Raw genomic sequence first — 70552 nt, forward strand, 5'->3', positions numbered from 1 at the left:
TGTAAATAGTAAGATAAAGTAGTTCACGTTCCACGCCAGGCACAGAGCCTGGCTCCCCCGCCCCCCAGGCCCTCACCCCCGCCTCCCCCCAGTCCTGCTTTGACCCTGTCTAGTCATTCGAGGGCTGCGGGGGCCGCCCACGCTGATGGCAGGCTATAGCAGCCTCATTCCGCACAGATCACACTGGCTCTTACGGTCTTTACGGGGAGGAAATAGGCTAATGCACTGTTTTCCCGTGGACGTCAGGAGTCCAGTCTCTCTCTAATGGGCTCAAATTGCACTTTCAAAACCTAAACTATGAACTTAAACGCTCCAACAGACATGTACAGGACAGGCGTCCTCGATTCTTATGCTTCCCGTGAGAATTAAGACAGAGACAAACATTCGGTCCTCTGGCGAGCCAGGCTCAGAAACGCGGTGAGTGTGACCTAGATTAGGCCGCTTCTGCCCAAAGGTGAACAGAAATGCAAAACAGAGCCCTGGGGTCAGGCCTGGGGTCAGGGGCCACGGCCCCTTGACCTGCCTGAACTTCCTGCCTCCGACCAGCCTTCTCTTTGAACTCTGCGGTCACATTCCGGTGACGGACACCCGGGAACCTCTCCACCGCTTAGATTGGTGGTGTTGTGAATCACATAAATTGAATCGCACCCAACAGACTGAATTTCTGGCCAAGAACTCTCGGCAGCCAACGGTTGGCATTCTGCTTGGCCCCGGCCCCGCGCGTGGGCGGGGGACAGCTCTGCGCAGCATCCCGCTGCAGGCCCGCGGCGGCCCCCGAGGCAGGTGCTACCAGGTCTGCGGCCAAGGAAGCAGGCTCAGGCATGCTCACTTAGTTGACTCGCCCAGAGTCACGCAGCTGGTGCGTGAGATGGCCAGCACCACAGCCCGGAAGGTCTGGCTCTGCAAGTTGATTCCTCAGCTACCTGGCTGCACTGACCCGTCCCATTAACAGCCGAGACCCTCCCTCCCCCATAACAAAGGGGATCAATTTGCTCGCTTCTTGAGGCCGAGACCTGCGTCCGCTCTCCTCATTGTCTTATCCCCAGCACAAGTGCCTGGCAGGAAGAAGGCGGCCAAAGATTCATCGAATAAATGAATGAATCGCTTAAGGGATGAACATTTCCGATGGGGCCCACCAGGTCCTCTGGTGTTCATGGTGACCCTGTCCGATGGCTGGATTTTGAACATTGCTGGGGGGTGGCTCAGTAGGCAGTGTTCGTCTCAGCCATGGGGGCTAGTGGGCTTCTCAGACTGGACCGTGATGCACGGGCCGCCGCCCCAGCCACGGGGGCCGGCTGTCAGTGGGAGAGAATCAGGCGAGCATTTGTCTTCTTATAAAACCAGGCTCCTCGCGGCTGTCCTGACCTCCCACCCCCAGACCTGTGAGACGCACTTGTCTAAACGCAGCAGCCTATTTCCTCCCGAGGCTGGAATCCAGCCAAGCCCGCGGTGAGGACAGCCTGGGCCCAGGAGGGCACACGGTGTGGGGCGGGCAGCTCTCGGCCTCCCCTTGGGCGCTGGACACGGGCACTCCTCCGGCTGTGGATTGGGATCCGGGTCTGCTCTCTCCAGGTGACTTTGAGCAAGTCCCCCAACCCCACCAGGCTCGTCACCTGGGCTGTGAGCCCTCGAGAGCCCAGATTCCATTCTGGTTCTTAGAGAAACCTTGTGATTCCAGGAGGATGCAGATTCTGTGATTGTACTGGACTTTTGTGCTGGATCCAGAATTTGTCAGAACATCATGTCTGATTAACGCGGTTTGCTCCTCATTGTGGATCGAGAGGGAAATCATCCACCCCCCTCCCCCCGTGTACATAAAAGTGTCCCCAGAATGTGACATTTTACCTCCCCTTCAGGGGGTGTCGGACAAAGGCAAGCAGGGAGGGGTCTGTTCTGAGGTTCTCCCATGCCTTCTGTCACCTCCTGAACACCACTGCGGGTGTGTGGGGAGCACAGTGGTGACTGGGCTTCTCCAGCGAGTGTGGAAAATGCCCAGTGAGGTAGGAGTTTGCTCCAGGGACGAACAGGTGGTCTGCTCATGCGTCTCCTCTTCCCAAGCAGTGGCAATCATCATGGATCGCTGGCCCCTCTGGCCCATTTTGATTCTCAGAATGCCAAACCATAGGTCAAGGCATCTCCCTTTAACTGGATTTTCCAACTCGTTTGAGTCTAGAGCGTACAAGATTCGTTACGCAGAGGTTTTACTGTCAAGGTAAGGGCCGTAATGGATTTCGACTTCTTGTCACTTCGCGGTTCACCGATCCAGAGCAGTTTCATCGTCCTGTAGCTGTGACTTCCACTGGCTTGATAAATGCCGAGGGGATGGCAGCCTGAAGGCCTGGGGACTCCATCTCAAACGGGAGCCCAGGGTCTCCCACCTGTGGTGTAGAAAGACAAACCCCATCCGGAAGGGAAGTCACTTCTTGCCTCGTCTCTCTGGCATCGCTGGTGTTAGCCAGCTACCGGCAAAGTCTTTCTCAGACAAACGACAACTTCGGAGTGTCACGGTTCCTGGACGTCACCCTCCCGGACAGAGTGCCAGCGATTCTCGCTGGACTACATTCCAGGTTCTCAGAAAGACAAGATGGAGACGCCGGGCTGGCCTCGGGATTAGAAACTGGGCGAGGAAGCCCACAGATGCGGGGAGCCCGGTCCCCCAGAAGGGAGGGAGGTGTCTTCCCATTCGGGACAATAAAAGCAACAAAAAGCTTTAGGACCCGGCGGGGAGTTTGGAGACCGTGGGATGAATAATACATTGGAAAGACCGCAGAAGCATTATTTCTCTTCTAATCAGGATCATGACGCATTTTACAAATTAACCACTTTCCCCAGACACTTACCATATTGAGTGGCTCTAGGTAGAGCCATCAGGGCGGACTCGGCCATCTGCATTTAGAAAATTGCCTATACATTTATTAAAGTGAAATTCACCCATTAATTAATGCCGTTCTCCCTGAAGACTCTCGTTAGCGCATTGAGCTAATTACTGAAACCGCAGGCTCGGGGTTAGGCCCCCGCCACCACCATCACGGGAAAATTTACTCCCGCTTTTACCTTTATGGGATTTAAAACGAGAATACGGCAGATTCGAGACCACATCTGCACGCAGGAACTGTAAAAAGCTTCAGACCGCTTTTCTGGCCGGCTGTCCTTTCCTTCTCTGAGGGAGGCACAGGTAGCTGCCACCTCACTGAGAAATACTCCCGGTATAAGACAGACCCACAAGTCAAGCCAGCACGGGGGTCCGAGAGCTCGGCTGCTGGGCTGGGCTGAGTTCAGAAATAAATTTAGAGTGACGCTCAGGCTCGGTCCCCTCTAATGCATTTGCTTCCTCTTCCCCACCCTCCACAAGCTCCTACATGTCCTTTTCACCCCGCAGAAAACAGAGAGATTGCAAAGGATATCTTTGAAGGGTTAGGCGTTTTTTCTTTTTTTTTTTTAATTTAAAAAATTTTCAATTACGGCTTTAACATATAATATTATATTAGTGTCAGGCGTACGGCATGGTGATTAGACATTGATTGAATGTACGAAGCGATCCCCCCAATTAGTCTAGTACCCCTCGGAATGCCATGCACAGTTATTACAATATTATTGACTGTATTTCCTGTGCTGTACTTTACGCCCTGGTGACCGTTTGGATAACTGCCAATTTGTGCTTCTTGAGCCCCTCACGTTTTTTACCCACGCCCCGCAACGCCCCTCCCATCTGGCAGCCATCAGTCTTTATTCCGTATCTATGAGTTTGTTCCTGTTTTGTTTGTTCATTTATTTTGTTTGTTAGACTCCACGTGTAACTGAGGTCACGCGGTGTTTGTCTCGGACTTATTTCACCCAGAGAAACACCTTCGGGGTCCATCCATGTTATCACAAATGATCATGTTTCCTTCTTCTTCGTGGCTGAGTAATATTCCACTTCATATATGAACCAAATCTTCTTTATCGAATCACCTAGCGATGGACAGGTAGGTTGCTTCCACATCTTGGGTGGATGCTGGGTGAGGTCGGCTGGATAATGGTCCCCAAGGTGTCCACTGAATCCTGTCTGGGGAACTTATGTGGCAAAAAGGACCTGGCAGATATGACGAAGATGAGGACCTTGAGATGGGAAGATTATCCGATTGGGCCCCAAATATAATCACGAGTATTTTGTGGGAGAGGCAAGAGGGTCAGAGCCAGCAGTGGGAGATGCTCCGGCAGAAGCGGGGGTCGAGGTGGTGGGAGCGAGGGGCCTCCCAGAAGCCAGAGAGGCCCAGAAACAGATTCTCCCCTGGAGCCTCCAGAAGGAGCCAACTCTGCCCACAGCTCAAGTTCAGCCCAGGAAAGCTGATTTCTGGATTCTGGCCTTGAGAACGGAAACAGAAAACATCCGCATGGTTTTATAAACCGCTCGGTTTGTGTTCATTTGCTACAGCGGCCATGGGCCGCGCATCCGCCAGTGTCCTGGAGTGGACGGTGAGGAGCCTGGCGGGGAAGACGGGCTCGGAGCTTTGCTTTCTTCGCCCCGTGCAGGTCGGGGGGCGGGATGTTTGGTGCCCACGGCAGCAGCTACCATGTAACAGCAGCTGAGCCTGGGTGCAGGGAGGGTCTGTCACCTCCGCAGTGCTGATTGTTGGGTGCGAGGTGCCCTGCGTGACTTAGAGCTCCGTATCACTGCCGAGCAGAACCAGACGGGACCTCCGCTTCCCCCTCTGCAAAGACGAATATGTATACCGTTCCCACTCATAACATTTGCCAGCGTGACATAACATGAAGCCCATCGGACCCCAGGGCTGTGTGGGAGTTCCCACCCCCGAGGCGGGAGAGGCTTCCTCCCACGCCCACGGGCACCAAGGACGCGTTTTCTCGTTGTGACAGCGTCCCGTGTCGTGATCGGAAGCCGGCCCCCGTCTTTCGGAGCCGATCTGGAAACTCGGCCACGCAGGAGAAATGCATCAGGAAATCCAAAGGGTTTTGTAAGTCCGCGTGGTGACGGAGGGTGACCCGGCTTACCGTGGTGATCGTTTCACGGAGGTCATCAAGCCGTTCGCTGTGCGCCTGAGGCCTCCGTGGCGTCACGTGTCAACTACATCTCAACTTGAAAAAATGGAATCCAGCTGAAAAATAAATCTCTGGAGGAGAATCCATTTCTAAGTTGGGTTCTGCCTGCAATACACTTATTTCTTGAGAAGTTTACAGACCGTTATGATGCTAATCCACTGGCTTCACTCTTCCGTTGAGTTATTCATCCGGCGATCATTTGGTGAGCATCCCCCCGCTCTAGCAGGGCTTCGTGCTGGGGGGCCGGGCACACAGGGGGAGTGACCATCTCTGCTTGAAGGAGCCCAGAGATCACACGCTGCAGAGGCAAAGTCCAGGGTGTGGCGGAGGCGGAGCCTGCACCTGGGCCTTGCCCAGCCACCCAGGTGCTCACCGACAGAACCCCAGGCTCCTCTCCATGGTGCCAGAGGCCACATAGGGCTACCGACCCGGCCTGTCTCTGGAGAAGAGAGAGGACATGCAAACGAAGATCTACTTAGACATGGAATATTGCTCGGCCGTAATAAAACGAAATCTTACTACTGGTGACAACACGCTAAGTGAAATAAGTCAGACAGAGAAAGACAAATACCATATGATCTCACTTGCATGTGGAGTTTAAAGAACAAAATAAATGAACAAACAAAACGGAAACAAACTCAGATAGAGAGAACGTGTTGATGGCTGCCAGCTGGGAGGGGGTGTGAGGGGCCGGACGAAAAAGGCGAAAGGGATGAAGAAGCACAAATTGCCAGTTATAAAAACAGTCACGGGATTGTAAAGTACAGCACGGGGACTATAGTCAATAATATTGCATTAACTACGTATGGTGCCATGGGGATGACTTCATAAATCATATCAATGCCTAACCGCTACTCCGTACACCGGAAACTAATATAAAATAATATGGACTGTCGACTGTAATAGAAAACAAAAATTACTCTTCACACCCCGCCGAAGATCCCATTGGAATGAAGGAGATAGAAGAAAATACCGAATTTCTTTTCGATTTTGAAAAACTCAACGTATAGAATAAGCAGAGCAGAGATGATGACGCACACAGCTCGTGGCCCCGGCGACCGGCTCCGGTGACCAGCCTCGTTCGGCCACTCTCGTTTGCTCCGTGTCCGTCCCCAACCAGGTGCCGTGGTCAAAGCTGCCCACCCCGGCATGAACACGGCTCCGTGGGACCGTTCTGACCGATGACGCCCCCGCGTAGCCCACACCCGATCGCGGAATAGAACATTCCCCTTCTTCCAGAAAGCCTCCTTGTGCCCTCTCCCAGGTAATCCCCACGCTCCTCAGGGGTAGCCGTTGTGCTGATGCTTTTCCACCTTCAAATACGTTTGCTTTTTCTAGATCTTCGCAGAAGTGGACGTGAGTCTTCTCCGGCGCCTGGCTGCTGTCACTGATCCCGACGTCGGCTGTGGCATCCGGCCACGTTGTCCCGGATCTTCGTAATTTGCCTTTTTTTTCTTGCTGGGTAGTCTTGCATAGAGAACATCTGTTTTTAAAAACGTCTGCTTAGTCTCGCTTTGGACAGGCCACTGTCGGGGACTCCGAGACGGGACAACGAAGACACTGGAGGCAGAATCTTTGCTGCCCTCGGAAGCTTGGTCCACCTGCCAGGGAAAGGCACAGAGGAAGGTGACTCAGAGCCCTGAAGGGTGACCACAGGTGCTGCCGATCACCCTCCAGGTAACCACTGCTCCTCTTCTGGCTCGTGAGCCTGTTTGTCTGGTCCAGGCGACACCACCGCCTCCACCTCTCGGATGGCACCGGAAGCTGCCATCTCCCAAAGAAACAGGTGCCTCTGCCAGCAGGCGGGATGCGGCCTCACCTTGCGCATTAGTCAGCTCAGGCTGCCACAGACCATCACCCCCACAGACGGGGCTCCAACAGCAGAAGTATACTTCTCACACTTCTTGAGGCCGGACGGCCAAGATCAAGGTGTCAGTGTGAAGATCAAGGTGTCAACTTCGGCGGGGTGTGAAGAGTAATTTTTGTTTTCTATTACAGTCGACAGTCCATATCTGAGGTGGGATTAGGGTCCCACCTCATTTAACCTTAATTACCTCCCTAAAGGCTCTGTCTCCAAACAAGTCACATCGGGGGATGAGGGGGTCTGGGCTTCAACCTATGAATTTGGAGGGACGTAACAGCCTGCTCATGACCCAGTCCAAGCCCTCATGGGGACACCTCTGACTGGCAGGGACCAGGACACCTGCCTGGAGCCTGGCTTCAAGGAATTCCGGGAATGCAGATTTTCTGGCTGTCCCTTTGGGAAGGCAAGACTCAATCCAGAGAACTGTCACAATGTGAGGAGAGCAGGCAAAACACGAAGCAGCCACGAATGACCAACGTTCGCTCCGGCAGACACGCAGCTCGGTGCCAACCCCAGGCCTGAGCCGCGTTCTAAACCTTTTCACACCGTTTCTACGGGCTGTGTTATTAACACACCTGGCCCCGGACCCCCATCTTTCCTGGAACACCTTTGGCCTCCTGGCCCGTGAGAACTGTACCCCAAGAGAAGCCGTTTACAAAGACGACAACGTGACCGCTGCCCCTTAGAGGTTCGATGGGGCAGTGCTGTGGCCAAATTGGCCGGTTTCTAGCCTTTTTATATGATAATACCATCATGCTTGCATCCCGGGTCCTCGTTTTGAGGTGGTTGTTTATGTGTTTCAAAGGTTTTTAAAAGATGTGTCTGCCATTGGTATATGTTTGTAACACAGAAGAAAGTAGGCGTGGGGGTGGCTTCTGTGTGAACCCATTTTTCTACCTTGACAAATACTAAAACAACTATGCCATACACAACTTTATTTAAATTAGTCATCGTTCAGCATTTACGTCAAGGTCGTTTTTTAAAATCGATACTGGTTTTTCTCATAGAATATAAGATTAGCCACATCAAAGTGTTACTGTAAAAGATTGGAAGGGAACAGAAAGCCGAAAGACAGACCCAAGTATGTAAAATAATCTAGTAGACAATAACAACACGCTTCTCTCTCTCTCGAACGCTTTCTACGTGCGGGCGTTGGAAGACGAGAGAGACTCGAACCGCGCTTTGTCCCCGAGCTTTCAAGGTGCCGCTGCTTCTCCGCACACATCCAGTGACTTTGTTGTTTATCGTGAGTTTATGTATAGATGTCACAACAATCTGCAAGTGTCTGTCGCTCCCTCAGCAACTGTATCGATTTTCCCAAGGGACAGCTGGTACCATGTGTAGCTGTGGGGGGAGGGGGCAGGGGGGCCGTTTTTCGCCCGGTATGATTCTTAATATGCCTGGAAAGTTCCCATGGATAAGCCTGCAATCCCTCCACCCATCATCAAGATAAGAATTTTCCCTCTGTTTTGCAATGAAGATAAAACTAAGAAACAATAACTAGCAAATATATTATGCCAAGGTTTATGTAGGCCTTTTCCAAACAGGTAGATCGCTCAGGTAATGACTGTAAAGTTTCTGTTCCAAAGTGTCACCAGCCAGCTGCATAATGTCCACTAGAGCCGCCCCAATGGGACACTCAAGTTGTAACTGGATCGCCCCACTGCCAATCACTTATGCCCTGGGACAGGTTACAAAAGGGGTAAAAACGTCTCCCCATTTTGACAGGAGTCACCTGGTTGCCAGCCAGCCTTCAAAGTCCAGCCCTCGAAGGCCGGTAAAGGGAGCTCGAGCAGCGGGCTGAGCTGGTGTGGGCCTGGCCAACTGCCCTTCCATACTGCTCTGGGCGGAAAATAAAGAAGCCATCAAAACAAAACCACAGAGAGCCTCAGACGGGTCTGTGGAGTCCCGAAATTGTCACGCCGTGGTTCACTGGGAGAAAAGAAAAGCCTACCCCAGGAATGGGGGTCCCCCAGTTGGGGTAAGAATTGCTGTGTGGCAGTAGGTGTGCGGGTGCCTGCTGGAGCGGGGAGCGCCCGCTGGAGGTGGCCCCCCCACCAGTGAGACCCCGAAGTGGACAATATAGCCAGGCACTCCTCAGTCAGCTCCCGCCTCCAGCCCCCACCTTGGACTGGATGCAGGGAAGGGCCTGTACCCCCTTCTCCCCTCGGTTCTTTGGGGAAGGGGACCTGCGAAGCCTCAGACCTTGGATGTGCTCAGAGCTGAACTCTATTTTTATGGGAGCAGCCGCAGCCCCCTAGCTCCGCCTCTGAGTGCACCACCCATACTGGAAGCCTGCCTAGCTCGAAGCGTGGCTGACAACCTCCCTGACTGGCACATTTGCCCTTCGGCCCCCGGCCCCGCCCTCACCCTGCCCCATGACCTGCCTAAGCTCGAGCTCGCTGGGGAAATGCAGCCAGCGACCGCGGCCAGAGCCTGTGTGCCACAGAACCGCCCGCCCGCCCCGTGCCCTCCACTTTATGGCCTGCCCCTGTCTGTCGCAGGGTCGCCGTGCATAAGAAACAACACGAGACGCACAAGGGCGTCACACAACAGCACGTCCGCGGGGCGGCGACAGCGGTCATCGATCGCACTGACGTCTCCACGTCTGTCCTATCGACGGTCCGTCTCCCGCGCCCATCGCTTCCTTTGGGGGCTGTCATTGCGGTCATTTATTTCCGTAGGGGAAGGGAGCAGGCAGGAACGCGTGGCAAGTCGACGTCTTCACACCTGACGTCGACATTATTCACTGCAATTCCGAAACGGTATCAACCACCCAAAGTCCAGCAACAGAACGATATTCAGGTCACGGGGTGCGTGGAGGCGACACTCTAATTTAGGAAGACGTTTCGAGACAGGCGTGGAAAAGCACACTGAAACTGATCTTCGATGTGCAAAAAAATATATATATATTTCAGTGGTCTCCTGTACACACAGGGCAAGGAGGCACCCATTTTCCTGAAGAAAGATGGAAAATGCTTTGTTTTTCTGAATGGGTTAGCAAAAGCCCACATTCTCTACCTGCGGAGCCTGGGGAGGGAGCAGATTGGGGGGCGAGGGTAGCGGTCCAACCTGGGCCCCTCCAGATGTGAATTTAGAGAGGTCGGGCAGGTACAAAAAGGGGAACTCGAATCCAGTGGCAGAGGAATGAGCAAGACCCTGCAATAGTTATCCCAAAGGAGGAAGACTCCAGCCTCATGCCCCAAATCCGTAACGGGCTGAAGCGCTGCTGGTGGCATTGATTTCAGAACAGTATGTGACTGACCTTGGAAGTGCCCCCAAGTCCTTCCCGGTGGCTGCGTCTTAGGGAGCAACGACCGAGTGGAAATCTAAGCTGCGGGGGGCCGCGGCAGGTGCGCGCCCAGGACCCCTCTTCCACAGTGCCACCTTGTGGCAGCCTGGCGGAACTGCGGCGCTGGAGCTTGGTTTCTGCAGCCCCCTTGGGACCAGCACGCAGCAGGGTCCTCGGAGAACTTGGGTGGGAGGTGGACAAACCGGGAGTCACCGAGGGACCAAAAAGACTTTCTGCCCACGGGGCCTATGGGTGCTCCAGCAATGAATTGGAAAAAGAAATATAGGAGAGGTGGAACTGTATTTTTACTCTGTGTAGAGAAAGTCTTAACAATTACGTCTGTATTTTGGAACGACCATTCAATGGACCGCTATAAACCTACCGATGTCAGGCTTTAAAGAATACGTAAGGATTAAAAATATTTATGATGTGGTGTCGGTTTTTCACAGCAGAATATAAAACTGTACATACGTACGATCATTTATACTAAATAGGATCGTGTGAGAAACTAGAAATAAATGTAAATAAGAGATAAATCAAAGATTCTATCTCGGCTGTAGCGATATGGTTTTCTGTTCTCCTACTCGGTGCAGCCCAGCTAGTGACCTGGGCTTTCTTTTCACCCATGACCTCAGCGTCAAGACTGAGGCGACCCCCAAAACGCCCCATGGTACCTGCCCGGTTTGGGGGGAGGTGGAGGCGGCATCCTCCCCTCGCTCTTTTCTGTAATTCCTGCCCTGGCTCGTAAGACAAAGTGCTCTCCGACTCACCCCTTTTCCCTCCCCTGCGAGGGGGAAGTAGCAGTCTGATCGGCGAGACCCTTGGTCAGCAGTGAGGACAAGGTCGCTGGGCCCCAGTGGCCCCTCTGGCTCCTTGGATCTGTTTGCCAGGGGGCGGAGGGTGTCCCTTCCTGAGCCGGAGGCCTGCCGCTCCCCTGCCCCTTCACCCGCCTGCTGAGTGGGGACCTCATGTTTGGGAGGAGAAACCCTCATCTGGCCCAGGCGAGGACTCGTTTGCAAGCCAGCTCCACTGTGACCTTCTCTAGGGTGCAGAACGCGGAAGCCAGGGCCACGAGCGACGGGTGTCCCGAAACCACAGTGTCTGCGTGTATAAAACACCGAGTTCCTTTGATACAAACCTGGCGTTTCCATCTTTGGAATTGGGCAGGTTATGTAGACTAGAAAGAAATTACTGGCAAGATTCAAGTTGTCCAGCTAACAGGCGGCGGGGCGGGGGGTGCAGGGGGCCGGTGCTGGCCGCACTGTTGTTTGCTCGGGTAGATGCCAGTCTGCAGCCGGCTGCCTCTGATCCCCCTATTTCCCCTGCTCTGCTGACCCCTGGAGCCCCAGGCTCAGCTACCAGGCTCTGGCACAGGAGGTGCTGGTGAGAAGCCAGGCCTGTCTGCCCCTGCCCTCCTCCCCTGCATGATTCTGGGTCCCCCAGGCCGGCCCAGCTTCTGCAGTTACCCCCTACCCACCGTCCACACCCTTTGTCCCCACAGCCTATAGGTGCCGATGGCTTCCTGCTAGTCCTAATCCCTCCGTGGCTTCACAGTCCCCTATTGGCCTCTCACCAGTGAAATCGGTTGGTTTGTTTCCCTTGTTTTTAATACTTGGAGCTGCTTCCACTTTCCTGGTTGGACCTCCACTGACAATACAGGTGCGACTGTCACCTTAAAGCTTAGGGGTGGAGGCAGTGCGGCTGCTGGGCTGAGGGCCGCCCCGAGTTCTCGGCATCAGACCTTGGAGGTGACAGAGGGCCGAGCGTGAGAGACCCAGGAAACTGCCAGGAGGAAAGCTATGCCGCTGGCGACCGTCTCGGGGGGCTGCGGCCCTTTCTTCTTCCCTGTCGTCCGTCACCTCCCAGACCCTCTTCAAACCTGAGATGCCACATTCACTTCCCCCAGGCCCCCTTCTGAGCTGGCTGTTCATTAGTTTCTCTGAAAATGTCCCCCGATGTGTATTTAAGATTTAACCCGCGTCAAGGGTACTCTATCTAAGGAAATAAAATGTCTATTTTTTTTTTATGATTACAAAAGTAATATAGGCACCTAAAGACATGTCGAAAAGCAATAGAAAAAAATAAAATGGAAAATCCAATTAGAATTCCAACTACTCAGAGATAACCTCTTTGAACAATATGGTGATAACGTAGTCTTTTTTTCCCCTACGTGTGTGCACGAGCGTGTGTGTGTGTGTGCGTGTGCGCGCACGCGTGCATGCGTGTGTGTTCTCACCTGAGATTAGATCTTACATGTGGTTCTGCATCTCGCTTTTGACCACTTCCGAATCAAAGGCTCCTCAAAGCCAGAACCCCCACAATGCGACATTAACTCCCCTTCCCAAGCACGTGCGCGAGTGCCCTCCCGTGTCCCCTGCTAACTGTCGAGACTGGACCGGTACCTACAGAGAAAGCGGGGGTTTGGAGACAGGCTGACAGCGCCACACACAGAATCCAAAAGAGTGGTCCCTGCGTGTGTGCAGATCCAGTCGCAACCCGCAAAGATGGCATCTGAGGACACTGGGCAGCAGGTGAATAGGGCTGTTGGGCGCCCGCCTCCCCTTACTTGGCGGAGAAATCAGCGGAGCGCTCGGAGGAGAGAAAGTGAGAACCGTCTCTCCAGGACAAATCGTCATCCCGAAGCGCGGGGATCCTCAGCAGAAGTGTCTCTCTCCACGAGCGCCCCATCCCCACCAAGGTTTCTGTCCCTGCCCTGCCTGGTACCTGGCCGGGTGCTGCGTGCTCGGGTAGAACGCAGAACGCCCTTCAGATGCTGGGGCTTCTTCACCCAGGAGTGGTTCATCTCCACCTCACTTTGTTCTTAATGGAAAAAATCACGTGTCCGAGGCATCGGTGTCGCTTACGGTAACATAGCCGCCCGCCGGAGGAGGCCTGAGTAAAGCTACCTTCCTGGGAGGCGGGCATGTCCTCTCCCCCGCCGACCCCCTCTTGCTCCAGAAATGTTTCAGAGGAGAGGAGCTGGGGCGAAGGCCCGCGAGACATCACGTTAACGAGCAGAATAAACGCTGCAAAGCATTGGTGGAGAGATTTGCAGAGATGGAACCTGACCTGGCTGATATTTGCAGAGGTGGGGGTGTCCCACATAAAGTGGGGGCCCATCGTCAGCCCCGAAGTAAAAAAGAAGTGTGCGGAATCTAGAAACACTAGCTCAGCGTTCCTCCCTCCCAGCCGGTTCTCGCCAGATCTCCTCCTGCTCTTCAGGTGGGACAGTCACTCGGCTGCCATCGCGCATTTGTGCCTGGGAGCACCCGAGGGCCCTGCTCTCCGGGAGGGCGCACCGATGCCCAGGGGCCTCAGCTCAGCCTGCCCACAACGGGGCAGGGGGCAGAAGGAAGGGACGTCCCAGACGCTGGTCATTTTAGACATCGCATCCTGCCTGCCTCTTGGCGGGAGAGTTCAACAGCCAAGTGACAGATTCTAGGGAGGACCTCCAGCTGCTCCCCACCCTGTCGATGGCTGAGAACCCTCCCACTGCGCTTCCCTCCGGGGGACAGGCCACCTCACGTGTGAGCCGGTACAATCTGGGGGGCTCACGGGAGCAAACGCATTCTGGCCCTTGGTCCCCCTCAGGCTGGAGTTCTGCTGAGAGCAAAGAAGGGCAGTGACATCTCTGAGCACCTACTATGCGCGAGGCACGGTGCTGGCGCTCTGGTCCCTCCCTTCTCCCAGGGAACCCACAGGACTGATGCACTTGGCCCTGGTACCGATGAGGAGACCCAAACTCAGGAAAGCTAGGCGCCTCGCTCAAGGTCATCGGAGCGAAGGTTCCGATCTGGGGGGGCCTCTTCCATCCCTGGCCTCTTTTGTTTCACGGGTGTGTGCTGAGCACCTGCTGGCTGCCAGTCACTCTGTTCAGTGCTGGGCATGCAGAGTGAGCGACACCCTAGGCTCGGAGTCTACCAGCGGATGCAGGTCTCACACGGAGAACCGGATGCACGGTGGCAGGTGTGAGCGCTGCTTTCCGGAAACAGAGAGAGAGGCTGGCCTGCCCTCCTGACATGGGCGGGACCCCAGAGGCAGTGACGCGGCCGCAGACACCTGCAGGGTGAGTGAGTGACCCAGGTAACCAGTGGCGACAGCTTCCCAAGCTGACAGCTGGCACCTGGAGGAACGAGGCTGACGCCCCAGGCACGGGGGAGGTGGGGGTGGTGGGGGGGTAGGGGAGACAAGCCTGGAAAGGGAGCACAGCCTCACCACCCGTTAAAGGTGTGGGCGTATCCCACTGGAGGGATCCAACCGATTAGCCTGGTTAAAGAGAGCGGTCTAACCGACGGGGGAAGGGATGAGCAAATCGCTCTCTGTCCAGGCCACGGGGCACGTTCCAGCCTTCGGAAGGAAGGACGTTCAGACACACGCTGTGACGTGGGTGAACCTCGAGGACATCACGCTCGGTGAAATAAGCCAGCCCCAGAAGGACTGATCCTGGCTGACTCCACTCCGGCGAGGTTCCCCGAGCGGGACATCCGCAGAGACGGGGAGCAGAAGGGAATGGAGAGCTCGCGCCTCGTGGGGACAGTTTCGGTCTGGGAGGAGAGAACGTGCTGGACGCGGCCGGCCGGCAACGCGGACGCACTCGCCGCCGCTGAGCTGAGCACGTGGAGTGGTCAAACGGTCAAGTGTAGGTTACGTGCCCTTGGCCACGTACACGCAGAACAACGTTCTAGCTGCCGGGTGGAGACCGGACTGGACGGAGGGTAGACAAGGAGAACCAGGTGAGAGATGCTACGTCACTGACCTCCCTCCCTCCAGGGGGACGTCCTGCCCCTCGGATGGCGTTCCCGGGGACGATCTGTTTTCCCGAGTATCTGGTCGGCGATTGTCCCCACGAAGCCTGCGCGGGGCCCCTGGGCACACCCAGCACAGGGCCACATGTGGCGTGAAGCCTCCTGGACAAATGGGGTTGGAGCCTTAGTCGCTCGGCGGCTAGCTGTCTACCTGTCCAGTGGGCTCGGTCTGGGCCCACCTGTGTGTGTCATCACAGACCCTTGATGGCGAAAGCTGAAGGGTGTGGCTGCCATCTCCAGGGCGTCACCTGGGGCAGGTCCCTGCTCCCGAGTTCAGGTGTTGGTTGTTTAAATAATCAAACGGGCCCGTGGGAGATTTGGCTCCCCACGCATCGGTCGCCGGTCACCGGGCCTTCTTGGGTCTGGTCCCAGGAGGAAGACGCCCCACTGGGCAATCTCTGTTTTCCTTCTCTGCACTCAGGCGGGGCTGGGGTGGGGGGTGGGGGGCGTCCTGGCTGCTGCATTCACTGGAGCCGCCTTCGCTGCGAGCGACCCAGGCTGGCCTGGCACTGAGGTGGTCACAGACTTAGGACGATCACTCCATGAGGCTCGTTCTCACAGAAAGATGAGGTTCCAACTCGCGGACAGGCTTCTGGTCTCACGCCTTTAGCCCCACGAACCCCACGCCTCTCTCTGCGTCCACGGTGGCTGGACCAGCAGAAAAGCACCGGCTTCCAGAGCCCGTGCCTGCTTTCCTGCCTCAGAAGCCAGAGCACGTGCGTCCGGCGCCAAGGCCACGCACCAAGGCCAGTGCTTAATCCCCAGGTGTGGAGAGGGGAGTGTCTGAGGGCTTGAGTCTGTTCCAGGTTTTGTGACTGTCAACAGATCAAGTCACCGTCTGGACCTCAGTTTCTTTATCTATGTACAAATCCAGGAGGTCACATAACACCCCCAAATCCAGAGCCCATGCACTGCCCACCCCAAGCCAGCTGCTCATCCATAGGTCCTGGCGCTGGAAAACGTGCACTTGAATCACTTCTCCCAGCTGTGACATCCGGGTCTATCTGCCGGATGACCTCATTTCTCACTCGTGGGGGGCGGATTCCTGCCTCCACATAGATGCTGATTTGGCCAGAAGGGCCACGTGGGGCCGTGGGACAGAGCTGACGTGGGGACCAGACAGAGGTGGGTTCCGAATTCTAAGCCGATCGCTTTTAGCTTTGTGACATGAGGCTCTCTGAACCCTAATTCCTCATTTAGAACACGGGGACACAAGAATATCTTTCAGATCGTGGTAAAAATGAGACAGAATATGGCAGGCGCCTCGCACAGCGCCAGACACACACAGCAGCGCTGAAGCTTGCAGGTTAAGAGGTCGGCCTCCTGGGTCAGGTAGACTTGGACTCAAACCCACCTCCACCACTTCCGGCTGTGAGGTCATTGGCAGGCGCCACACAAGAGTTATTACTGTTATTATTATTAACAATTATTGGGGGAGGGATTTTAACCATGTGTACAGGGGCTTCTCGTTTTCAAGTGGGTTTTGAGGACAATAGTCATAAACCCTCTGAGCTGCAGAAGGAGGGCCTAGAAAACTTCATCTACAGGAGTGGACCTGTCCCCAGTAGCCTCTTTCTGCAGACAAGCCTTCTTCAGACATAATCAAAAGCTCCCTTCGTCCAATAATCTCAGTGTCTTCTCAGTGACACGATTATTTCTTGGATCCCCAAAGCCTGTCTCCCAGGGTAAGCCTCAGAGTGGCCCCTTCAGAAGGGGTACACGAGGCAGCGTGAACATCTGCGCACCACCCTCCTCCCCGCCCCCCGTGGCGTGGCCATCCACAGGGGCCGGGAGCTCCAGGGACAACTACATGTGGTCACCAGGCCCTCCAGAGACGGGGGCTCCGGCAGGCCAGGCAGTCACCATGGGACACCCTTCCCGGGGACACACAGCCCCCAGGCCCGGAGCTGTGCAGCTGAGTTGCGGGACAGGGTCTCTAGTGTGTCCTTTTAAAGAACAGAATAATTGCCCCATGTATTGCTGTATCATAACTTAATAAGCCTGTCATTAATTTTTACTCCATTATAGTATTCGTAAGTTTTTTAAAAAACAATGTCACGATGAACAGGCATATAGATTTTTTGCTCGTTGAATCATTGTTTGAGGATGCTATTAGAGGTTTCTGCTTCAAAGGATGTGAGCACCTTTCCAGATTTTGATAAGTATTACCTTTCCGCTTTTCCCTAGGAAAGCAGATATTAGCTTCATGGCTTCCACCGAGGTTACGTATCACTGCATAACAAACCTGTCCATAACCTCATTTCTCATGGTTCTGAGGGTTGATCGGGGCTCAGCTGGACGGTTCTTTGTGCTGCTGTCACTTAGGGTCTCGTCCAGCGCAGTCAGAGAGAAACTGGGCACGTCCTACGAATCTGGTGGTAAATCTCCAGGTTTCTGGCAAATTAACTACTGCGCTGGGCCTGAGGAGGAAGGTGGAGAATTCGGAAGTCTAAGAAGGAAAGATTGCTTTCGAGATCTAACATTTCGATCTATATAGTCTCCCTCACCCGCCCCTCACCCATCTAGGGCCCCCAAAACCCAAGACGTGGATGGGTTTCAAGAGCATGAAAGCCCTTATTTAGCTTATTCCAGAACCCTCGCTTCAGCTGCAAATGAAGGGGTTTCCAGCTCCTCTGGGGCAGTGGGAGCAGAATGCTTCCGTGAGCTTCCTGAACGCCTTCTCCTCCCCACAGCTGGGTGTGCCGGGAATAATTACTACTTTCTTTTTTAAACACGACTGCTGTAAAGCTGGAGTGTCACCCATGTAGGAGGTGCCCTTGGAAATGGAGACCAGCATGTATAAACAGCCCCTCTGAAAACACCACAAAGGCCAGGCTGTGACTTTCCCCGAGGAATCGATATTTCAAATATGGAAGCCTCGGTGCTTCTGGAACTATGATTCTCCCTGCTCACAGGGCTGCACCCCGACCCTGCTCAGCCCTGCTTCCCCCCAAATCCGGCCTCTTCTTCCCCAGCTTCTCCCACTCCCCACCTCCAAACGAAGGAGCACGACCCCAATGAGCACGTGCTGGCTCTCAGCTGGGAACTTCTGGAAGGAATGTGGGCTTGGCAGAGGGCTGTGACACCAGTCCGTGTGGAGGAAGTCAGCCATGTGATCGGCAGAGTTCCGAATGATCTGCCAATCAAAAACCCAGCTCCTCCCACGCGGACCTGGAATTCCCACTGGGGGGAGGCGGGTAGAGGGACGAGAAGAAGGTGGGGACCGTCACGGGTGGGAAGACAGCGTTGAGACAGGCAGAGGGTCGTAGCCCTGGTGGTGACGTGAGACCAGGGAGGAGTGAGGTGACGGTGACCTCGGGGACCCGCAGATGCGAAGGCCCCGCCCCCCGGCGGGCTGGAGGCTTTCTTATTGGGCAGACCCGAGAGTAACGGTTCTTCTGCAGTGGTTCCGATGTCACGAGGTTATGGAACCCTGAACCCGCCCAGGCTTTAGCACTTCAAGGACTATTTTATCTCAAAACAATAATGGCGATGATATCGTTGCAGCTAATTTGTTTTAATTGACCCCCTGGACAGTGTGTGTCCTGCCTTTGCTAAAGGCCCGCCACCAGCAGCTGAAGGGACCAGCGGTCATTTCCACCCAGTGGGCGAGGGGAGTGGCCTCTGTGATCAGAGCACGTGCTCTGCGCTGACTGACAGCCACCCACGGAGAGGGGACCACGCCGCACCACCACAGGTGTCCAGGGGACCAAGGAGATGGAGCTGGCCCGGCTTAACCATCCATCCCATCGGTGGATAACCCCCATCTGTCCTCGGGCAGCAGGGAACTCGTGTGGCTCCTCCAGGCCCCGCAGCCACAGCCCCTCACCTGGATGCAGGTCAGAGGTCAGAGTCAGCTGGGGATCCTTTTCTAAACCCTCACCTGAAACTCCCCTGTCGGTGGGTACAGGACTTCTGCATCAAAGGCCATTAAAATGATTAAGCCCCGAAGACGGACACGCCTCTTTGGCACCAACAGCTTGTGTGGGTATCCCACCGGGCACCCCTTCCTTCCCCCAACACCAGGTATTACTATCCCATGTCCTTCCCCCCGACACTGCACCCCGAAAAGCAGAACCCCAGGGGCCTTCAGCACAGGTAAGGAAGATGTAGCAGGTCGCCCGGCGACAGAATCCTTTCGGCCGCAGAGACCAGAGGTTCACTAAAGAGTCTGAGCGCAGGACAGAAATCCGTGGCACCCTTGCAAGGTGGTTTCCGGCTCCAGCCTCTGCAGAGCACGAGACACACAGCCACTGTGAACCGGAAGGGTTGGCTCCAGTCCAGCCTCCTCCCGTGAGAGTGCTCAGGACAATCACTGACGAAAACAAGGCATCTGCACCCTTGTGGAATAAGAGGCTTCACTGTTTGCACAGGTTACCGTGCAAAGGAATTTAGTTTACACACAGGCTGAATTCTAAAATACCTGAAACTGTTAACAAGCTCCAATCCGTCCGATCTCGGAAGCTGAGCAGGGTTGGGCCTGGTTAGTATTTGGATGGGAGACCACCCGGGAAGACCAGGTGCCGTAGGCGTAAAAAATAAGGGATTGTAAACTGACAAGGTCCTTGCAATCTGTGAGGTCGACCAAGGGTTGCCTCGCCTAAAAAATAAAAAAAATAAAAAAATATCTGAAACTTTCTGATACAACCTAGTGCAAAATTCAGCTGTTTTAATTTCCATTTTATATAATAAAGTATTATATTAGTTATTAGTAATATTAGTAACAACCAAAACAATACTTTAAAGTTATGAGTTTTTAAACATAAACTCCATGAAAATTCTGCTATATTTTTAACTTACTAAGGTGAAATACGAGATCTGAGCAACCTCGGTTCCACGGGCTCCCGACTCACTGAGGAAAATAAATATATTCCCATCTAATACCACATAAATTGAAATCAATACAAACTGCTTTTTTGCACAATAATAATTTCAGGAAAGAAAGATGCCATTTGTATTTAACATCCCAGTGACCATTTTATAGGTCATCGAGATGAAATAGATGTAATACTAAGAAAAGAAAATTGGTAAAATAACAATCTTATTATATAATAAGATTTTCCCAGAAATGCTTTACTTTCTTCTTAAAACAATGTTCCCTTTGGCTTTTTAAAATTAGCCTTATTGATAAAAATAAAATTTACACACCATAAAGTCAACCCATTTTAAGTGCACAGTTCAGTGAGTTTTTGTAAATTTATAGCGTTGCGCGACCATCGCCATCACCTAATTTTAGAACACTTCCGGCACCCTAAAAAACCCGTCTTCTGTTTATAATCATTCCCTATTCCCAGCCCTTGCTCTAGGCAACCATCACTCTACTTTTTGTCTCTATATACTTGCCATTTTTGAAGGATTTCATCTAAATGGAAAAACGACGAGTGATTATAAACTGGGCTTTCTACTGCGTTGCATGTGAACTTTTTGTCTTAGTGATAGTAAGGTTGACCCAATATTATCACACGCGTGATCACTTAATAATCCCTTCGGCGATGATGATGATGATGATACGGAACGCAGGCCGCAATTAGAGAGTCCCTATGTTGTCATTAACGCAAGGAAATCCGAAGACCTCCTTGTTTCTCCTTTCCGAGACACAGACTTTCTCTGTGTTTTTTTCATAGATCATCTAGGCTTTCTGTGCCTCTCATTCAGTAACCGTTAAGTTACTACAGTAGTAAGCGTCCTACTTAGCAGAGAAGTTTGTTACGACCAGAGAGGCCCCCCCATCGGCAGAGCTTCCTGGGGATTGAGAAAGATAATAAAATGCCTAGTGGGCTCTTACTGAGTGCTCTCAGCCCAAAGCAGAAAAAGAAAGGAAAGCTTCTAAAAAACAGAAGCCCTGCCCCAACACATTGTATTCAAAGAGGGTCTGTTTCTCTTTTTTGAGAGCTGTTCGAAAAGGCTTAGCTGTGCATTTCACAGCCCACAACCATTCGACAAATACTTACTGTACATTAAAAGGCGGGCTGCTAGAGAAGGTGCGCGCGCGCGCGCACACACACACACACACACACACACGCGCGCGCGCGCACACACACACAAGCAAAGGTGCAGCCCCTGCCTTTAAGGAGCTGACAGTGCAGAGGGCAGGATGTGCCAAATATTGAAGTAACTCCCCGAGGAACAGAGAAAAAGAAATGCCACAGAATCAGCATTAAAATGACAGGGGTCAGGAGAAGAGAGAAACTCATCCAGCTTGGCTAAGGAAGGCTTCACGGAAGAGGTGGCACTCGAGCTAGGGCTTGAAAGATGGCTCTGGGCTGCGGGCAGAAGGAAGGGCGTGAACAGGCACAGAGGCAGAGAAGCACAAACTGTGGCTGGGGAACAGCACGTGGTCCCCTTGGCTGCTCACAGGGGTAGGCGAAGAGAGGGTTCGAGTCGTAAAGATGGCTGGCCGCAGTGAGCAGAAAATCCGCCGAGGTCATCTAAAGACAGAAATGAAGACAGGTAGACCCAGGGGGCCTGGAATGAGAAAGTTACACGTGAAGGCCACTGTCCCCATTTCTCACAGGACCCACGGCCCCTTGTCTTTCTGCATGGGTCTTTCTGCACAGTCTCTTCTCCCCGCTGAACCAACTCGTCTGCGTGGACAGTGCCAGCTCGCACGTGGCCCTGGCTTGCACCGTGAAACAAACCACTTTATAAGACTTTTTGGTCCAAGTCCTGTGTTGGTTAGCGGTAGTTTCGGCAGCAATGTAAAAGCTTGTCTCTCTCTCACAGTCAAGGCATCTAGGCGTCGGAGCCCAGGCTCCTTCCGTCTCGTCGCTTGGCCATGCCCGCTTCCTGTTCCCTGACTCCCTCATGCTCCAGATGTCACCCAAGCTCCAGCTGCCCCATTTACCTTGCAGGCAGCGGAAAGGAGGAACGGGGGAAGGGCACGCTCTCTTTCTAAGACAACTTTCTGGAAGCTGCACGTATCTGCTTATTGAGGGCGACCGTGTATAATGCTATCTAAACTGTGAAAGAGGTTGCTGTTAATAATTATACCAGAATAATAGGCATGAACTAGGATTTTTCTGGGACTTACGAAGAATAAGATACAGGTGTATACCTGCGTATATTCCCTTAGCCAGAGTGTGCATGTATGGCCACACCTATCTATAGGGGGCGCTGCACATACTGTCATTATTCTGGGCGGCTGTGTGCCCAGCTAAAACCTAGGAAAGACGAGGATGGACGGCCAATTAGTTTCTGCCACAAGTACCCTCTGACGCCCGGCAAACCTCCTACTTGGAATTTGCAAGTTGTCATTGTCTGGACTGGTTTCCTGTAGGTCAGGGTCTTCCCGGGCCCAATCAGCCAAGAACAGGAAGAGGGCATGCATGGGGACCTGGGGACTGTAGGGCTCCCCTTTCTAGGGGCTGTGAACAGGAGCATGGACTGAGAAAGGGTCCTGGGCAGAGCGGGCAAAGTGACTGACTTGTCAGCTACGGTGGGCTCCAGGTACGCTGCAGAGGGGGAGAAAGGCGGGTGCAGAAACTCGCAACCAACGCAGCGGGCAGGCCCTGGAAATTGCCAGAAGCTTTTTTTTAGCAGGGAAATGGTGCGAATGGGACTCTACTAACACAAGGTTATCCCAGCCATGGTGTGCGGGCTGGTTTGGAATGGAGGTGGGATGGAGAGCTAAAAGTCCCCTTAAACAACCCCTGCATTAGGCTAGGTGAGATCGAACTTGACGTTGAGCCGATCTTTAGAAATGAGGGAGAACTCTTAGAGCTAGGCAGGAAATCATAGCAACAAGAAGGGTAGCTGACGGTGTGATGGCAAGAGAGGAGTAAGAAAATCTTTAAAAAGTAGAATTACAACTTCAAAAAGCATGACAGCTTGGGCCACGTCATGTAAGTGGCATTTAATACAAGCGTGAGTGTATTCTATACCACTATACAATAACGTGTAGTCATAACGATGGTCCTGTTCTTAAAAATATTCATTATACCATGTTCCAGAAAGCAATAAAGTTTGTAATACATTATATAAAATGCTTTTATTCAAAACGGTAAGGCGTTTGTGTTCACTTGAGAGGTAAGCTTAGGTGTCTGGAAGATTCTCTCATCCAAAACATCTTATTTCTCAAACAATAATGAATTGAGTCCTCACTATACCTGAAGCAAACACGCTGTGAGATGCACATTATATGTAATACGGTGCTTAACGCGTACATCACACTGGCCCTGCTAAATCCCAGACAGGAAACATGGCTCCAGAAACCCACGTTCGGCATTCTAAATCCTCGGCTAAACGGATGGACAAAAGTCATTCAAAAAAAGTCCAGCCTCTCGTTTATCCTAGAAGTGTAGTTAAATAATACACGAGGCTAAACACTTGACATCAGTCCCAGGCGATCGTACCTGTCGGAAGGTGTGAGGTTCCCAGAACGATTTCTGTGACAGGTTAGTCCGTGGACAGAAAATGTGGGGCAACCCAAAGATAAGAGCATGACGGACAGATACGGAAATCTGCGGCCATCTTTTTCGCTTACATAGAAATGCAATAAACGACCATTTCTGCCCAGCAATATGCTCTAAATTTAAAGAAATACGCGGAGGGAATCTTAAGAGAAGGCCTCTTTGGTCTTTTCGAATATCGAATGGGAGAACTATGCCAGAATGGTTGGAAGTAAACTACACAAAGAAGCTTCTAGAAATTTGAGCCTCTGCATGGGGGATTTTTTTTTTTTTTTAACATCCTTCACAGATTATTTTTGACTTAGCCATGCAGGGAGTCTATTTTAAAGTTCCCAATTTGAAAATCATGGAAGCTTTATAAAGTCCACCTGCACCTCTTTTTAAGGACATAACCCTTTATTCTCTGAAGGATGAAAACCTCTAGCCTATAAAAACTTTGTTAAGCTGTCACTATCAATAGGGTAAAAAAAAAAAAAAGTTGACAAAGAAGAAACAAATTGCATCTTCGAAGAAGTTTCCTTGAAGCTCTTGTTAAAAGCTATAACCTCTGATGTTAACTAAACTTAACCCATTCTGACCCTCGCGGTGGCCCTTAACCTTTTCTTTCTTCTGCTTCCTGTGGCTGCTGGGGACAACGGGCCCGGTCCTTGGAAAAGCCTTCTCTGTAGCACACAAAGGCCCAGCCTTCCTGCTACCCTGTCAGGAGGCCCCGAATCGACCGAGGGGTCAGCACCTGTGCAAAGGAGCAGGTGACAGCAGCCGGCCTGCCTCCTCCTAGAGCGAGTTGTAAGAGTATCTACCCTTCGGCCATCACACTGTGGCTTCAGGCATTCAAGCCACTGAAGTTCAAGTTCTGTGAATGCGGACTTTCAACAAATTAATCTATTGCTGTTCAACTGACTGTAAAATTAGTAGATTTACTGTTGCAAAAAAAAAGAAAAAAAAAAGAAAAAGTGGGCGCTTCGGTAAGGTCACACGTGCATCCTCAGCTGCCGACAAAACAGCCTTTAAAATCTTTGCAGCAACTTTGGGGGGGAGAAAGCGGTCAAACAATGAGTGAGACGTACAGTGGCAAGTCTTCCTGTACAGTAACCATGTAAAAGGCCTTATTTGAGGAACTCTCTAAGAAGGAATGATTTGCCTTTAATTCTATTTCCCTCATTGGAAAACAGTGAGAGCACAAATTTGTTTTATCGCTAACGCTAAATTCGCCATCGGTCCCGCCTTCCTAAAAATGCCCTTGTGAGCGTTTAAAAACATTATTGGGTTTTATTTTAAATGTAAAATGCTGATAACTCGATCCTGTTTTGCTTTGATTTACACGGTAGTAAACACCATACATTTATTAGGTTTCCTGTTCTTTATATTTTTGTATGATGTCCTATGTCGGTAATGGAAATGATTTTCATTGAATGTTTCAAAATGACCAAAGCTAACTGAATCACCCCAAAACTCAATACCTTTGAAATGGAAACACTTGGCTGTGTTGTTTTTCCAAAGGAGACTTTTGAACCTACTTTCTGCTTCATTCATTTGCACAAGAGACTTTTCACAGAAGATAAATGGACCTTCCATAGATAAAAACTCTTTTATTTGGCAGACATAAAAGCTTTTTAAAAATTTCATTACAATATGTCATTCATTTTAGACACATTTATTTGGCTCATTCACAACCACCATCATATTTTAATAACTGGCGCCATCGCTTTTTGCCAACAGAAATGATTAATCGGGAGTCTAATGTAATGGGAAATCTTACACGTGGTAAAGAAATTTATTCTGAATCTAAGAATAACTGGAGAATACATGAAGGGTTTTAACACAGATGTGGGCACGTGTTCTCCACCTCTTCTGCAAAAGCAACGTACGTAGCCTCATGATGGATTTAGAAAGATTCCCTAAGTCCTAACAAACGTCAAAATGAGCTACTGATAGAAAGCTAAATCTCTTTGCCTGGAGTTTTCTTTTTTCTTTCTTTTTTTTTTTAAGCATAGGGATGCTTAGGGTTGGAATGGATGAATTACAGTTCTGCCTGAGGATAAACAGAGAATCGGTAAGAAGGCTCCCCGGCTGTCAGATGTTGTGGGAACAGACAGCTGGTTTTGGGCTGAGAGTATCTTTAGGAGGTTTCGGATGCTACTCCCCACTCAAAGCCCCCGCACACCTTTGCACAAGTTTGTAAGCACACTCAGGAGAGCGTGGATCTTCAGTTATTAAACTGGCACTTATGAGAAAGTAGCTGTCATTTAAGACAACGGCTCTCGACTAGATTTAGTTGGCATAGCTCTCACACATAACAGATTTTTCCCCTTATAGTAAAACTACCCTGATAAGAGCTCACAATCTAATGGAAGGTGGGGGGGCATATGAACTGACTACAATCTATTAACAACTATGTAAGAATATGCTGACTAGTTGAACCCATACACACTTTGCCACATCTACTTTACCTTCAAAATAAACACAGGATTTTGACTACTGTTAAGATTCACTTCTTCAAGTTATTGTGGCATCCCGGAGACACAGCCTAGTGTGTTAATAACCTTTCGAAGAAACTGCCCACAGAATCATTATTTTGTGGCACACACATATATTGAACCTCAGAGACCTCAGGTTAAGCAACTGTGTCCTATACAACTCCATGCCAGTGGAGAGAGAGGAGATTTTGATAAGTAACAGGCAAGGAGGATAAAATTCAGCCTTTAATCCTTCATCAGAGCAAAATGCCAACATAAGCATTGTGAGGGAAAATGCGCTGTTCAGAGACCAACCATGGGAGTTAATGTGCGAATTACTCTGTGGTGGGTGTGGTTTTAGAGTCACTACATCTAAGTCTACATTTTTGTAGACTTGGGTTTATTATTATTATTATTAATTATTATTATTGTAAATTATGGGTAGAGATGGTAACAATTGGGAAAGCTCTGAGAGTCTCATTCTAGACACATACCAAATTAGACAGTTTCCAGAGGATTGGTGACATAGTAGTATCACTTCTCCAAACCCACAAGTGTCCCTTAGCAAGTAAAGGCCATAAATACAGGAGGGGTCCTGGTAGACCAGTTGCATGCTTTACTGTCTTTATTCCAAGGTCTTCCAAGTCAGGCTCTCAAGGACTCTTTAAAAGCTGCCATGTCTCATTTCAGCTGGAGATCAAAGCAGAGTTCAAGAGATAAAAAAAAAAACAACAAAAAAAAACCGGCTTCTATTGGGGACACATTTGTAACACCCACCGTTTTCTGGTCATCTCCTTCCAGGAACACTAGGCACCTCCTTCACGCTGAGACATCTGCCAATGACGGTCTAGAAAACTTCCCAAATCATCTGCTCTGGACACGTATGTCCTCAAACAGGCAATACGAAAGGGGTGCTGGCTGGTAGCTCCAGGGACCAATGATTACTTGGTGTGGATTGATTCAAATAAAGCTTCGCCAAGTATCAAGTCCTTCATTTGGTGAGTAAACTCTTCGACCCACGTTACACATTTCACTTACCATCTTCACAGATCCGCAATCCCACTGCTTCACTCATGACTTCAGCGGTGCGAGGAACATTCATTTATCTTTAAGAGCACCGACTCTGGCACCAGGCGGCCTGGGTTTTTTATTCTTGATTCTGCTACTAGCTGTGTGACCTTGGGCAAATGACTTCTTTAGGTTTCAGTTCCCTCATCTCTGAAATGGGGTGATAAGGTCGTTCTGAGGATGAAAGGACTTGATACAAGTAAAGCGCTTAGAACAGTGCCTGGCAGACAGAGGTAAATGCTAGAACTGTGAGCACTCATACTGCTGAACATCTAACATTTCCCAGGGAACGCTGCTAGTCACTGTGCCCAGCTCTCACTAAACAAACTTTTATCTTGGTATGAATAATTTGGGTAGAACGAAATGAATATCTAGTTCTTCTTTAACTTGATAATGGCCAACATGTACGTATTAGCCTTGGACTCTGGTTCACAGACACAGGAGCTGTTTGTGGGTTTACCACTTTGCTATTTGAACAAACGCTATCTACTGTGCCAGACTTGGGACTTGATAAGGAAACTTAGACTTGCTTTTTTTTTTTTTCCAAGGAGCTATTTGAAGCTGAACAAGTTTCCTGAGTAATACCTGACTCAAGGAGTTATTTAATGGGAATAAATAAAGCTATGCGTCCCGCCGGATTACAAGTATCCAATAAATGCAATTTCCTATGTGATAAATGAACGTAGTCGCTACTTAGGTGGCTTCGCTAAATCACGACTGGAGATTCTCACTCTGCCACTGACGACTTTCCTAATGAAGAGATGAGAGGGGCCGGAGGTTGATGCCAGCAGACCAACGGCGGGCACAGCAGTCTGCAGCCTCGGGGACCAGGGGCGGCTCCCCAAAGACAGGCAGGTGAGACAGCAGAGCCCTGGGCTGCAGCCGAGGTGGAGAACTGCTCCACTGAATTCCCCCGCCCCCCACCTTCGAAACACCTGCTGACCCGTTCGAAGCTCTCTCAACGACAGGTCTCGAACTTTTGGCTTCCCGAGTCTGTCTGCTCACCCGCAAAACGGGGGGCAGTGCTCCTGACTCCAAATAATCATAAAGACGCTTATGAACGTTCTCCATAAGCCCTAGTGGGAGTGCAGCCATAAGGAGGTGAGCGTCAACGTCACATGATCAGGGGACGCGAAGCTCCGGCGGCCATACGCCCTAGTCTTCTCACCTCTGCAGACACACGAGCCAGGTGAGAAGCAATGTCCCCGCGGGAACCACCCTTCGCCCTCCGATTTTTTTTTTTTTCTTTTTTTGGTCGGAGGGATTTATCTGGCGAGCCGGGAAACCCTCCTCCCCAGGTGGCCTTTCCTTTAATAGAGGGCGGCCGAAGCCCCGCCCACTACGGCAAGCGAAGCGGTGTCGCCGCGGAGCTCGTTGCAGCTCCCTGTGCCGGACCGTTCCGAGCGCCGGCACCGCGCGGGGAAGCTGAAGGCGAGGGGCGCTGCGCGGCGGAGGGGGCCTGCGGCAGGGGGACGTGGGCTTGGGGACGTGGCTGCGAACGAGGCGGCACTGCGCTCGGCCGTGTCGCTGGAAGGTCAGTGCCATCCATGCTGCCGGGCGGAGCGCGGAGAGGCCCCGCGGGCCTTGCCGCGGGGTCGGGGACTCGGGGGGGCTGTAGCGCCGTCGTGGGCCCGGCCCAAGCTGCAGCTGGGGGGCATCCCGGAGCCGCGGGGCCTGCCCCGACGCCGGCCCTTCCGTGTCCAGGATGTCCCTCTCGGCCATGCCGGCGCGCGCACGCACGCACGCACGCCGTGCGTCCCTCCGCCCCTTCTCGGTGGGCGTGGCCGCCGCTGATGCACGTGACCGGGCCCGCCCCGCGGGAAAGCGCTCCAGGTGTCTGCGTACCTGGGCTCTGCGCCAGGGCGGCGGGCGGCCGCGCTGAGGGGGCCGCTTAGGGCCGGGGTGGGGAAGGCTGCAAAGGCACTGTGAGATTTTCCTTCCCACTTATCACTCAGTAGGCTCCATGGCATACGACGCCTGAAAGAAGTAAATAATTTTTTAGAGGTCGCGGTTCCAGGTACGTGTTAGGAAAGCCTTCAGTCTAAGAAAGTACGGAGTGGAGGAAAATCAACTACAATTTATTGTGTCAGGCACAGCTTAGTAAAGGATAAATCAGATTCTGTGCCTGCTTCATGGAACTTAGTCTAGCGAAGGAGGGAAACGGTAATAATCACTAAATTATCGTTGTCGTAAGTGCTGTAAAGGAAAAATAAACTATATTATGGAAGCATTTAACGTTGGGCGTCGATGTCGAGCTCAACAGACAAATCGAGGGGTGAGCAGAGGTAGATCTGGCCAAGTCTGGGCGCTCTCTGGACGCCCAGAGAAAGATGGCACTAGGTAATGATCTCATGTTTCCTAAATAGGAGGGGAAGAGGGTTTCAAGAGTCTCAAAGTCAAGTGTGGGTTCAAGCAAAAAGGAAGTTCGGTGTAAAAGGAGGCTGGAGAGGAAGCTGGAGAAGAACCTCGGGGCCTCGTGAAAGAGTCGATTGATCTTTAATCTTGGGCCAGTTTTTAGCTGGGGAGGGCACTGGGTGTGGTGACAATGCAGAGTGGAGAACTGGTCGCAGAGTTCAAGTGCGGGGTCAGAGCTTGGTCAGGAGGCAGGCGGGATCCAGACGAGAGGGACGATATCTTAAACTAGGATGGTGGCAGTGGCCATGGAGAGAAGCGGATGCACGTGAGTGGGGTTAGGAAGTAAAACTGATGAGACCTGACGGGGGAGGGAGAGCCGAAGTGGAGAACAGGACATGTGGCTCTGGAGGGACCCGGATGCTGGTCCCTGAGGGAGTGCTGGGAGACAGGGTGACCGTTCAGGAGATGTAGGTATGGGGATAAATCTAACTCGTGATACTGAGCCCCTAGTTCTGTCTTTAAAAGCTTTTTAAAAAACATTTCCGGGGTGGTTATTAGGTTATTTCAATCAAATAACTAAACAATGAAATAAATTAAAATTTTTATAACTAAAAAAATGTGGTTGAGTAATTGGCTTTTTCCAGCTTTGTAAATCAGTATTTAAGCTCTTAAACTGCCCACCTGGGTATGGAGAGTACTTTGTGCTCCTTATTGAAGAGCAGAACCAGAGCCGAGGGACAGTGACCTGAAGGCTCGGTGACCCCCCGTGTGGTCCTCTGGGACCAAGGCTGCACAACCCAGGCTGGAAGGGGCAGATGGGACAGTTTGCAGGCAGCAACAAAGATTTTGTGAAACTTCTTTGGAAGGTGCGACAGAATGTGTTTAAGTCCTAGAAATTGGCAAAATTAATTTCACAAATCCTAAAGCCACTAGAATCTGTCACTTTGATCCAACCTCCTGGGGAAGAATAGATATCAATACAAGCTTGTGAATATCAGCTATATAAGAAATAAGAGCAGTGAGTGCACAAATAATAGAAGTTATTTCACTCATCAGTCTACGTCATTTGAAAATGCACATAAACTATTTAATTTCTTACAAGAAAGGACTCCCTATCTACCTCATGATTATGTCTGCTAAACCACATATTTAAATTGCTTTCCCCGAAATTTCTTTAAAAATACATTATTAGTCCTCTCAAAGAGATACTGCAGAAGGTAATGTGGAATGAGGTATCATGAAGGGTACCTGCCAAAAAAAAAAAAAAAGTAATGCAGAATAATGTATCATAAGGGGAATGTAGCTGTCTTTGGAGCAGTAATCATTTAGTCACTTTTTTTTGTGTGTGTGTACAAGAATGTTCATGGCAGCAAAACTGGGAATAATAGCCTAAGCGTTCATCATCAAGAAACTAGATTCAAACACTGCAGTATATTCATAAAGTAAGACACTTCCCAGAAATGAAGAAGAACAAAATAATGATTCATGCAGCAACACGGATGAATCTTAAAAACATTATGCCGAGAGGCCTTCCAACAAAGAATACATACTGTTTGATTCCATTTCTGTGAAATCTTAGAACAGACTATGATGGAAAAAAATTCAGAACAGTCATTGCCTCTGGATGTGGTTAAGAGCCTACATGTTGATATAAGATTTGGTTCCAAAGGTGTTTGTACTTGTCGGAGCTAATCAATCAAATGATGTGCCTAAGATTTGTACATTTTATTGTATGTAAATTTTGCCTCAAGAGGAAAAAGAAGAATCATAAATATTGAACTCTAATTAATGATATGCATGCTGAAGTATTTGAGGATGAAGTGTACCAATGTCTGCAGCTTTGAAACATAGCAAAACATAAATAAAACAGATGGAAAGAAGAATAAATAGATGGATAGATAAAGCAAGGAAAGTAACATGTAGAATCTAGGTGAATGGGTATTGTAGTGTTCACCGTACAATCTTTCAACTTTTCTGTACGTTTAAACATTTTCATAATATAAGTTGGGGGAAATAGTCCTCCAAAGAATATCGTTCATTTTAGACAACTGAAAACTAACGTGAAAAAAATATCACAGCCCTAAGCCCACCTGAAATGCACAGCATATGGAAGTAGCCACATAATTATTTCATTAAAACGTTCCCCACTTTATGGCTTAATATCGAAATCATTTCAATTTCTTATGGAGTATGTGGATCACACATTAAGATTACTCCGTTGTAGGCATTTTGAATAACACAGTTCACCTTGTTTCGTACTTTGTCCTAGGAAAGTGACGATGCTGAAGAGGTCCGAGAAGAGAAATAAGGGCTGAAGGGAGTGGCGATGGCTAAGAGGAAGCACAGCGCAGGAGTGAAGGGCCTTCGGGGCGGGGTCGTCTGGCAGTTCATCGCCCAATGGGTAGAGTGTTTAGTGATCCGATCTCAAGTAAATAAGGAATCGAAAGAAAGCTACCGAATATAAAACTGCCAGTAGATGCGGAGTCGTGTAGCACAGTGTGATTTCGATAAAGTCTGAATAATCGTAAAATCAGAAATAGATATCTCATACTATAAAAATTACACAGTTTAAGTAACTGACTTTAAGATAATTAACTTTTAAAATATTTTTGGATGTCTCAGATAAACTAGTTCTGGGAGTAAGAGTGACTGAATACACCAATATTATCATAAAAACAAGCATTTTTATTTTAATTTAGACTACTGTTTCATTTGGCCTGTTATTTATTGGACAGTTATCACAAACATTTCACCAGAGGACGTGGCTACCCCAGACATCCTCACTTAAACTGCTCAAACCCACTTACATTATCATGTTTTGTTACCCATTTTCTTACGTCATCTGTTTTTGGGTGGTGGGGATCCCTAACGGAGTAGTTCCTAACAGTGGAGGGGCGAGGAAACACCTTGTGGTTTGAGGAAGCATCCCCCCCACCCCCCATGATGCTGGCGGGCCTCAGTTTCTACTCTAAAATAGGCATGTTAACTGTGAGCAAAACATTGCCTGAGTTTTACCACAAACAAAAACCGTCACCATTTCTGATGGTGAGACACTCTTAGACTTTGATGAAGACTATATAGATGGAGGAAAAAAGGCGATTTGCATTACAAAAAAGAAAGTTCATGACATTCCTTAGACATAGGCTTTACTCGAAACTAGTGAAGGGAATATTTTTTCGAAGATGTATAAAGCCAGAATTTATTAAATTATAGTGAAATATATAACTCACACAGACTGGAATAATTACATTGACACAAGTGGTGAGCTTTTTCCTCCCTGTAGGCTGATTCTTGTTTTAAAAACTTTTTAATTTTGAAAGAAACAAACGTACAGAAAAGTCGAAAGACTAATAACTAATATTAGTTATCAGTTGTTATGGTATATACCCATATACCATAATCTAGATTCAGCAAATGCTGCCATAATTGCTGTATCTTCTGCCAGACCATTTCAAAGTAAGTGGCAGATGTCATGATAGTCATTTCCTAAGAATGTCATTTTCACACCTGAGAATTAACAATACTTTTCTAATAGTATTCAATCCATCGTGAATCGAGTCCATATTCAGATTTTCCTTCTTTAGCCCAGCATGTGTTTTTAGTTGCTTTTTTCCAAACACGTCATGTTTTATGTCATGTCTCCTCAGTCTATTCAAGAACTGCCTCCTCCGTCCTCTCCGTTTACGATGCCCCCGACTGTTTTAAGGCACCGAGCCAGTTGCATGGCTTTGTCCGACTTTCCTGTGGCCTGGTTCGTTCCTCTCAGCCTGGCTCTTGTATTCCCTGGGAATTGGAAGCTCAGTCTGGAGGCTGGACCGGTTCAGGTCAACCGTCTGGCGGGACGGCTTCACGGGGCGCCTCCATGAGCCATGTCACGCGAGGGGACGCGCACTGGGATGTCTGCCTGTCCCACCATCAGGACGCTGAGTCCGACCGTTGGTCACGAGGTCGACAGCCCGTTTCAGTTTGGAAGTCATCCTTGTGTCACCCTTTGGCACCACGGGAGCACCCTGGTCCCTCCAGCTTTTCACCTGATGAGTTTTGAACCCATCCCTGCCTGAATCAGGGATTTGATTGGAGGTGGCAGAATGATCACTTTTAAATTACTTTTGCTTTTCTTCTCCGTTTATCAGCTGGCATTCTCTGAAGAGCTTTCGTCGTCATCGAAGATCTGGGGATGATTCCAGATCTTCCTGAAAGAGGTAGGAGAAACGCCGAGTTCTCTTTCTTCCCACTTTCAAAGTGAGGAGTCAGAGCGGTAGTCACACATAGTTGTGGCACATGATCTTTTTTAGTCGATTATGTTTAAATTGTCACACATTTGGCGGGCGGGAGGCTCCTCCTGTCACACAGACAGAATGATAACACCATCGGGGAAATCCGAGCACTTGATATCTGATGATGTCAGGCAGTGATTATTAGTTAGTTTCATCCTAAGTATAGTGAATTTGGGACTTGATGCTACCGCTACTTTTCTGATGATAAATAGAAAAAAGTCTCCTCTGGTCTCTTTGACTTGTCTGACTTTTTGGTTTCGGGGGCTTCCTCCACCAACAAATATCTGACTTTTTATTAAACAGCATCTCAGCTTTTTAAAGTCCGGTTCGTTCCCACCGTAGAGCTTTACAGCCTCTGCGGCCGGAATCCCCAACCAGTGAAGGACTGTAAAGTAATTCATCTCAGTCACTGTGGACGAAGCATTTGGTCATGAAGTCACTGAGGCCAGTGGGTGTTTGCAGTACCAGCTAGAAACGTGAGGAGAGCGACTGGCCAGCCTTTGTGTGTGCCGCTGGGGAGTGACACATCTGAAGACCTAGAGGTTACGTGCCTAGAGGTTACACCGTCTTGCTGGCTGTTCCCTGTGGGGTGGGCGTTCATCCCACGTGACATCCTGAGCCAGGCTCCCGGCTCTGGGTAGGGGCACAGTGGTGAATAGAACGGACAAATTACATTTTGTCGTGGAGCTTACATTCTAGTGACAAAAGATCAGACAGCCATGTAAATTTGGGCAAGTCAGGCAGTGAGTTTTTGTAAAAGGCTAAGTAACGGGCGTACAAGTGACACTGCCATCGTGTAGCGTGCCCGAGAAGGCCTCGCCGAGTGGCCGCGTTTGAGCAGAGACCTGACGTCGGTGAACTAGGCAGCCGTCTGGAGGAAGGGGACCCCTGGCACAAGGACCCAGAGGGGTGGGAACAGCAAGGGGGCCGGAACAGAGGGGCTCGGAGGACGCGGGTCAGCGCCAAAGGCAAGGCTGTGGGGCCAGGTCACCAGGGGAGGGGGGCGCCAACGAATGCGGGCTATACTTTGTCCTGAGGTGGAGCCACGGGGATCGTGGAGCACAGGAGGGACGGATCTGACTTACACATTTAAAGGGTCGCTTCCGCGCTCGCGGATGAGGAATCACAGGAATCACAGCGTGTCATGTCGCGGGTTGTGAGGCCGCTGCCCTAATTCAGGGGGGCTGCCACCTCCCCGGGCAAGCTTTGGGGGGGAGCGGGGTGATTGATAGCCTTGGCAGAAGGTGAGACGGGACTGGACCCTGGGTCTGTTTAGAGGCTGAACAACAGGACTCGCTGATGAGTCGCTGAGAGAAGAGTCGGGAAGAGCCTCGCGGTCTGGGCCCGAGCAGCCGGAAGCACGTGCGGTCGTTCCCGTGAGCCGGCAGGCCACGGGGGTCGGGCGGAAGACGGGGGTTCAGGCTTGGACGTGTGGACTGGAGGGTCCTGTTGGATGTCTCAGCGGAGGAGACGTTGGGTAGGCCGCTGACGTCACGCTGGAATTCAGGGGCGCGTTCGCAGCCAGAGCGGTCATTTGTGTTTTCAAGCTGGATCGGGAGGGGAGCGAGACTGTGTCCATCCTGTCACTTTCTGCCCCGTTTACTGTGGTTTATTTTCTCCATTTCACTTGTCAAGCGGCCTGTGGGGTGGTGGCGGGGAGGATCAGCGGGTTGACAGGTGGGACCGGAGCGAGGGACCAGAGGGGATCTCCAGGCTTGACAGCCCGCCCAGGTGATTCTCTCGCGGTGACCCTGGGACACTCTCTTTCGTCCGACAAGGCACACCTCTCTGAGTGCCTGAGCCCCTGGTTCCTCGGGGACGAGATCGGTGGGTGCTGCCCCTCCGTCAGCCTGCACTTCTGAGCTTTCCCTAACGCGTGAGTGGAAGCAGAGACACTCACTATGGCAGAGAAGCAGCTAGAAAATCAGGCACTTAGAACCCCAACGTAAAATCAGCATCGCCGTGTACGCCCGCCGCATGGGTCACCCCTGGCGGTCGTGCCTCGCTCCCCTTGTGAGTGGGCCGTGTGGTTTATGCGGTCGGCACTGGGATTAATGTCGGGGTGTCTCCTTTCTGACCATCTCACCTACTCCCCCCAGGGGGTCATCTTTCCTCGCAGAGTTCCTGTTCCCATAATAGAGCTCTTATCTCGTGTAACATCAGAGATGCTGGCAAGTTGTTAATTACATTAAAAGTTTATGAATCACCAAGCATTTTATTCTCCTGAAGAAACCTTTTGGATGAGCTTTGCTTTTGAAGTTGGTACTACAGGATCCACGGGAAATAGAATCCAATGAGGTAATATTTGGGGAAGAAAAAAATGGAAGACAAAAGCACTGTGCAAATCTGGTTTATTCTAAGAGTAACTTGTACTGGAGACAGTACCACTGTGAGTTAGCGTGACCGTGGTCACCCGACAGCCCATGTGACTGGTGTAGGCCCATGACACTCCCAGATGACATGGTTCCCATAGTCTCACACACCCGCCCACCCGTGTGCCACAGGATCGAACCACAGGAACAAACGATTGCATTTTAATGAACTTTTCTCCCTACTTTTTAGGATGGCCGGCCTTTTTCTGAAGACGTTAACGTTACAAACCCTAAAGACTGAACATAGTGGCATCAGAAGATGCGTTGGTGCGCACGTGGTGCAGAAGGTGGCACTCGCACAGCTGTCCCTCGTGGCCTCTGCCCCACGCCTGTCCTGCCCGACTCCTGCAAAAGCTTTTAGCACTGCCGAAGACACCCAGGATGAAAGGAAGAAAAAAATGAACGAAGCTGCTTTTAGTAACATTGGAAGAAAAATCAGTGAGCGAATCATCCACGTCCTGGATGAGAAGGGCAGCGATTTGGGAAACATGCACCGGGCAGACGTGATTCGACTCATGGACGCGCGAGACCTGAGGCTTGTGAGAAGGGTCGCCGGGGCGGAGCCTCCAGTGTACCAGCTCCTGACGGGGACGCAGATTCACGAAGAGCGGCTGAGGCTGAGAGAGAGGGACAAGGCGACACCTAGAGCTGGTAGGTCGTTGGCTGTGCGCTCCCCGGGTTCCTCAGGACGCCGTTCGACAGTGGACCCGGGGCCCTTGCCGGGTGCCTCGTGACGAGGGGCAAATGAACTAGACAGTTCAGTTTCACCACCGTTTCCAATGCCATTTTTTTCAATCCCTCATTTCTGTTCTCTTCCTTCGTACCCTGTCTCGATCCCTTCCTTCGTCCGTAGCTTGGTCTCCTCGTGCCCAGACGGGCAGGGCGATGGATGGGGTGGCAGGCTCGGAAGAGTGCCTGCCCCTTCCCGGGCCACTCGTTTACCCTCCTTTGAAATTTTTTTAGCTCATCTCTAAAGTGGAGGGTTTGGTTAATGGAGGCACTTTCTAAACTCTGAAGTGACTCTCACAGGGCATCTCCCAGGCCTGAGTATTTTCCTAGGATACTGGTGGTGACCGTCATTTGCATAGTTTGCCAGTCACCTTTCAAGGCACTTGCCATTTAAACCCTACAGAAGCCCCGAATTGGAGAGGAAGGAAGCGAGGACATGTGTTCTCACGATCCCTGCTAAACGCGGCCGGTGAAGGACAGATGGACAAGGGTTTCGTGTGCATAAAAATTATATATGGCACACTTGTTTTCAGGGTGTTCATGTAACAGCCGTAGCTGGCTTATTGTAATTGCCAAGTGACATTTCCCCGCCAGCATGTAGCGTAGCTGTGTGGTCCATCGCCATGGCCACGGGGCTCGTTTCCGGTTTATTAGGAACAATGAGCATATGCATCAGTGTCTCCTGTGCCAGCTCCAGGTTCTGTGGGGCAGGTCGTCATACTAATTTTTGTCACTGATTTACAGGGTTCTCTGTTCTGTGCGATCCAAGAACTTTATGCTAGTTGGATTTCTCACTTTAGTTTTTCTCTCATCCCGAGGTCATAAACACGTCCTTTCTTCTATTTGTTTTAAAGTTGTGTTTTTTTCATATTTAGACAGTCCATCTGGGAAGATTTTTGTATGGATTGAAATCTTTTTCCCTCACGTGAAAACTCGCAATTGTCCCAGTGCCGTTAATGAGTATAATCTGTTCTTTCCCTGTAAAATTATTTCCCAGTCATCAGGGTTTTCAGAGACAGAATGAACGCAGGACGCAGGGAGCTCCCCCTTGTCCGGATGGGCCTGGAGCCCGGGGGCATCACCAAAGGGTGAGAAGGGCAGTTCCCAGACAGAGGGAAAAGGAGGATAATCGAGTTCATCATAAGGCTAACCTCGTTCCTTTTTAAAGGATCGTTCTTCAATAATGTAACAGTAAATGGAGGCGTTTCATATTTAAATACCCTTCCTTGGCAGGCAAAGAATCAGTACTTTTATGTTTGTCTCTCCCGTTTAAAAAAGTGGTTACTGGTCTGTGAAACTGAAGTCAGGTAGTAAGATTTTATGACGTCTATGTGGTGAGGTTTAGGTCTCAAAACCAAGATAGTAAATAGTCCAAGCACTAAGTCTCACTGTTTCAAACCAGGGCCGACTGTGACAAAGGAACTAACTTTTTCTGTAAATATCGGACAACACGATCTGGACACAAAGAGTAAACAGATTCAGCAGTGGATTGAGAAGAAATACAAAGTTCAAATTACTGTAAAGAAAGGGAAGAATGCAGAAGAGCCAGAAAAGAAAGTGGTGAGTAAAAGCAGGTGTGAGTGGCTGTCAGTTTCTGATCGAGAAGTACAAGTGTAAGAAATCTGGGAAACGGAAAGGCGAGGAAAAGCGACGGTCATCCCGTCCGGCCGTGATCAGCTTTCCAGGGTGGTGTTCGGAATGCACGCATAGTGCGCATGTGTTGCTTTTCCCACGGTAACAAATATTTTGTTATATGAAAACCTTCTACTTCATAACGTAAAGGCTTTATACTACTACTTTACGAACTGTAGAATTTAACATTTAGATAAGGAAACTAGAAACTATAGGTTCGTCTTTTTAAATGTTTCTCCTTTGTCTGTAGGAAGCATCATAGGTAGTCAAATGGTCTTCGAGAAAGTGTGCATCGGTGCGATCCCAGGATAAGTCTGCTGATTATCTGTGTCGCTTTTAGAGTTAGATAACTGGGCAGCAGCTGAAAGGCAGCATCCGCCAGCGGTACTGAACCCTGGCTCGTGTTGGAATCCCTTAGGCCTAGGTCCCCGCCCGGCTGACCCAGAATCTGGAACCGGGTGTGTTTTTCTCATCACCCCAGGTGGCGGTGAGTGTGTCGGGACCTGCGCTGGGCTGGCAGCTGGGGGACACGGCCGTCCTCTGCCAGTGCCCAGACCACTGCTTTCAACCTGGTTTTGCCAGAGGGCAGCTTGGGGCCCAGCGCAGCTCCTCAGCAGGGTGAGAGCAGGGATTTCAAACTCGCAAGCATTTGGTGCCTTAGTCTAGTTACGTGGCGTCTGAGTAACTGGGTACTGCGCGGGTCGCAGGCAGCCTAACTGGCCTGTAGCCTTTGGTTCAGTGAAGCACTGAACAGCAGCAACTCAGGAGCGCTGGGCTTCGTGGTTAGTAGAGTCAGCGCCAGAAAGGACGAGACTGGTTTGCAATTCATCTTGGGCTGTTTTCCCTTCTTAGGACGAGATATTTAATCAAATCCTCCAGACTATGCCCGGAACAGCTACTTTCTCGTCCAGGCCACAAGCTGTTAAAGGAGGGAAAGCTGTCACGTGCATCCTTCGTCATTTGAGCAAAAAAGAAGAGATCGCACATAGAGAGACTCAGGGGGCCCAGAAGGGTGGTCCTACGAACAACGAAAACGGGAACGACAGAGAATCAGATGACCTGCACCAATGATTTTAATAAAAAAAATGTGTTTCTGAGACTACATACAGGCACGCCTCGTTTCACTGCGTTCTGATTTGTAGGGTTTTTTTTAACAAACGAGGGCAAAATCCCCAGCAGCAAAAAGGTGCCGGCTCGCTGTATTCACTGTGTGGCGCGGGCCGTACCTCTGAGGTCTGCGGTCACCGAGTGGGCCGGCTCAGCCCCGGAGAAGGCGGGACCCTAGCTGAGGGTGAACACCGCCACGGTGGACAGCACCCCGTCGTCGGCGCGGGGTGGCGGCTCACCCGTTTTAGGCACAGATAAGGCTGCTTCTTGCCCCCGCTTAGGAGGGATGTAGCCGCTGAGATGAGAGGCCAAACTCCGTTTTTCACGACCTTTCACCTTTGGAAAGATGTGAAACAGACAATTAGAATTCAAGATCAAAGTCACCTGAGCTGATTTCACAGGAGCGGCACACACCCCGACAGGACACGACGCTCCTAAGGACGAGGCCCGTGCGATCGCTCGGAAGAGCAGTGCAGACCCGCACGGTAGCAGGCAGCTGAACACTCCGCACACAGCATCCGGCTCAAGCAATTTGTTTTAAAAACAACACTTCGCCAAAGTCACCTCCACTTACTTTGACTGTCATTTTCTTCCTGTCAGGGTCGTGCACGACGGCGTGCCTCATGAGACTTTGCTGCAGTGGAGGAAAGGACATACGATTTTAAGATGTCGCCATCTGGTGTCTAGTAACATGAAAACCTGCTCAGCTTTCTGTCATGTTCTGAGTGACGTGACCTCCACCTGCAAGGGTCCCCACGACGCCTGGGACCACTGCCTCTTCCGACGACCCAGGACAGACCTACAGTGTCGCCCACCGGTGGCGTGTTGATGGTTTCACTAGTAAGGGGTCGGGCAAAAAGCGGAAGGAGGTTCTTTTAACTGAAGCTCTGTCCACAGCACGCCAGCCAACGGACACCTGACCAAGGTCGTGCTGGCCCCGATGGCCACGCTGGCCCCGCCAGCTCCGAGCCAGCCTTCTGTCTCCGATCCATGATGATTCCGAGTGCTCATGAGAACAGCTGCCGAGCGAGCGTCTGCGAGGCTAGAGGCCCCTCCAGTGAGGGTCTTGTTCCTCAGCTCTTGGAATCACCCAGATGCAACTAGATTCCCGGTTCTGGTGTCCCTCACGTCCTTGCTGCCCACCTCCCTTCTCAGTCCCTACAGGACCGTCTAAATGGACACCCCAGATAGCAGCTCTCTCAGGAGAGCCGAGCCTGCGTTACCACAGGCCACGCGAGCACCACGCGGATGGCTAATAAACCCTGCCAGCCCCAGCCCCCCGAGTCTGACTCAGTGGGTCCGCAGGGGGCGCGGGGATCTACGCTTCCAGCAAGTTCCAGGTGGCGCTGGTGCTGCCGGTCCAGGGCCACCGGCCAAGGGGAGAAGGCCCGAGGGCCCTACTGCAGCCGCCCCACTGTAGGCCCTGTGCCGCCGTCGTGGGACCCGGGGCCCCTGGGGACCCCGCACACGTGGGGGGACTCACTCTCGTTGCGAATGTTTTGCCGCAGCCAGCGTGCTCACACACGAACGGGCGCCACTCCTCGTGAAAGGCGAGGATGTGGCTCTGCAGGTTGAACACGGTCGTGTAGGTCCTTCCACAGCCCTCTCGGGGACAACGACACATGTCCCTTTCCGGGGCATGGATTTTCATGTGTTGCTTCAGATAATCTTTGCGTTTGAATGTTTTCTGGCACACTTCGCATATGATTTCCTCTGGTGAAGTAGACAAAAAATTTTGACCAATTTCTCCAGGTGTTACCACACAGAAAGCACTAATATTCAACATATAAGTAACCCATTTAATGCCCAAAACCTTACGATTAAACATAAATGAGAAATTTCAAAAGAAACGGACTCGTTTTTACTGAACGTTTATCTCAGTCCTCCCAAGCTCTCGTGTTACCCAGCCACTCTGTCTCCTTGCCGAGGGGCCGGGGTCCTCAGCATGGTGGCTGTGGGCAGTGGGAGGGAATTAACAGACCAGTTTCCTTCCTGGTCCTCCGGCACAAGGGCGCTGCCTCCCAAACTGTCTACGGGACACCAGTGCCTCCCAGAACCCTTTACCTGCCGAGCCTTTAAAAACGCTCAGTGCCCACGTGGGCCCTGAGTGACTCGGGGCTCTTCCCGAACCTGGGAGCACAGGTGTCTGCCCATCTGACGGACGGCTGACGCATCTCACCAAACACCTGTCATTTCGCAGCACGTATTTCATATCTCAGTCTCTCAAACACGCACGGAACCAGTTCTCGAAGGGCGAACGTTGCCACCGAGCCGCGCGTCCGTCTTACCTTTATGGTCGTCTCTCATGTGTTTCAGCAGCTCTGTCCACGTTTTGGCCACGAAGGAGCACCCTTTTTGACATATGTAGCCTATTTAAAGAAAAGCAGAGTGGCGTGTTGCCTTTTGTGACGGGTCAGTACAGACCCATTGGAATTTAGAAGGACGGGCACGTGCCTACACGTCCCCCGCTGCCCCGCAGTGTCCCGTTCCCGAGCCTGAGAGGGAGGAGGGGAAACGGAGGAGGGCGTGTGACAGCGAGACCGACCGGTGGCCCGGGACGCACTTCCTCGGGGCTCTCCTTTAGCGGGGTTCCCGAGAAGGCTGCCTCTCCCTCCCCCGCTGTCCCCAGTAAGCTGGGGACACGCGTGGCCCCCCCCCCGGCCGCTTCAGTCTCCCTCCCGCGGCCCTCCCTGCTCTGTGCTTGCCTTTCCCCCTCAGCAAGTTCAGGTGGTCCTCTGTCCTCGGCAAACCGCCAACACTGACCTCTGCGGTCACTTCTCCCCCTCCCGCCAGCGTCTGCACGTTTCCTATGCAAGGGAAGCAGCAGGCACGGCCGAGGAGAGAAGGAACCAGAACCCAGAGGACGCTGCACAAAGCAGCGGAATCAGGTGAATCGGCCTGGGACCAGCCAGCCCCGTCTCACCCAACTGCACACGGGACAGAAGCCAGAGAGGAGGCTGCCCCTCGCTCTCAGCTGCCAGGCTCTTGTTTAAAAAAAAAAAAGATCCCCTAAATTCTAAGGCTTGGGAAATTGGAACATAGACGTCAGAAGTCCTTCACGGAAGCATAATGGAGCCAAGGACTTAGTTTAATCAAGTCTTTTGGAAAAAAGCTACGGTCCCATTGCTCCAAAAACTCCAAACTATTATCTAAGCCCTGGGACCGCTCACAGGGACAGGGTGGCACGGGCCAGAAGCAGAAGAGGCTGAAACGACGGGAAGGAGCGAGGACACGGCGTAACCGGGCGCCTGCTGTGACCGACGAACATCCACACGGACGACCAAGGACGGACACGGGGAGCCTCTGGCCAGAGTCTAAACCGTGACCGGGCAGAACAGCACCCGCCCGGCCTCGCACCATAAGGAGGGAGCCGGGGGGAAGAGGCGCCAAGCAGTGAGAACTACGCCCCGCTAGCAGCGGTCAGTCGGAGAGCGTCACCGTCACTGTCACCGTCACCGAGGCCCGCACGCACCGTCGTGGACCTTCCCGTGCCGCTTGAGCCCGCTGGGCGAGGCGAAGTGTCTTCCACAGCCTTCGTGGGCGCACCTGGGTCAGCGAGACACGGACGTCAGCCCCCTGGGCCGGGGAGGGCTCTGTCCCCGCCGTGCCTCCCGCCAGGGCCTGCTCTCCCCCCAGCCAGCGAACATGAGCTGTAAAATGCAGACCTGATGGTGGCTGAAGTTCAAGTTATTTTATCAGGCTTCGGGCAAAACAAACTCAAAACAGTCACATTTACGCTTTTTTTGGGGGGCATGTGATCAAATTAAACACTGTTTTCATCTTTATGCTTCTGAAAATACACCGTTCATGGCTAGAAAGCATGACCTCGGGAAACCCCTAGACTAGCCCAAATCGTGTGTGTCCAGTTTTTCTGACACTGCCTCGCCGGGCCGGTGTGGACGGACACATGGCAGCGGGGCACCAGCCTCTGGTGAGCAGTGGAGGCACCCGCCACGTCCAAGCTAAAGCCACCAGCAGCGCCAGGACAAGCGGCCTGCACGGGAGGCGGGGCGCGGCCGGAGCCGCCTGGGCAAGTGGCCGAGGGCACATGGCCACCGCCTCCAAGTGACGTCTGAGCGGGTGGCCCGGCTTCTTCCACGCCTTCTGCAAGTCTCTTCCAGGGTCTCTGTCGCCCTCCACATCCCTTGTGAAACCCCTTCTAGTGCAGGCCACGTCCCCACCCCCATTCTGTCCTACAGGAAAAGGGTAGTTAGTGTCCTTACGACATTCCACGTCACTGAGCAGGCTCCGTTTGGTTCTTTCTTAGCCCTTCCTTCAGGCTTAACCACCACTGTACTAACCTCACAGATCATCCAGAAACACACTAAATACTTCTCTTAGAGAAACGGAAGCAAAACGGAACTCGTGAAGTGCCCCAATGTGTAAACGGACGTACGCTGCACACACGGACAGGAAAACGTCGACTAACACACACACTGCCCGAACACCTGCGGCCAAACTCTGCCTCCTGATCTCATTCCCGCCTGACACCGACAACTGGACGCCCCGGCGTGAAGCGCCTACCTGAACAGCGGCTCGTTGGTGTGCTGGCACTGGTGTGTTTTCAGCTGCTGATGCTTCTTAAAGGTCCTCGTACAACCTTCGAAACTGCACTGTTCAGTAAAGGTCAGTCAGTCAGTCTCAAGAAGAATCAAAAAACAGCGCCTCACAGAACCTTCTCCAGACACAAAACGCCATGGAGCTTATAGACTTGCTACCTGCACACCTTTAGTTACTGAAATTCTACATCGAGAAGCTTTGGAGAGAAGCGTTTGAAAGAGCAAAAATGTTTCATTTGGGGTCATCTAGCAATAATGTAGTTAGCACAATGTTTGCTTTCAAAATAACACCATCGTTATGACAGCCATGTCGTACTAAATTCAGGTATCTGACAAAATTTGGATGATGAAAATTTGAGAAACAAAGACAATAAGCATAAAAACGTTTAGCATATAAAATCGTACTTACTGCATATTGTTTTTGTTGATTTTCATGTTTGCGTTCAAAATGTTTCTTCAAGTTGGATTTTGTGTTGAACTTCTGATCACAGCCGCTAGCCGCACAGCTGCGAGAAATCACATAAACCAAAATATTAACACACCAAGGGAAGGGAGACTTTATAAAAGCTAATGATTCCAAAACACAGTAGAAAACGGCCTTTAACCAGCTCCGGGGAGGGGAGCCATACCACGCGGGCCCCTCGGCGGTGACGTGCTCAGCGTGTAACGACACGCACCTCGCCCCAGGCTTCTCAAATCAGGCCCCTGGCGCCAGACGGCCTTGGTGCGCTGGGCAGGGAAGAGGAAGCCCCTCGCCCCGCCGAGGCAGAAGCCGTGTTCACGCTAAACTTCTCGGTTTACAACCTGATGGCCTTCATTTTGCTGGAAATGTCAGTGTCTTTCCAAAAAGCCCTAAAAGAACACCGTTTTCAGTTTCTCGTGAGAGGTGAACACAGAACCATGAGTTATCACACCCTCTGGCTTATCACCGAGCCATTTTGTTTCTCCTTCATAAAGGTTTCTACATCTTGGCCTAGATTTATCTAAATTTTTTGTGAAGTTGGCTCTTTTTGTTTTTAACACGTGAGTTTTCATGAGCCTGAGGATGAGGCAGAGCTTTCTTCAGAAGCCCTGATCTGAGCTATCATCTCTGATGAACATGGAAGAACACGCCTACGAAGCTCTGTGCTGTCTGCAGGGCCAGGTGGAGAAAGAGACTGTGACAGCGACGGTGGAAGGTGTGCCTGGAGGGGCGCGGGAGGGGCACTGTGGCAGAAACCACTCTAAGTCCCAACGGGTGGTACCCTCGACCGCGGGAAGAGAATAGAGCTCCTTCGCGGCTCCCCTGCAGCTGCGGCAGGAACGTGGCTGCGTTTCGGTCCATCCTGCTCAGCTCCCACGGTGTCTACAACGGCAGCACCTTTGGCCCTTCCTCCATCCCGGTGGCTGTGACGCGTATGCACACGTGGCTAGATGATGGCAGGGACGAGTGAGAAGCCCGGGTCCTGCCGACGGAGGAGCGGCCCCTGACTGCTCGCCCCAGGAGAAAAACAGACTGTGCTGTGTGAGCCCAAAAGCCAGGCTGTCGCTCCCTCTGGACGCACATCCTGACGCGGCCCCTAACCTAACACGGCTGGGGGGCAGCGGGACGGCGCCGGCAGAAGCGGCAGGAACAGGGGCACTGAAGACCCTGGCACAGCTTGAGGGGCCAGTGGGGAGGCGGCGGGTCAGTTAAGCAGAGCTGGACCACAAGTTCATGTCTAAGAGTCAAGCGAATGGGACGAGATAAGCAGGAAAAGGTCAAATCGCAAAGGTCATTTACACGACATACCAAGAAGCTGGACTTCACCGTGGCAGCAGCGATTAAAAGCACTGCGTTTTCAGGAGAGAGGCCACCCGAGGAAAATGCGGGGGACCTGGTCTGGGGACAGAGGAAGTCATTCCAGTGAGGAGTGGGGCCTGACATGAGACGGTGGCAGCTGGAGCAGGGGAGAGGGACTTGAGGGGTCAGAGACAGGACTTGACGACCTACGTGCTGGAGAGCGGAATGAGGCATCCGGAGGAGCAGCCTTATCTGTCACCATGAGGACAGTGATGCCACCTGACAAGAACGAGGGAGGAAAAGGCCAAAGGGAAAGCGAGCTCAGACTGGACGGGGGGATTTGGGCCACGTGCAATTCAAGGAGCCAGGGGGACAGCAGGTAACACCGTCCGGCAAGCAGCAGACGCGGGGATCCGGAACTAGCTGGAGAGAGTGGAAGGTACCACCATACACGTGTCTTGTTCTAGCGGGGAGACGCCTCACCTTCCTAATTCATCCTGTGCATCTGTTCCCAGCCCCATTTTTTCTTAAGAATTATTTTTAAATAGTGTACTTAAAAAAACAAACAAACAAACTTAGTTCAGAAACCAAAAAGCACAAAAGGGATATGGTTGCATAATGCTTCCTTCTACCTACCCCTACCCACCCAGCACACCCCACCACTCCCAAGACAGATGACGTTTTCGGTTTTACGTAACTTTTAGGGTTTCTTTATACAAACAGAAATGAATATAAGTTCTTGCTGTCTGTCCCCTCCCTTGTTACACACACAAAACGGTAGCCCTCATCACACACTTTCCTGAACCTTGGTTATTCGATTAATATGCCCTGGAGGTTTTCTTACTATCTCATAGAGACCATCTGCATTCATTTTTCTTAGCTGTATAGTATTCCGCTGTGTTGATGTACTTTAACCCGGCCCTCCTGGTGGGCAGGCCACTAATATGTGCCCCTTGGCATATATTCTAAAAGGAGAGGGTGTAAACGCAAGAAAGCTTCAGATTAACTTACACCCAGAGTTATTACGAACGACCCACAAAACCCCCATTCCCTGCCACACGGTCAAAACCCAGTCTCCACGTGTGTCGGCCGATGAAAACGAAGGAACTCACTAATGAGCAATGGCAGGTCGACATGCCAAACACAAGCACCTCGGGGGCCTGAAAAGAGCTCTCTACTTACACGAAGGGCTTTTCTCCCGTGTGAATCAAGGCGTGGCGGCTCAGGTGGTAGTCCCGGACGAAGGCTTTGCCACACCCCTCATAGTCACAAACAAAAGGTCTCTGGCAGAAAGGAAAGAAAAAAAATGAGTCAATTCTGGCATGATTTAAAGACGTTACTAAAACGTCTAGTGAGCAAGGCCACAGGCTCTGTGTCCGGTGCTGGTTTGCGCTAAGGGCCGAGCACCTGCCACGCCAAGGCCAGGCAGGCTGCGCTGTGTGGAGTCACACAGCTTCTTGGCACGGCCACCGCAGGTCTGGCTCCGTGAAGAGCAACTGCGACAAGCGGGCGGCCTTCCCAGCGCCGGCTTCGGGTGCGCGCCCCGCTCAGGCTGCTCGTCTGCTGCCCCGTGACCCGTGCACAGACCTCCAGCACGGCACCGGTGCGCCCATCCAAAGCCCGGGAAGAGGGATGTGCGTGTCCTCCCTCATCCCAGACACGCCCAGCGAAGAGAGGGCCTGGCACAGCTACAGGAAAATGTGGCACACCTGAAAAGGCTCACGGGTGCCAGGGCTGAGCAAAGCTCGCAGCCCGAGGGTAAACAACCCCTTGAGACCCAGTGGTTGGGAGGAGGGCACTCCATTCTGAACCTACGGGAAAAGCCTAAACATGTTCTCGAATAACCAGTTCTGTGGATTTAATATGGAACATGTACCATCACGACAGTCCCAGAAGGAGGTGCCAAGGTCTGAAATGGCGGTACTAATAGCAAAGCACACAGACAGGAAGGCAGGCGAGCTGGATTACTAGAGGCAGAGCCACAGGACTTTGCAAAGCTCCTGTCATGGGGTCAGCCCCATCCATATCTGCCAAGTCAATCAACGTGAGACTTGAGACAACAAAGATGACTCCAGGTCTTTCGACCTGTACAAAGGAAGGTGGTGCCGAGACCCCAAACACGGTGCATGTGTCTAGAAGGACAGGTAAGCTCTAACTGCACATCCTGAACACAGGGCCCAGAATCCGGGGGCCAGGATGGACAAGAGGAAGGACAGGGAGGCAGAGCACAATGGATGTCGCTTGGTAGGACTGCCAGGGAGCTGAATGAGGTGGGTAAAGGCAGAAGAGAAGACAACGAAACGAGTCAGTGAGGAGGGAAAAGCCTCGAGACAGTTCCAAGAATGAAAGGATCAGCTTTCACGTGCGGGGGAGGGTAAGGAGATGGGAAACATGAGGCCACATGGATGAGTGGCCCCAACTTAGGTAGGTGCTAGGAGCGAAGGTAGGGACTGTGGGCCTCTGGCTTAAGAAAGAAAGGGCCTCCAGCTCCATCCCAAACCTGGAAACTGGGTAGATTCCTTGGCCTCTACTGTTACCCTCCAAAGTCTTTCACTGCCCTCAAAATAAAACCCAAACTCCAAACCCTTTTGCACCCTGGCCTACAAATGGTCCCACCAGGCCTGCTTCTCAGCCTCCTGCACGGTCCCACCCAGTCACAGTGGCCTGCATTCCACCCCCAAGACCACCCGCTCTCCCTCCGGTTCTCTCCGCTGGACCGTTTCCCCTCAAACGTGTCTGCATGGCTGGATCCTTTCCTTCTCACTCCGGTCAAGGGGGGCCTTGCCTGGACACGCTCCAGCAGTCCTGCATCTCCTCCCCGCCCCCCATTCCTTTGTCTGTCCTGCTTAAGGCATAGGGTCCGTGAACAACAGAAGCAGCGCCTGTTTTGTTCACGGCTCCCTCTCGAGTTATGTTAAGGAATGCACGCTGCTCTGCTCGCAAAACCTGCAGTACTTAGACGTTACCCCGCCAACCAGTTCCAGGAGGCAGGTCTCTGTTGGAGGGGGGACTACCAACCGTGCCCGGATTTGCAGATTATGGGAAGGTGGTGGATTGGCCAAGACTCAAAGTGAAAAGGACAAAAGTGGCTGGGTAAACGCCTAGCGCGTGGCCAGCGCGCCCCGGTCCCAGAACTTTTTGTCTAACTCCGCAGCTCCTCCCCTAACCTAAGGCATGATTGGTTCGCTCCTGCGGTCCCGGGCGCCCTAGCTGAGCACGTCTTGCAAAGACGTGGCGTGCGGCCCTGTGGGCCCGGGGGCCGCCGCTGCACGGGCCCCTGCGCCGGGCCGTGTCCTGGGGCTCGTTACCTCCCCCGTGTGCTTGTACAGATGCGCTTCTAGCTTCCAGGCCTTGTTGTAATTGGCGCTGCAGTCGGGGAAGGAGCAGATGAACCTCCGCTGGAGCGCGGGGGGCGGCGGGGGGGGGCTCTCGCCCGCCACGATGAACGCGTCGACGATGGTCAGGGACGACACCGCCTCGGCGACCGCGGCCGTCGGCTCCAGGGCGCCCGGGGCCAAGCGCTCAGCCACGTGCCGAGCCACGTGCCGAGCCACGTGCAGGGAACCAGTGCGCGCGGCCCACGCCCGGCGGGGCGCGGACGGCTCCGCGCGGCCGGCTCCGCGCGGCCCGTACCGCCGACTCGGCGCACTTCCGGGATTGCAGGCTGGGGCGCCTGCGCGAGGGCAGCAGGCCACGCCCCCTCCCGCGCGGGCGCCGCGTCCGCGCATGCTCCGGGAGGCCGCCGCGGGCCCGCGCCCCGCCCCCTTGGTGAGGCGCGCACGCGCATGAAAGGCCGCAGCCACCTCCTCCCCAGCGAAAGGGGCCGAGCCCTCCGCACATCCCGAGGCACAGGTTAAGCGTGATAGGTTTCCCTTCCGCCACCACCTTATTCAGTGTACTAACCTTGTAAACTTTATCCTGTTCTTACCACCTTATCGGTGCGTCTTTATGGATTCATTTCCTTGCGTGTGCGCTACCTGCTTCCCCTGCAAGACCCAGCGCTGTGCTCCCTAAACTTGGAGGCACATTAGAATCACGTGGCGATCTTTTAAAAATCCCAAGCCCAGTGCAGACCCCGGACCAATTAAATCACAATTTCTGGGAGTGGGAAACAGGAACCAGTAGTTGGGAACCAAACCCAGTGATTTCAACGCACAGAAAAGTTTGGGAACCCCTGCCCTAAAGCCTTAATGCTGCTCCACGTGTGGTCTGGGGACTAGCAGCCGCATTAGAAATCACAACCTCAGACCTACTTCAATCAGATCTCCAGGTGACTGGACACATTAAAATTTGAAAAGCAGCCTTGTGTAGAGGCTTGAATGAACATTGGCATCTTATCTTGATTTATGAGGACCACGTGATGTCCTTAGATGAGGATACAATGACCAAATGGATTGTCTGATACCCAGGTTTGGATTTTTCACCAGGTGTCGTTCCAATTCCTTAAGCAAGCGGTTGTCTGAATCTGGTAAACACTGCAGAGAAGTGCAATTTGAAAGCGATACGGCGCCTAACAGTCCTAAGCTGGATCCTTATGTCATACTTTTGAGCCTAAGTCTCATCTTTAAAGTGGAGATGATGGTAATAACACCTGCCTCGTAGGGTGTCATGAGGACCGTGAGAGGGTGCCTGGGACGTGCATCTATCTACCTGTTGCTTTCCCCGTTTGCTGCTCCAGCCAGTCTCCAGGGTACAAGTCCACATACATCCCTCCTACAGCTCCAGAGGTCTTAAATGATTTCCCTTGTGTTGAATCTTTCCTTACCTTCACACTGGACTGTTAATACCCACCTGTTAGAGTCGTTTTGGGAATGAATGAGATAATCCTAATCTCCACCCCTGTGATAGATAGGCCCATTTACCACCAACTTTTAGCTCCCCAACAGCTCTGAGTGTAAAGCCGCTGATCGGAGCCAGGCAAGGACTTTTTTCTTCTTTCTTGTTCTTTCCTGCGAACTGACCCATTGCTTCACCTCTTTGCTCTCTGCAGTTTTTCCAATGTCCTACATTTCTAAATGACGAGTGGATTTTTTTTTTCACTTGAAATTCAAGCACTGACCTCAAACTCAACATCATCGGTAAGTCAAACAATCTCACCGTCTCCATCGGTCTGCACCCCTCCCTCTCTCTCCCTGTCAGCAGTGGCATAATTCCAGCTCCCGTGATGAAAACGTAAAATGGTGGTTCTCAACCCTGGCTGCACGTGAGAGTCACCCAGGAGCTCTGGAGAATGTCGATGCCTGAGCCACACTCACACTAGTGAAATCAGAGTCCTGACTCTCCCTCCGTCGCCGCCCATCCCTGGCCTGGCTGACTTTTGCATCTGACGGGTCCATTCTCCTCCCACCCTCTGTCTAGCTTCTCAACAAGTTTTCCTGTCTTTACACTCTCTCACCTCTGATCTCTCGTGCACATGGCCGCCAGCATCAGCTCCTTAAAACATCTGAGACTTTCTAGGTTTAAGTTTGGAAGACGGGCATTTACAAAGCATTTTTATTGCTCTTAGCCGTTATTCTTACAATTCAGGTAATAGTGCTCGGGTGTGAGCTCAGGCTCCTCCCTACCCTGGGCACAAATCCTTCTTCCTCTACATGAGCCTGACCTGACTACTGCGGCCCCCACCCATTTTTGTCTGCCTTTCAGCTTTGGTAGCCCTTTCTGTCTGTAGCACTGGCCGAGGGGAAGTGCCAACAAAGACGGCGCTGGGCGTGGACCGCGCACACTGGTTCCCTGCATGTGGCTCAGCACGTGGCCGAGCACTTGGCCCCAGGCGCCCTGGAGCCAATGGCCACGGTCACCGAGGAGGTGTCGTCCCCGACCATTGTCGACACGTTCATCGTGGTGGGCGAGAGCCCCCCGCTCCGCCCTCCGCCGTCCCCCGCGCTCCAGCAGAGGTTCATCTGCTCCTTCCTCGACTGCAGCACCAATTACAACAAGGCCTGGAAGCTAGAAGCGCATCTGTACAAACACACGGGGGAGGTAACGAGGCCCACAAAATCGCTGTGTAACAAACCATCCACGACTCAACAGCTTCCATTCATTCATCGTCACAGATGTGTGGCTTGGCTGAGAACCAGCTGATGGCTGGCTGACCTGTGCTGGGCTCAGGTGGGATGACTAAGTTTTGCGCCCCGTGTCTCTCTTCTTCCTGGGACAAGCTAAAGCCAAAGCGTCCTCCCTGTGGCAATGGCAGAGGCACGAGAGAGCAACACACACGTTCTCCTGAGGCCTAGGCTTGGAAGTGGCACGCTGTCGCTCCACGTTAGCGGGCCAAAGCAAGTCACGCGGCTGAACTCAGAGTCAAGGAGGGAGAAAACATCTCCGACCCCGTTTGTGGGAGGAACGAAGTCCCGTGGAAAAGGGAGAGTGTGAAGCCGAGGCAGCAAGTGCAATCTTCTAGCCAGAGCAGGCATACCGGAGTTCTGTCTAGCTTAACCCACAAGATCCACAGTCTCAGGCGGTCTGCAGAGACACGAGTGGGTGGAGAGACAGACCTGAAACTGTGAGGGCCTGAAGCCTGGGAGACAGATGAGAAAGGGAGGAGAGGAAGGAGGGAGAGAGAGAGAGAGAGAGAGAGAGAGAGGAGAGAGAGAGAGAGAGAGAGAGAGAAAGCATGGGCATGCATGAGCTAGCAAGACACACACGCCCAAGCAGGCACGCATGCACGCACACACAGGTGCGCACGCATACACAGGAAGTGAATGGAGTCGTCTAAGAGATGCCCGGAGAGCAAAGGAATGAGGCTAAGGAGGACAGCTGGCCCAAATAGCGAGAGACAGACCGTCTGCAGACAGCTCTGATCTTAGGAGCCCTTCTGCAATGAGTACAGTTGGATTCCCTTGAATCCTTAAACTATACCCCTTTGCACGTGGATTAGTTTGAGTGGGATTATATTCTTTGATATTAGTATAAAACCTTTAAGATTTCACACAGTGGTTCGTGGTTATGTTTGTTTAACTAGGAAATAATGTTAGCTCCTAGTGTGTGCAAATCACCTTGCTATAAAGGATGGAAAAAAAAAAAAGAATATGATCCAGTCTCTTCCCCTAGGGAGATTCAATCAAGATCAGGAGACTAGGAAATTATATTTCTGAATAGTTCAAAGTGACGCAACACATTTGAGCCCAGCACAGATCAGCCTGCCCTCAGCCGGTTCTCAGCCAAGCCACACATCTGTGACAATAAACAATCAGAAGCCACTGAGTTGTGGGATGGTTTGTTACACAGCAATGTCGTGGCAACAGCTAACAGGTACACCATCTTTGTTGGCACTTCCCCTCGGCCGGCGAACGTGCTCAGGTAGCTCATCTGAAAAACAAACATCTCTGTGCGCCTGTGCTGCTCTCCACGGCAACGATTTCGCTGCCTCCCTTCACGGTCAGTTCGCCCCCACGTTTTCATCATCACCACCATCATCATCACCCGCATGTTAAGCATCCGCAGTAACAGAGCGAATAGTAGCAGGCCCATCACCCAGCTTCCACAACCACCAACGTCGCGTCTCTTCATCCAACGGCCTCCGTTCCCTCCCTCCCCCGCCCTTTTTCTTGCTAGAGTATTTTAAAGCATCTCCTACAGCATCTCTTGTGCGTCTTGTCTCATGTGGATAATTAGTTCTAACGGATTCGTATGTCATATACACATATAACGTTATATGCTATACAATCTTCAATTCGATTATCAGACCCAGCAAAATGAACAGTAGTTGCTTAGAATCATCTGATACCCACAGACCCTCCAACTCGGCATATTCCAAAGTGCTCTCCTGGTCCCCTCCCGGCCCCAGCATCTTCTTTTCCCAAGGAGCGGGTTCACCGTCCACCCAGCTGACTGAACCCATGGCTCCTCCCCTTCTCCCACCCGCTGCATTAAATAAAGGGCTCGTTGGTTTTACCTTCCCATCTCCAGGTACACCCCAGGAAGGCTCTGATCCTTCGGCTTCCTGGTCGGCTGTGGTCCCTTCAGAAAAGGGGTGTTCAGGGATCAAATCAGTCAACTCCCCAACCATGTGAGGCCATCCGCCCCCGAATGGCTTCAGATCTCGCCCGTCCTCCCCCCCGTTACGCCAACAAACCGAAGACTTTCTAGTCCCAACAAATATGGGACTAAAGAAAACTAAAGTGTATGCAGTAGGATTAGAAGGGAGAATTCTGGAGTCAGGAGGCACACAGAGAGGCCATTATCGTCAGCAGAATGGGACTTTTGGGGCTCAATGCGTGTGATCGTGGGACCAGAGGAAAAGGAGGCGGGTAGGAGACCTTGGAGCACACGGGTGAAAAGGCCACACTGGGTGACAGCGCTGAGTGGAAACGTGAGCTCCGCAGTCTGGCCGACCCGCGCTGGATCCCTGCTCTGCCATTCGCTATTTGACCCGGAGATAGTGGTTTAATCCCTCTGAACTTACTGCTGTCTGTACAGTGGGGTTAATGCCTGTGCCACAGGGTCGTTGTGAGAATTATACGAGACAATTAATTCTTGCGAGGTGCGTGGCACAGGGCTCAGCACGTGGGAGGTAATTTTAAAACAGGAGTCTTTATCTTTTTTCTCCTCTTGCTGACTTACGCCTTCCGTTCTTAAATTAGAGTTGTGGTGGGCGGAGTATTACGACAGCCCCCGATAATCACCGCTTCCTGGGATTCACGTCAGTGGGTCATTACCCGTCTCCTCCGGTGTGGCCTGGACCTGTGAAGTGCTTCCGACTAACAGAATAAAGCAAAGCTGATTGGATGCAACTAGGTTACAAAGTATTGGGACACCTGTCTTCCCCGCAGACTCTCCTTCGTTACCTTCTTGGCTTGTACACATGGGTGAAATGAGCCACCGTGTTGGAAAAGCCCACAGGCCAAAGAGCTGAGGGTGTCCTCTGGTCAACAGCCACCTAAAAGAAACTGAATCCTGCCAACGACCATGTGGCTTAGAAGCAGACTCTTCTTCAGTGAGACCTTCAGACGGGACCCCCAGCCCCGGCCACCTCCTTCACTGCAGACTGGGAGAGACCGGAAGGGGAGAACCCAGTTAAGCTGAACCCAGGTACCCGACCCACTGAAAGTGTAAGATAGTGAACGTGTGTGGGTTTCAGTCACTAAGATTGGGAGTGACTTGGGCAGCATGACCAACGCTCGGAGTCAGTCTTCCCTGACACAAAGGAACTCCAGACCTGGAGGTCCGGGACTCACACGAAGGAACGAGCATCTGCCAGGAGCGGGGATGCTGACGAAGCGCCCGGCCATTCTACCGGCTTCTTTCTAACCACACGTCAGATCCACAGCGTAACCAGAACGAGCACAGTCACGATGTAAGTGGACGTGGATGCCTCGATCATGGATGCCCCGGGAGACCTTCGACGCGTGGTCCCTCCAAGCCCGTTTCGCTCTCGTCTCCCAGTGTTCCCTTCTCCCGGGCGGGTCCAGCACGGCCAAGGGAGTTGGCTAAGGCCATGGTCCTGCAGCTCAGCAAGGAGCCAGGACGTGGCCCACGAAACACACGTGCAACTTAAAGGAGCAGAGAACCACGTGCTCTTTGATAGACGGGCGATAGAAAGACATCGGGCCCCAGTCGCCACTAACTACCTGGGGACGACCGTGGGACAGTCTCTCCAAGCGGCTTCGCGGCCCCGCGAAGCAGAGGAGACCCCGCCCCTCGCGGGGTGGCCATGGGCGTCATGGAAGAACTCGGCGCGGTAGCCTCTCTGTGCCTCGGTTTCTTCATCAGTCGGTTGGCCCCATCGCCGGGTGAAGAGTCACCGATCGTCTAGATGCCCAGTCGGGAGAGGGCCGCAGGCGGTCACCTGTGCCTTTGCAGCTTTATCACCCCCTCTCAGCACGCGCCCTTTGAATGTCCCCCACGTGGACCTGCGCACCCATCCGCCGGCCAGCGCCTGGACCCGCCACTGGCCCTGCTGGGTGGTCCGCTCCCCGAGCCGCTGCAGCCCCGCTTCCATCTGCCTGCTGCCCCTTCCCGCCGCGGTAACGGCCCCGCCGGCCTGGGTGTCACCACGGCCACCGCTTCAAGCCCGTTTCAGTCTGCAGTGGCCAGCTTCGCTCCGCCTGGCGAGCGGGCCCCCTGCCCTCTGGTTCCCCGCGGCTCAGGCCCGGGACGTGCCCTTCCCAGCCGCAGCCCACGCGCCCCTTCGGCGTTTGCTGACCTCCTCGGCCAGTGTTTTCCACCCGGCCACCAGCGACGCCCGCGCAGAGGCGAGCGGGCATCTTTAGGAGGACCTCGCCCCCTCCGTGCGTGGCTTCTTGGTTCACCTTAGGAGCGGATCCACCCCTCCCTCTTGGACCGCACCGCCGCCGTTTTGGCCCAGTCCACCATCCTCTCACCTGATTTCCAGGTGTGTCCTGCAGCCGCAGGTGCCCTCTCTGATCCTGCCTCCACGCCATGGCTAAGGGACTTCAGGGGTGACCCATAGCTTCAGGACGAAGCCCCTGTGAGTCCTCGCAGACGCAGTACCTTCTCCCCCTTGCTCGCTTCCTCTCTGTCCCAGCGCCCTTGGCTGCCCTTCGCTGCTTGTGACCCTACAGACCCTCTTCACCTGACTTGTATCCCTCTCTCCCTCTTCCTCCCTGCTGTCCCTTGCAACGAGCAAATGTCCCCTCGTCAGGTGACAGCTTAGGAGTTGATTCCACCAAACAGCTTGCCAGATCAGCTCCAGCCGGCCGGACCGCCCGCCCCACGGCCCACAGAAGTTGTCTGACTCGTGGTTTCCAGAAGCTCTTTGCAGGCTCCGGATGGCAGGCTCCATGTCCCTGGCCACCACGGTACCCCAGCACCCAGCACAGGGCCTGCACGTGGCAGGGCCAATAAGCTCATATTGACTGAATCAGTACGAAGCACCAGAAATAACAGTGGAAACTTTTATGGCGTTTCCCTTAGTCCCAACAACACTTCATATAAAACATTAATTTTTATCTTTAACAAAAATATTCATTATTGCTTTCTAGCATGCCTACGATTTTTAAAAATGTTCTCTCATGCTTCACGTTTCCTGTGTTCTATCAACTGGCTTTGAAATACCCCCCTTCCTCCCCTTCTCAGTTATTTTAGGTCAGTCGTTGGCCAATTTCTATCCTAAGTACTTTAATAATGTCATCTCATTAAGATGTTGTTATCCCTAGTCACAGGTAAGGAAGCCCCACATGCCTGGCAGGGCGTTTGGCGTCAGCTGACTGTCCAAGAGCCACACACCCGCGCGTTCACCCCTGAGGCTCACCACCTTTGATGACTCCTCCCCGCCCCCACAGCTGTGGTTCCATGCAGTCCTCTTGAGGGGTCCCTTCACTGATAAGCGGAGGTGTCCTATTTATCAACTACATTTTAGAGTGAAACCTATACCGTTTCTGAGGCTAGAGAACCATTTGTGTGTTTACCTCACAGCACAGAGCAGAGGCGTGTCAGTCTCTTAAATGTTCTTTGCAACATCTATTCATTCAAAAAATATTTATTAAATCTCCTTAGAAAGTGAGGTTTCGGAGGCCGTCAGAGATAGGTTAAAGAAACTGGTTTATATGGGCACATCCTCTACCAAACGTAGTATAAAGAAATACTCCAGGCCACATCAAGCTTCCTTTTGTCACCTCGACTGCCCGTCACTATAGCTGGGAGGTCATCCCCGGGTCCCATCCCCAGGAAATACCCACACACACCTGGGCACAAAATGTTGCACACAACTTCATCGAGTTAGGACCCCAGGTTAAGAATTCCCTCTCCAGAGGGTGAGTGGAAAAAGATTTTTCAAAAGTCATGCTTAGGGCGGCTGAGAGTAAATGGAGCCAGCAACTTGGTTTGAAATTTTAGGTCTTTTGGTTGTCTTTAGTTGTCACGATTTTAAGTCCTGGAGTTAGCAACTGTTTCCAGCAAGGCTTGAGTCCAGCCAGATGGTGTCCCCCAGCTTCCCAAAGAGTGGGTGGCCCAGGAGAGGCAGCTGTCATCTAGGAAGGAGCATGTTCTCCTGCGGGATGGTGCGTGACAATAACTCTGGTCCATAAACAGGTGGCTTACTTATTCCCCTCCCACAGAGACCTGCCATTGATCATGCTCTCGGGGAGGGCCACAGAGAGACGGACATGTTTATTCTATCAGTGTAAAGGGAGTGAACGTCCATGCAGTAGCTTCAAGTTGGCTCTTTCAGATGTTTATTGGGGCGCACTGTGTGAGGTGCTGTGCCAGCCCCACGCCCTCGGGGCCGTGTATCACAGAGCCTCCAGCTGACAACCGGGGCACCTGGGCCAGTGCCGTTTTAGTGGTAAAAAGTATTAAAAACTTTAGTATGAGATCACCCCCTGTTGATAGGTGAAGAAAGACCTTATGCGTTTTAATCACATCGTGACATACGAAGTTTTTACTAAGATTTATTTATCAATCCATGCAAGTCTGCAAATGTGAGAGAAAGGCAGGGCGGTGTCCTCTGCAGAAAACTGAAGGATGGATTTTTCTTTCTCCGAGTTATTTTGAGCAACAAAGAATCCTTTGTTGCTGGTTGTATTTGCCAAAAAAAAAAAAAAAAAGGTACCGTTTGAATATTATAACTGTGCTAAACTTTACTTTGGCACTATCGTTTTTACTCGGAGTGTGTGGAGGAGGCGGTGACGATTAACCAGGATAAATTTTTGGAGCAGCAGGCCACCCGTGCAGAGGGAGTGGCTTTCTAAGGGAGTGAATGCAGAGTCCACAAAGATTCCCCGCCCACACTGGTTTCTCTGCTTTCTGCTGGAAAGTAGGCAGGGAGGTATTTGACCACCTGCAAAACCCCCCCAAACATTCTGAGGAAGAACATCAGCTGCCTCCAGCCACAGTCCCCTACGGTGGGAGGAGTCGGGTTTATTACTTGTCTGGGAGGGTCTGGCTGGAGATACCAACTGGAGAGTTTCAAACTATATTTTTAGGACTTTGAGCTCTTCAAAGGCCACCACCCAGATTCCTTCACATTTCTGAGGCCTATCACCAGCCTTCTGGGCGCCAGCACCCAGGACTGTCCCCAGAGGCACGCCTGGGGGCTGCAGAGCCTCCTCCACCTGTGGGTGGAGAGCATCTGACCCTTAGCCGTGGGGACGTGGGTGCGGGAGAGGCAGCTGGGTGACCTGGCCTGTGGTGGGGTCAGGCTGAGCTGGGCTGCTTACCCCGTGGTGGCTGGCTTTCTCCTCAGCCCAACTTTTTCTTTTGGGAGTGCTTGATCAATCCCGCACACAACTCCTCATCTCAGGGTCTACTTCTGGGCTACCAACTGTCACCTTTCCGTAAGGCCCGTTGTGGAAAACAACACACCTCTGCATCCCCCGCCCCCACCCTCAATTCCTTGTTCTCCAGAAGTAACCGTTGTCTTTTATTTGGGGGGTATGTTTCTTTACACCTCTTAAAGTCCTGCTTCTTGATTCTTCATTTAGGCATTTTCTATTGCTTTCCTGAGAGAATGAAAAGATTAAGACACACACACACGCACACACACACACACACACACACACGCTACTCGACTTGGCCTCCTAAACGGTTCTAAAATAACAATACTAGTTTCCTCTGATGCGGGAACTCACTACGTAGCAGTGCCCAGGCCTTTCACATGTAGTAGTAATTTGTTAAGATAACCGCCCCAAGCCCCATATTCTGTCTCAATCCCCATTTTACAGATCAGGAAATCGAGTCGGGGTGGTTACGCACGGGACCCCATCGCACGGTTAACCCGCAGGGCAGGGGACGCAGAGTCGCCCCGGGCAGTCTGGCTTTGGAGGCTTTGCTCTCGATCCTTCCTTCTCCTTTGGGATCATGTCAGAATTCAGTTAGGCCAGTCTTCCGTATTTTTACTAACACGATGACAGCCGGTCCACGTGGCAAACCGACGTCTCTTTCCTTCTTGCAAACTTTTTATTTTTTCTCTTTGACACCCCCGGGGTCGAAATCCTGAGAAAAAGAAATTTCGAACTTAGAATTCTGCGCTCAGCCAAACGATTCCGTAGGAGGGTAGACAAAAGACATTTTTAGGTGTTTAGAGTCCCCCACATTTTTACTTCCCGTGACCTCTTTCTCAGGGAGCTAAAGAGTGGCCAGCAAGAAAAAAACATAAACCCAGAAGGAAGAAGTCACGGGTCCAGGCAACGAGAGAGGTGCGAAGGGACCCCGTGGTGACAGAGGGATCTGGAACCGGGTTCCTGTTCGCCTCCACCTCCCAGCCGTGTGGACCGGGGCGAGCGGGTCAAGCCTCCTGTACCTCAGTTTCCTCGCCTGACAAATGAGGACACGGTCCAGGCTTGTCATGGGCGATGACTGTACTAGATGCCACACGCAGAGGGCTCCCTCCGGGCTCCCTAGTAAATAGGTGGCTTGAGCGTGAGCACTTGACCTGCTTTCTTCTGAAACTCCGAAAATAAATGACAGAAAGGATGGTTTCCAGAAAAAGCATATTATCCCAGAACGACGAAAGAACAGGAGGCAAAATTGTCTCGACAAAATGGGGGGTGCCGGAAAGCAGGAATTCGTGTAACAAGTGATTCATCAGAGTTGAGAAGCCCCAGGGAGAATTAAATAAGTTAATACGTGGTGAGCACTCAGAACGGCCCAAGGCGGTGAAATCATTCTCGGGGGCTTTTAGACTGGCAGAAAAAGATAAAACGCTTTGGAGATAACGAGATAAATCTACAGGTCTCCTTGAAGCGAGGCCCGATGGCACTTGGTACTGCCCAGCAGGGCAGGGGAAGGCCATGGACCTGTTGGTGACCGGAAGCAAGTTTCGAATTACACCGGTTTGCAGGGGGGTGGTTGGGAAAGGGGTTATCAATACAGATAGGCCGAGGCAACAAGTCATATCTTAAAAATGACGCAAAGATTCGCCACCGTTGCATGCGGGGGAGCAGTTCAGGCCGAGAATCTGCTCCAAACCGACTGACTGCCAGCTCTGACGACGCCTCGCCGGGGGGCGCGTGCTGTGTCCCAAACACGAATTTGCCCAGGAGCCGTGTCACTTCTGAAAAGAAACCATACAGAGCCATCTTGTGGTGGAAGGAAGACACACAGGCTTCGGCCTCAAAGCTCCATTGGCTTTTTTACGTGGCAGGAGCAGGTGTAAACACATCTGCGAGCCACAGTCCTGCCTCGATGCCTCCCACACCTCAGGCAGAGCTTTAAAGTGGTCAGCAAACGTTGACAGCCATCTCCTCTCGTCCTGCGAACACATTTACCACAGGTAATTAACTTAACTACCTGATAAAAATGTAATTGGCGTGTTGTTAATGCCAGCTATTGTCTGAGTCGAGTTTGATGGGGGCGGGGGGGGTTACTTATGTTGGCTTTTGGTTATCTTTATAGGCACGTAATCAAATCCAGATTTGATCGTTCGCTGGCGAATTGATTAAAGTAAACAACCCAACTGGGGAATCACAATCCCGAAAGATTTATTATTATTTGCCTCGATTACGCGGTTCGGAATTTTGCATTGTTAGACGAGGAGAAGGAATCGGTTAGGTGGCTCTTCGGTGCCACCAAATGCTGTGAGGGTAACCCTCGTTCGTCAGAGACGATACGGGCCTGGCGTCTCCACTTGCACTCGAAGGCTTCATGCGCCTCTCCTGGAAGCATCAGTCACATCGTGCGAGACTTCTTGACATTGCACACGGTAGCCGCACACGCCACAGTCCGTGAGACCGCCCTGAACGGACGCCCGCTCCCCAGGCACAGGGGCCAGCCTCCCAGTGAGGACTGCAAAGAAGCCGCTGCCTGAGTGCCTGCTGGTCCAGGCACCAGCATCACCTGAGGCTACAGGACTGTGCTAAGCAGCCTGGACGGTGACGACGAACTTCATCAAGTCTAGGGCTGTATACTAACCTCAGACCTCGGGGAAGCAAGTCACCTCCCATCTGAGCTCGGGGGACGCTCCCGTCCTGGACATCTGTTAAGGGAGACTTTTTTTTTCTTTTTAATGTGATGACCGCTGAGGGTTTTTCTCACTGTGCCGGGAATGGCGAGGATGCTGCAGAGGCTGCCTCGGATCTGGGCCACTTCCCCGTCGTCTGCCCTGTGTCGGGAAGGCCTCCGGCCCGTGTTTAGCAAAGTCAGTGTCAAGACCATGAACAGCAGGCCGTGTGCAGCTCAGCACAGCCCGAGGCGTTCAGGCCCCGAGGACCACCCCTAACCCACAGCGGGGGAGAACCTGTTGCAAATGGCTTGGGCCATGCTTTTCACATCGGCCAAGACAGAAACACTCGGTCTTCCCCATGGACAAGCTATAGTGTGTTTCCTGCTTCTCCACACTCGTCCACCCCACCTCATGCCAACCTGACCTTTGCCCGGCGGACACGCAGGCGCCCGCTCGACCTCAGCTCTTGGCCCCACGGGGGACTCTGAGCCCGCTGACTTCCTGCCACGACGTGCTGGTCTCGCCCGTGGCTCAGCTTCTGTCATCTCATTGTTCCCCACGTGCCACGTGACACCCACGTCCCTCCAGGGAGATGGCACGTGCCACGACCACCACAAGTGTGGAACAGGCCCTAGCATTCATCTGTTCATCTAGCGAACACTAGGTGCCTGCTTGGGCCCAGGCCTTGCTCTAAGCCCTGGGGAGACAGACGGTGAACCAAGAAACACATTACGTCCCAGCGTGGTCCACGGTCGCCCGGGAGTCTGGGGCCCAGAGATGGGAAGGAACATGCCCGATCCCGTCTGATCTCGGAAGCTAAGCAGGGACGGGCCTGGTTAGTACTTGGATGGGAGACCACCTAGGAAGACCGGGTGCTGTAGGCATAAAAAAATAAGGGATTGTAAGCTGACAAGGTCCTTGCAATCTGTGAGGTCAACCAAGGGTTGCCTCGCCTAAAAAAAAAAAAGACAATCAGTCTTCAGTGACGAAAGTCATCAGACTCCCCCGCTGCGTGTGCCTCGTCGCACACTGGTGTGCAAGCATCAGGCAGCACGCTCGCAGCTCTGGGAATCCGGGCGGCTCCCCTATCTGAGGTACTCCAGTCTCCGATCCAGTGATTCTGACAAAACAGTCAACGTTTGTCCCACGGGTCTTGGCCGGGACGGGGCTGTTTCCGCCTGCCCGGTAACACCTCGCAACGCTCACCCCGACACAGCAGCCCGGAGGCAGGAGAGAGACCAGGAGGCCGTCTGTGCTGCTGATTTCAAATTACCCTTAGCAAATACAGCTCACTCTGTAGAGCAAACAGGAGCGCCCAGCTGCCTCATGGGGCGAGAGAGAAGGGACTTTACCCAGCATTGATGTTTTACTGCCTCTCTCAAAAAGTGTAACCTTTAACCCCCAAATCGACTCTAAGCCGTGGCCGAGAAGGTCCGGCTGGCTGCTGGGGCAGTTCCGGTCCTGGTCTGTCACCAGGCCGATGCTGTTTCGATCAGGACAAACAAATAAACAGTGAGATAAGCTCTTGAAAGCACACACGGAGCAGACCCAGGACCCCACTGGCGGAGATAAGCGCCACTGGGCCTCACGTGGGTGACAGAGGGCTGTCTGCCAAGTGTTCTCGGGCCTGGGACAGAGCTGGGCCTCTGTAAGGACCAGCCCATCGGCTGCAGAAACTCTGGGATTGACTCGGCCCCGGCACCAACTAACTGACCGATGACCGGAAGGATTTGTGCTACCGCAAAGGTGCCACTCTTATTGTCCTAACTACCAGCAAGGACCTGGCACGGAGACTCCGAGGTCTGAGTCACACGGCGTGGAGAGAGCGTCAACCCATGAGACGTCTGGGATGCCACAGGACTCCCTAGAGCCTGTGACGCACGGGCTCACCTGGACGCACAGCCCACCCGCACTGGGTCGCTCACGCTGCTTCCCTTGCCTTTAAGTTATAAGTTTCTGTTGGTTTAGCTGCTTCATTGTCAGCGTAGTTCGCTGTGGGTCGTTGAATCGGCTCCACAGTGCGCAGCGGTGTGTCTCAGCATCTGCCTGTACTTCCCGATAATCACGCGTTAACACGCCAACGCACGGAGGTTCAACGGGGACCCCGCAACCGGTTGCTACATCAAAAACATCACGACTCCGCCCAGTGTACTTGAGCTCTTGTTCTATGCCGCATGGAAAGTGATCGAAACAGGCAGGGCAGGAGGTTTTCAGCTTGTCAAAGCGGCCGCCATCAAGAAACTTTTGCAAGTCACCGTCCTCAAAGACTTGAGTCACGTCGAACCAGTGCACGGAGCGTTATGCTGGCAGATACGCAGCAGCCAGCTCCCAGGGTAAAAACGTGCGTGTATGTGCGTGTTCTACATTTAATAACTAGGTTTGGCCTAACTTTTCCTGATGTAGATGTATGACACACAGTTTACAAATAAAAAGATATCTCGGCTGTGAATTTTATGTAGCCAATCGATCCTCGCGGAACTATAAGTATCCACTTATGATGACCCGACCCAGTTCTAACCGAAACATTCATTGACGTGTTTGTTTGAGAGTCAGACAAGAGAATAAAAACAGCAAAGATCATGTCCACGCTTCAGTCGTTTTTCCATGACGCGTGTGACTTCGTTACTAAATCGGATGCCATTTCAGACACTGGAAGGATACGGATTCGGTTGAGCAGCTGTCCACCCAATGCGCTTCGAGGCTGAATCTACATTAGTAACTTTCTCTCCACCACTTAAGTTTAGACAATCGACAAAGCAGCAAGCCGAGCCCTGATGCATAGCATGTGGCCAATTTCTACGGTGCAAATGCTCCCACTCTGGTGGGTTTCGATCTATTACTGGTCACTGTTGGTGGTGGGAGGGATGGGGGAATGGCCAGCAGATACTTGCGAGAACACAGATAACAGTAAAATGCAGTAAAAAAAAAAAAAAAAAAGTAGGCAAATAGGAAGAGATCGGCTTTGAGTATTACCACCTTCATTTTTTACATAGTATTAATAACAAGTATGCTCCATAACTGACTCGGAACATTCCCGAAGATGCTTGCAAGCCTGCGCCAGCCAGCCGGGCGCACACTGGGCGTGCGGCAGTGAGCGTAGGTGTGATTTAGGAATGGCCGGCGATGCTTTCAGACACAGTGGGTGTGTTCCCCATCCAGTTTCCCTCGGCTGTAATTTGGCCGGCATCTAAGCCTAGCGTCGCCCCCTTCGGTGTCAGCTCCTGCCTTTGGGCACGGTCTCAGGCCCTGCGTCCACCCTCTGGGACCAAGCTGAGATAGGCCGGTCCCCAGCGAGATAGGCCGGAGCGGGTCTGAACTCGTGGCCCCACCGGAAGCACAGCCTCCGCCATGAAGAGAAGGTGCTGGAAGCCGTGTGAGCATTAGGAAGAGAGTGCCAGCCAGTGACTCAGAGCCTAGCGCGGCCATAAAAACGTGCCCAGGGTTACGTCCTCAGAAACAAGGTGTTGGCCTCTCAAGGGTTTAATTTTCTCTCCTTTAAAAACCGAACCCAAAACGTTAATTACAGGCAGATCATAAAACTCAAATGCCAGTATCAAAGGGCATGTCCAAGAATATGTACGTATGACTTATACATCTTGTCACGCTTTATCAAATGACTAAAAATTTTTTTTAAAGTTTTTTTTTTTTTTTAACCCCACTTAACTGTGTTAGTCCTATGATTGATTGGGTGGACTTTTTTAAGTTTTATGTTTCATAGCACCCAATTCTTAGTGACAACAGATCTTAACGTCTTTCAAGAAGGGTCTTTTCGCTTCAAAACATACCCCTGCAAAAACATTTTCTCCATCCCCCACTGCCGTTTTGCTGTTGGAGTGAACGGGGGTCCTACCGGTGAGTGGCCACTGGCTCCTTGCGCTTCTCCACCTGCTAGACCTACTCCGGCATCTGCTCCCGTCTTGTGTCAGCCAGGAAAGAAGCATTATGGAGTCCCCAGCTCCTCTCAGAAGGTCCCTGGGACCTTCTTGGTATAAACAGCGTTCAGAAGCAAGCAAGCAGATGACCAAATTGCAAGCACTCGCTTTTTGAGAGATACGGTAGGAAAAACATTTTTGAATCGGCACCTTCTATTCGTGGTAGATGTGTAGTAATAGGTTGAACAAGAAAAAAAAAAATAAGGTAAATTTTTCTCGATCGAAAAAGCCTGGAAAAAAATAGTCCTGTAAACTTCCTATCTTTTAGTCAGGGGGAGATGGCGATCTTGAAACACGCCAGGATGGTTCCCTCCCAAGAGGGACCTGGAGAAGGAAGAATGCGTGTGACGCTGGCTGAAACAGCATTGTCACCCACGGGCCGAATGACTTTCATGCTGATAGATCCTTTTCCTTGTGACATACCTGCGTTAGCGAAAAGGTCACTTCAGTTTTCGAAGGAGGATGCTTTTCTTGTTGGGCTTAACTGATGATATTTAAATGTCCTCGTTTTTCTTGTAAATCTAGCTCTTTGCCTGGCCGAGAACATAAAACTGGCTATTTGAACCAAAGACTCTTTTATGAGCTTAAGCAGGTGTCTAGTGTTGGCTCGCGGTCAGTATATTTGTCTTTTAAACTCCAGAAGTCCAAGTTCCCTCCTGAGGCTGGTGGATAAGCAGGAGGAGATGCAGAGCTGGGTCAAAGGCGGTCATTGGCACCTTGGGGACACTAGCCGTGCATCCTAGGACTTCGTTCTTTCCACCAGAAGCTACTGACCGAATAACCGTCAACCCAAAGAAGAAAACAGCCCTCTGAACAGATGCTCAAATTCTTACAGACCAAGGGCTAAAGCGGTTGAAATAAAATTCTACTTAATTTATGAAGAAACGATGAAGTTTTATAGCAAAGACAGACTAGGTAAATAAAAGCACAAGAGAAAACAGTTCATGGAGACTGGGAATTTCTACAACTTTTATAGGACATTGCTAAGAGCTTTAGCTTGCACAGGACTCTTTCTGTCTTGCAAAACTAAAACCATGTATCCATGAAACACTGACCGCCTTTCCATGCCCCGCTCAGCTCCCGGCAAGTCTCATTCCCCTGTCTGTGTCTGTGGACTCGACTTTGGCTACCTCATATAGGCCGGACCACACACTATCTGTTCTGTTGCCACCGGCTGGTTTCACGTGGCACGGTGTCCTCAAGATTCGTCCATGTCACAGCATGAGCCAAAATTCTCTTCCTCAGGCTGACTCACAAAAGTCTTGTTGCATACAGACCGCATTTTGTCTGTCCGTTCATCGGTCAATGGCCGCTTGGGTTGCGTCTACCTCTTGGCTACTGTGAATAGTGAACATGGGTGTGCAAATCCGTGTGCAAGTTCTTGCATCCCAGTCTTCTTTTGTTTTTACCCAAAATAGAATCGCTGGATCATATGGCAATTCTACTCTTTTTAAATCGCGGTTAAAAAAAAAAAAAAACAATAAAATTCATCATCTTAACAGTTTCTAAGTGTGCAGTCCGGTAGTATTCATCATTCTTAATTCTCGGAGGGATCGGCAGACCGTTTTCTGTAGTCTCTGATACAGTCTTATATTAATCATCGGCAAATGAGATAATATAAGCGAAGCTCTTAGAACACGTCTAAACTCAATAAATATTAACTACATAACAACAGTGACAGCGATGCAATTTGGGGAGATTTATGGGGGCCTTTCTACTGTGGGACGCCGTAGACGACGCGAAAACCTCCGGGTCACTCTCTTCGCCTTCACACCCTCAGAGTCTCCCTGGTGACATGCGCGCGGGGGCCTCTAACTCAGGATGTAAGCAGGAAGGGGCGGGAGAGGGTGCGGGGGCTGGCGCCGGTGGGCAGGAGCCCAGCAGGCTGGTCTCGTCCCATCTCCAGGGTCAGCGACCTCACGGTGGCGGCTCGAGCTCAGCCGGGGTGGGAGCATTTACCCCACAAACACGACCTGTCGGGGCGCGTCCTCAAGAGCTGGTTGTCGAACATTGACCAGCATGCCACCGAGCACGTCCCACCGAGGTGAGTGTTTTTAGATGCGGGGACGGGGTGGGGGGTGGGGGTCCTGGACGTTTCACAGACGAGATGATATTTGAACCGGGCCTTGTAGGTGGGCTGATGACGTCTGTGCTTGGGAAGCATCCGCTCATGGCCTACGCTTCCTCCTGCCATTTTTCTAACCCATCGATCGTGGGTCTGTCGCTCAGCCTAGGCCCGGAGGAGAAATGACAGGGGACCTTCCTCTGCCATCGTCGCTGGTCCCTGCGTGCTGGGACCAAATCAAGCAGACCGTCTTTAAAGTCGGAGCAGCACAGCAGAAAGTTGCAGAAATGTAGCACTTTGGGTGAGAAAGCTCCCATCCCTGCACCTTCTGCTCGGCTTCCCCGACACCATCGAGGTCCCTAAAATCAAACTCGTCCTTCAGAGAGAAGCCGATTTATCGATTCGCGTTCCAAGACAAGACACCGGGCCCACTTTCTCTGTTAATTTCACTTTCTTCTTGCCACGATGACACCAGTTGCCTTTAAAACGATTATCGAACCATCAGATGTTCACAAAAGACATTTCTGGTCCGAATAAGACACCTTGGCTTTTCGTCCACACGCGCATAAACACGAAGATGTCAGCTGTGTCCACAAAATGGGAAGGGAACGCATGCGTATCCCACACGCTCTGAGAGAGGGTTTCTAGCCGGCTGGAGTGTCCAGCGAGGTTACTAAAGCGTTCGCAGGAACCACCTATATTTGACATGGGCACCTTTTTAAAAGTCCAAAGAGACATTTGCAAGGAGCCATAAAAAGTCATTACAGATGCACAACAATTGAAACCCTCAGCATCTGGGGAAGGAAACGCATCTGTCTTCTATGTCTTCCCTAAGTGTCTCCCTGAATCGGCTTTTATGGGGGGTGGGGGAGGCGGGAGGGTGTCGTAAATATCCCATGCTACTGGGATCCAAGTGATAATAATGCCCCGTGACTATAAACACAGGAAGGAGGTGCACTCGAGTAAGCAGAGATCTTTGTGACAGTGGCCTCGGTGTGGGCCACAGGCCAGCTAATCACATTACCGTGAGAGCCAAGAGGTGGCCACGGACAGCGAAATAAAGAGGGGCAAAGCAAGACTAATGTCATTAAAAGGGAAGCTCAGAGGGACGCCGCTTTTGCATAGCTGCTTCAGGCGCCCCGTTTTCCCAGGGCTGGGTCACCTGTGCAACCTCGGGGGCTCGGGCTCGTTGGGGAGCACTGTTCCGTCCTACCAAACACGGGGCCTCGTCTTCAGAGGATTCTTTCAAGGGAAAAATGGGCATCACCTCCCCGCCCCCCAAAAAACTCCTTCTGGTGACTGTGTTTTCCTCCATTATCCTATTTTCTGTTTACTAAGTCCCACAAAGACCTGAACGAGAAGTCAGATGCTATATGCTTGTCTTCCTTAACCTCGAGGAAGAAAGAACATCACCGAATTCCCAGGGAAGGCACCAGGCGGGTGGTTCTCAGAGTGTGGTCCGCGGACCCCTGTGGGGCCCGTGGCAGGGCGCTTCCACCAGGTCACCCCAAAAGCACACCTGCCCGAGGCGGGCCTTCCTGCCCTGCTTCTGCCTGACCAACAGACTGCAGCAGGCGGAAGCCGGCGTCAGAGCCCGGCTGGTAAAGAGCTTTGCAAATTAGAAACCAAGGTGTTGACGGGATTCACAAAGATGGGGAGCAACGCCACCCAATGTTCTGTGGTTTCCAGAAACGTATTTATTTTTTGATCAAAAAAACGTTCCTTATGTTAACGTGCGAGGGATTTATTACTGTTATTTTTCATTGAATTAATAAGATACATTTTTTTTTTAATTCTTCAGTTCTTGGTTCTAATGGGATAAGCATGGGTAGAGATGACCCACACATCCAAAGCTCTTCGGGGTCCTGGATAACTTTTAGGAATGTTAAAGAGATCCGAAGGCCAAGACAGCACTAGGAACACATGGAAACGTTCAGCTGTGACATGTCTCGCTGCTCTAAACCTTAATTTTGAAGACCGTGGGCTGACAAACCTCTGGACAACAATCAGGAATTTCCCCAAACGGCTCACGATGACCCCTAAGGCCAAAGCCCGAGACTAGCCTTTGAGCGAAGACACGGGGACATACAGAGCGTGAAGACCTCCAGCAATCCAGAAGAGTGGCAGCGAGGCTGGACGCATCACTGACCCAAGGCGCTAAATCTCTGGAGAGCCGCCCGCGTCATGTGCTTCGGCGGCCAGTTCCTTCTCTTTGCCGAGGGGACTTTCACGGTGTGGCCACACCACAGTCACACCACTCACTTACTGGAGGACATCTGGGCTGGTTCCTTCTTCCTTGCCCTATATACACACAAGTGTAAAAGAAGAGTTTTATTCTCAGTGCAAAACGAAAAAAACGAAAAACAAAAAAAAACTCAATCTATTTCAAGTTTGTTTTTTTTAAGCCATCTCAGTCTCTCCCTGTGAGCTGCTAATTTCTCCATTTCATGTCTGCCCTTTACGAGTCATTATTGAACCTGGACTCACAGATTTATGTTTCCAAACCGTCAGCTCCGCAAAAAGCACTGCTCTGGATACATTTAGATGTTTTATTCCATTCTATCTCTCTAGTTTCTCCATAAGTACGAGTTACATGAATTAGCAATTTAGCGACTTTACAGACAATTATGCCCACAATGACTGTTTTACGGGTGATATATTTTTGCTTATAGACAATACTAGAGAAATTATGTTTCTCACGAAATTTTAAGTCTTTTAATTAACCTTTTTAATCAACAAATATAAAACATCCGAGAAGGCACATATAAACGAATGTCCAGTTTCATAGATAATTTTACGCTGTACACCTGTGCGCTCGGCAACCAGACTGACACACGGAACATTTCCAGAACCCCAGATGTTTCCGTGTGTCGCTTCTCAGGTATTGCCCACTGCCCAGCGAGATAACCACTATCCTGCCTTCTCTGACCGTCCCAACCCTTACAGCCGCCTGTAGAGCTTAACGCATTTGTGGTTTCCGTGCCTCCG

At 51.7% G+C, this 70552-nt stretch overlaps 2 protein-coding genes and 1 long non-coding RNA gene across 3 annotated transcripts; 1 reads left to right on the top strand and 2 right to left on the bottom strand.

The window, feature by feature from the left end:
- Positions 1-24978: 24978 nt before the first annotated feature.
- On the bottom strand, positions 24979-28633 carry LOC120602600 (uncharacterized). Its single transcript, XR_005652799.1, has 2 exons — positions 26643-28633; positions 24979-26555 (listed from the first exon to the last, which is right to left on the bottom strand). It is a non-coding gene; the product is annotated as an uncharacterized LOC120602600 (long non-coding RNA).
- A 4154-nt stretch (positions 28634-32787) lies between these two features.
- Positions 32788-41255, top strand: MTIF3 (mitochondrial translational initiation factor 3). Its single transcript, XM_039862858.1, has 4 exons — positions 32788-33490; positions 36128-36588; positions 38069-38226; positions 39151-41255. Exons 2-4 carry the CDS (start codon positions 36129-36131, stop codon positions 39367-39369), a joined length of 837 nt encoding a protein of 278 aa, XP_039718792.1. The 5' UTR covers positions 32788-33490; position 36128; the 3' UTR covers positions 39370-41255.
- GTF3A (general transcription factor IIIA) lies at positions 39354-49454 on the bottom strand. Its single transcript, XM_039863390.1, has 9 exons — positions 49035-49454; positions 46909-47009; positions 44374-44470; positions 43930-44018; positions 42878-42951; positions 41694-41774; positions 40889-41118; positions 39980-40039; positions 39354-39741 (listed from the first exon to the last, which is right to left on the bottom strand). The coding sequence occupies exons 1-9, from the start codon at positions 49452-49454 to the stop codon at positions 39580-39582; spliced, it is 1314 nt and encodes a 437-aa protein (XP_039719324.1). The 3' UTR covers positions 39354-39579.
- Between the last annotated feature and the right edge of the window lie 21098 nt (positions 49455-70552).

Source organism: Pteropus medius, unplaced genomic scaffold, assembly GCF_902729225.1.
Source record: "Pteropus medius unplaced genomic scaffold, Ma_sr-lr_union100, whole genome shotgun sequence".
In the NCBI taxonomy this organism is placed as follows: domain Eukaryota; kingdom Metazoa; phylum Chordata; class Mammalia; order Chiroptera; family Pteropodidae; genus Pteropus; species Pteropus medius.

Bases quoted from the DNA above. Each gene is read 5' to 3' on its own strand.
- MTIF3 (XM_039862858.1), top strand. From the start codon at position 36,129: ATGGCCGGCCTTTTTCTGAAGACGTTAACGTTACAAACCCTAAAGACT. The intron at 36,589-38,068 runs GTAGGTCGTTGG...GTTTCAAACCAG, and splicing joins CAAGGCGACACCTAGAGCTG to GGCCGACTGTGACAAAGGAA. The intron at 38,227-39,150 runs GTGAGTAAAAGC...TTCCCTTCTTAG, and splicing joins AAGAGCCAGAAAAGAAAGTG to GACGAGATATTTAATCAAAT.
- GTF3A (XM_039863390.1), bottom strand. From the start codon at position 49,454: ATGCGCGGACGCGGCGCCCGCGCGGGAGGGGGCGTGGCCTGCTGCCCT. The intron at 47,010-49,034 runs GTAACGAGCCCC...CCTTTCTGCCAG, and splicing joins TGTACAAGCACACGGGGGAG to AGACCTTTTGTTTGTGACTA. The intron at 44,471-46,908 runs GTAAGTAGAGAG...GATTTCTCGCAG, and splicing joins ACGGGAGAAAAGCCCTTCGT to CTGTGCGGCTAGCGGCTGTG.